Here is a 61,521-nt window from a genome sequence, read left to right as displayed (position 1 = left end):
GAGTTTGATGGAAGGCTGGATGTGTTTGTTGTTGCTGAGGTGCTTTAGAATAGAATCTGGGGTAGATTATCTGTGTAAATTCACTCTTGATTGAATCTAATGTTTAAGCATTTTCAAATCTTTTGAATTGAATGTGTTTTTCAAACTAAGTGAAAAACAACCTGTTGTTTTGTCGAAACAACCGATTGTTTTACTCTTAGGTGTTTTGAAAAAGGTTGAAAACTGTTTTTGGTGTTTGACCAGCTGTCAAACCAAAACAACCGATTGATTCGCACATTCAATCGATTGTTTGTTTTCAAATCATAACAGAAAATTGTTTTGTGCATTGACTGAGCTTTAAATGATTTTGTAACTGAATGCGCTCCTGTTTTTAATGCTTTAACCATTCTTTGAAAGCTATAAAGAGTTTGTTCATCTTCTGTAACAAACAAGAAATGAGATTTAATCATAGAAAAACATATTTGATTTTTTCACTAATTTTGCTTTCAAGAGTAAAAAATTGCTTTAAAGCTTGCTTTGATCAAGAGAGTGATATAGGATTTTCATTTGTATTGATTTCAGATCATTCTGTAACAAGTGTAATCCTTCTGTACTTTGTGTAAACTCTGGTGTGCTAGGCCAAGAAGTGTTGTGTGCTCTTGAGGTTATCAAGATCAACATTCTTGGTGGTGTATGTGCTGAGCCAAAGGAAGTGTGTGTCTTGAGGGGATCAAGGTCACTTCTTTGTTGGTGTGTGTAAGTAATCTAGGTTTGGTTACTTAGTGGATTCCCTAGTGGTTTTCTAGGAAGACTGGATGTAGCTCTTGGTTTAAGAGTGAACCAGTATAAATTGTGTGTGCAATTTCTCTCTCCCTTAAACTTTTTAATTTCATATTTGTCAACTGGTATAACCAACCGATTGTTTCTGCAAAACAACCGATTATTTTTCTAGTGCTGTATTAAATTGCTTTGTGTTTTTGGCAAACTAAATTCTGAATCAAGTTTTCTTAAAGGAATTTCATTCTAGACTAAAAGTTTGTGAAAACTCTCTTTAAACCATTCACCCCCCCCCCTCTAGTTTAAAGCCATACATTCTTACAATTGGCATCAAGAGCTTAGTACTTGAAAAATACTCAAGTTTGATCCGAAAATCTTTTTCAATGGCTGGAAAACTATCTTTCGAGGAAGGTGCTTTAATTAACAAACCACCTTTATTCAGTGGTTTGAGTTATAAGTATTGGGAGGCGAGAATAAAAATCTTTGTTGAATCCATTGATCAAGGAATTTGGGATTCAATAAAAAATGGCCCTTTCATTCCAAAGGTTAAAAAGAATGGATCTTTTATTAAAAAACCTTGGTCCCAATGAACCAATGAAGAATGTAAGATGGCCAAGCTTGATTGTATTGCCCAAAACATAATAGCTTCTGCACTGGATTCTAATGAATTCTTCAGGATATCAGAATGCAAATCTGCCAAAGAGATGTGGGATACACTCAAAGCTACTCATGGGAACATCCATGAATCAAAGGAAGTAAAGACAAGAAGTCAAGCACGAAGGAAAAGGAGGCAAAACTGAAAAAGCCTCAACCTTTGCTTCATGGGCAAAAAGGAAGATGATTCAAGTAGTGTAAGTTCCTCTAACTCCTCAAATTCTGAAATTACAGTCAATTGCTTCAAGCTTTTCAAGAAACACATGAAGAAGCTAACTGATTGATCCTCTTGAACAACCGGTTAAAGGGAATGAATAGCTGCCTTGAAAACAAAGTCAAAACACTGGAAGAAGAATTGGAAAATTCAAAAACAGATTTTGAAAATCTTGAAATTGTTTACAAAAACTCTTCTTGCAAATGTGATACTCTTATTTGTGAAAATTGTGAAAATCTTGAAAAGAAGGTTTATTATTTTGTTAAAACTGTGGATAAGCTTTCAAAAGGTCAATCCTACTCTGAGAATGTCTTGACATCTCAAAACTGTGTTTTTGGAAAAGCAGGATTAGATTTTAATCCACAAAACAAGCAAGATAAATTTTCAAAGTCATTTTCGAAACTGCCAAAAAAACAACTGATTGATATGTCAAAACAACTGATTGTTACTTGCTTTTATTGCATGAAAAGAGGTCATTCTGTCAGATTCTGTAAAATCAGAAAATATGCAGTTCCTAGAGGCTTTATGAAGTGGATTCCCAAATGTTGTAAAGGTTCAAATGATGAAAATAAACCAAATGGACCCACATTCATAAGGGGACCAAATCTTTGTACTTGAAAATCTACCTTGTAGGAAACCTTGAAGGAGAGCATGCAACAATGGTACCTGGACAGTGGGTGCTCAAAGCACATGACTGGGGACAAATCAAAGTTTCTAAGCATCTCCTTTAAGCAAGAAGGGCATGTTACCTATGGGGACAACAACAAGGGAAGGATTTTTGGAAGAGGATCCATAGGAGACAAAGATATCTTGGTCATCCATGATGTTCTATATGTAGAAGGTTTAAAGCACAATCTACTGAGCATTAGTCAATTGTGTGACAAAGGATATCAAGTTATCTTTAAAACAAACTCATGCAAAATCTGTCTTCCCAACACAAAAGAGGTAATGTTGATTGGTAAGAGAATCAATAATGTTTATCTTTTAGATATCTCTTCTCCTTGTTCAATTGGTTGTCTTCTTTCTAAGCATGATGAGTCTTGGCTATGGCATAGAAGAATTGCTCACATTCACATGAATCATTTGAACAAATTAATATCTAAAGATCTTGTGATTGGGTTGCCCAAGCTCAAGTTTGAGAAGAACCATATTTGTGAAGCTTGCCAAAAGGGGAAACAAGTGAAAAACTCTTTTAAAATAAAAAATGTTGTTTCTTCTTTAAAACCTCTTGAGCTACTTCACATGGATCTTTTTGGACCTTCAAGAACCGTGAGCCTTGGTGGCAACTATTATGCTCTTGTTATTGTGGATGATTTTTCTAGGTTTAATGCTAAGTGAATCTTCTCTTCCCAAGTATTTCTGTGCTGATGCTAAAAAGTTTGTGAAAACCCTCTTTAAACCATTCACCCCCCTCTAGTTTAAAGCCATACATTCTTATAGGACGGACCAATGAAATCAACTTGAATTTCTTATGTAGGGTAGACCAATGAAAGGCAATTACTTCCTGCACACAATCAATTGCTTCCTGCACCCGACAGACTTTTTAAAACCCCATTGCCCTTGTCTTCTTTAACATTTGCAGTTGAAGCTTCTGGACGCCCATGTCCGTAGAAGGAAAATGGCTTACGGATATCATCCAAAATAGGGTTTGGCATTCCGGATGTACATATTCGGAAGAGTTAAATGTGTTCTGGATATGGGGATGCGGAAGTATACACACAACCTTCTGGGTGAAGCCATCCGCAGCACATAAATCTCTTATGGATAAGAAAATTCGGATAAGAAAATCACTTCCGCATAAAAGTATTTGGAACGCACAGGGCATGTTAAAACTCACATTGTCTTTTCCGGTGGCTTTGTTCTCTATCGTTGTCAAACTCCCTCATAGACGATGTCTTAGTGACCACAACAATGGACGTCCTTCGCTCCTAGGTTTGTCCGTTGAAGGGCTCGTTCAAGTGAAGCTTCCGCTGCCTCAGAGGAGAAATGTGAACGGGATAATGGGAAAATGACGGTGGCTGCTGGGTTGAGTGCGAAAACGAAAACGAATGAGGCAGGTGCTGCATTGCCTGCGAAAATGAAGGGGGTTGAGTGTTGTGATTGGGTGCATATTTCACTTAACCTAATTTCAATTTCATTAAGGACATTTTAGTATTTTTCGCATACACAATTGGGTGTCAGACTAAATTGATTAGGTGCAAGGAGAATAGTCCCAATGAAATTGACTCGCATTTCTTATGCAGGACAGACCAACCAAACTCATATTTTGCGAGTCAACCCAGCTCGCATTTTACAAGACGAACTTTCCCGCATTTCGATCCCTAAATAAAATTTTGGGGTAGAATTAAGAAAATCAAAATATTATTCTGAAAAGACAAATCCAAAAATCCAAATAATATATTTAAAAAAAATTATGAAAAAATAATCCAAAAACATATTTTTATAAAACAAAATTTCAAAAATATATTACAGAAAAGTTATTATGGAAAATTGAATCTAGACAAATTTTCTTGAATACCAAATTCAGAATATACTTTGATCTGTATCTCACTCCTATCTTAAAAATTAAAGAGAGTATTTTGAACATTTCGCGTAAATAATATGATGCATGTTCGAATTTATTGGGTGAAGGAAGTAATTGTGCTTCCATTAACTTTATCTGTTTTCTAGGTGTCACTCCATTGAGAAAACCTTTCAAAAAATAATAAAATTAAATTACTTAAATAGGCTCACTTCTTCAAGATTGAGAATTTCGAAATTTTATGACCAATGACTTCTTTGGCATAAAAGAATACATTGAGAAGAATACCTTGAACAGGGCATCTCCATTTTAGATTACATGAGTTTCTCTCTCTTACTACGATAATAAATTTAAAATTCTGTATTTTAAATAAGATTTTGAGTCATAAAAATAAAAAATTATTACTTTATGTTAAAATCAAGGTCCTAATTCATACTCTTTGAAGTGCATAACCTATATTAAATGCAGTGAGAATTGTCAAGTAAAGTGGGTATGTATAGATGCTTGGTGGAGACAGTGATCCCTTTAATATTTACTTTAATATTTATGCACATGCTTAAACTACATAAAACTATTAAATAAAAATTAATTTTAAAGATAAAAATAATTAGGTACTATATTAACTAAATTAAAAACTATTTTAAAGATTAAAATAATATTAGTATATAAAATAATTTATAAATTTTTATAAACTAATTTTTAAATTTTGTTTACTGTCAATTTTAGAATCTAAAATCTAAAGTAGAATTTAAAGTAATTGGTAATTAAAATTCAGTTGATAACTAAAATCTTAATAGTTAATTAGATATTAATATAAAAACTAGTTTATAAATTTAAAAACTATTTTAGATACTAATAATTTTTAGTCTCTAAATTATACTAATTTAGTTAATATATTAAATAATTATTTTTTATTTTTTATTAATTTCCTAGTAGTAGTGTGTTCTCTTATATGTCTTTTAATGTCTTCCTCAAAAGGGATATGCGTGTAGTGATTTCTTCTTATGGAGGATTCCAAACCAACTATTATGGTATTCTATATCTGTCTGCGTGGTGCAAACATTGTGTTAGTCATCTTCCTCAACTTCTTTCTTCTTGCTAAATAAGGTGAATAACTAGTTGCTTAGGAAAGACGTTGTCAAGTTGAACCAAGATTCTTGTATCTTCAATCATCAAGGAAAGAGGAACATATGTCTTAAATTAAACTCCATGTATGTCTCAAGCATATTCTTGTGACAGATTAATCCAATACATTGTAGCATGATTTTACCAAATAGGATATAACAATTATACAGTCAAACCATAAACCATATGCTATTGAAAATAGAATTCTAAAGACTTTATTATTCTCATTTAAGATAAATAAACAACACAATGAATGGAATATCTTGTATTATATTGAATAAATGACACAGTACAATGAAAACTAGCAAGTTCAATATACAATTAGCCATAATTAGATGAAAGCGTGAAATGTTAATTTTAAACTATCGGATCTATGCTAATGACAAATTTCTTTTATCCCTATGAAACTATTATCAGGAAGGAGGAACATTTTATTGCAGTTTCTTCACCATCCAATCATGTTTCTGTACAACTTGTATTTGTATATCTTACTATGATAATGTGAAAAATATAAACGCTAATGCTGATGAATAAGATATTTGAGATGAAGACTGTTATCATGCATATGCTTGAAGCAATTGAATTTGATGGGAATGAATCATTATATCATTTTCTCAAACTTCTCAAGTTTCTTCACCCGTTGCATAGACCTTAAAAGTAGTGCTGCAAAAACGCCTGCAGCAGATGGACAAGTTCATACCAATCAATCACAAGAATAAATATGATGTAAGCATGATCAAGATTAAGAGTCTACTTGGATAAAAATTTCTGTAAGTACTTATAGAAGAAAGAAATAAATAAATTTGTCCCTAAATAAATCAATTTCATTTTTTTTTTATTTTGCTCTCCTATAAGCACTTATGGAAACTTTGTCCAAACATACTTTAAGTATAACAAGTTTAATCAATCAGTCCCTAAACAATATTTTAAGAAAGTTTAATGCTAAAATCTGACCTGCACCAAGGAATGATCCATTTGCAAACGCTTGATTGCCTTGGCTACTCAAAGTGATACCAAGATTTAGCAAGGTTCCCCCCAATACCGAATACATAGTAGCCATTTGTAAAATTGTTGCTTTCCTAGCAGCTCTTTCAGACTGGAAAATCAAGTTACACTCACTTCAATTGAGGGAGAAAAATGTTGCAAAATGTCTACCTACATTGGACAATTTTTTCTTTTTTTATAAAACTCATGTTAGACATCACTATGAATTTTGACATCTCAGTTAGGCTGACACATCAAAGTCCACCAATCACCTGTGATCGCACGAAACATAAAACAGAGAAAAGAACCTTCCACTAAAATTCTAAAGAGTTACAAAATTAAACTTAGTAGGAAATGGTTTATCTCCATAAGAAAACGCAAGATCTAGTGTGATTTGATTTGGACACAACATAGAAAAAAGCTAGGAACATACTCTTTTAAATGCAACTTTTCTAATGACGGAAATTTATTGGAAAACACAATTTTGTGGTTTTCACATCATATTTAATGAATCTATCATGATTTTGTAATAAATTTTAACCAATAGGAGTTTCTTAGAAGAATGTGTTGAAAGGATTAGTGAATGGTCCTGGTCTGGTACCATGTTTGAGAAGAGAAAAACTGAGAAAATATATAATAAATTCCATGTATTATGTACACAAGAGTATTATTATTTATAATGAAGAAGATAATCAATAATAAGGAACTAAATTAATATTTAATAATGAAAATTATTTGGTAAGATATCTCCCTATAAAATTATATATCATATCGTATATCTAAGACTCCTCCCTCGAGCTAGAGCATATGAATCACGAGACAAGTTTGTTACAAATGCCACACAAGTCTCATTGAGAAACTTAGTAAACATGCATGCCAACCAATTGGTTGTCGATGCTGACAAAAAGCAAGTAGATATCTTTTGGAAATGACTTTGTAAAAGTGGCAATCAATCTTCAATACACTCCGTTCTTTCAAATCATATATTTAACACTCTCCCTCAAATTAGAACATATTATCTTGAGTCAAGCTTGCTAAAAATGGTCAGAGGGCACACCAGCTGTGAGAGCAAAAATCATAGATGACATGGCAGTTGCTGGAAAGCAAAAAATGCTCGGAGGCTCACATCTGCTGGAAAGCGAAAATGATCAAATGGCACGACTGTTGGAAAGAAACAATGGTCATCACACAGTAAGGCGATCACCGGTTGGACAAAGCTTGCCCAAAGAAAAAAAAAGGAACTTGCCAGAAAAGTGATGGTGGTAAACAATACTCATTGGAAAAACATCAACGATGAAAAGTAATGTCTTGGTGGACTATGACAGCAGCAAAGAAAGTGTATCCAATGGGAGCAGTGACAACAAGAAAAAAGAAACAAAAACCAGACTAGATGTATGGTTTCTAAAAAAGTTACTCCTATGAGAAGTGGGCCCATAGGAAAACATAGATTTGATTTCCCTTCTTGTTAGGCTCTTGATGTCATGTTGAAAGGATTAGTGACTGAATAGGTGATGAAGGATGGTATTCTTCTAGTATCATGTTTGAGAAGAGATAAACCAAGAAAAAATATAATGAATTTCGTGTGTTGTGTACACATGAGTATTATTATTTATGATGAAGAAATACAATATAAAGAACAAAAGCAATATATATATATATGGTAATAGGAAGTATTAGACAAGATATTTCCCTATCATATCTCTACCATAGTATGTTGCTAGCATTCCCCTACAACTTGTATCATGCGAGGAATAATCAATTGCTCACCTCAAGAACTCGAACTCGGAGTTTCAGATCTCCTGACTCGAGTTGCTTGACAAATTCCTCTATTCTTTGAACTCTGTATGGCATTGTTATCGAATTGGTTCTTACCTAGAAATGTTCCACAAGACTTGTTAATTTAAGTGAATACACAATGCCATAATTAAAATAACAGTTGTTTTATACTATGAAGAAACATCATCTAGAATGAAAAGCTAAAATGGAATTTCCAAGGTGTGGTACATCATCAGCTTGTTTCCTTATCTCCTCAACAAGCTGTGGCCCAGTGCGCTGCTTTTGCCTTATATCTAGAAGCTCCTGTTGTGACAAGTTCAAATTAGTACTAAATTTTAACAGAGAATAAAAACAGTAACTGGTCATAGACTGTTTTGAACCTGTGCATAAGGTGCAGCGATCTTCACAAAGGAGAAATCTGGATTGAGTATATAACCTAAGCCTGCACCGAAACAAAATGTAAGATAAAGATTAAAAATGTAGAAATCAAATATTCTTGAAAAATACTGTTTTCTCATTCTCGTGCTATTTGTGCAGTAGGTTTTACTATCAGTTGAATGGAAAATTTAAATTGAACATTATTTGTGATAAGTATTCTGTAGCTGTATTATATAGACATGGAGCAATATTATAAGTGTCTCCTAGCAGTCAGATCCATATTTAGCAACTAATCTTACATAATACCAAACCACAATACCATGATACTGATATTTCACAATATAGATCCACCTTCACTGTAAATCACCAATTTTGGTGTCTTGGCCTTTGTTAGGTTGACCTTATCTAGTTTACACGAGGTACCAAGGAGGTGCCAGTCCACATTCGCAATAAAAAGGGTAGCCTCAATTGGTTTTGGTTTGCACATTGGTAACGCCTCAGGAAGCAAACATATAGACAAATTCACAAGGAGAGAGAGAAGGATTCAAAGAAAGACTGGCTTTTGGAATACTATCCCACGTGAAGCTAAGGATGAACAAAGAACGACTCATCTTCAAAAAAAGGGACATTAAAAAAAAACCTAAAACCAACAACTTGAAGCATGGTAGAAATTTCTATCCTGTCTTGTCAAATGTGTAAGTAAAAAAAAAACAATTGCTGGATGAGGATGATGTTTGTTCACAATGAAAAGTTACACAAGAAATAACAGCAAAGAATAGATCAAAATCTAAGGCATATAGCTTGGGATCTGTTCTGTCCTCCTAACCATATAAAACGTCCAAATCATCACACAATCTACAATGATTACACATTTATTCTAATTGTGGAGTCTTTCATAACTATCCCTAGGAAAAGTTGGATTATCATCTTCTAACAAACAAACTAATTAAATTAATAACGTACAATGGGTATGTTAAAGGAATAAAATACTTTGGAAGAATGATCATCAATTCAGGGAAAAGAGCAAGGAGGAGAAAAGAGAAAACCTTCAAGTGTAGAAAATGCTCTAATGACAAAAGTGAAGGTAGATGGAAAACGGAAAGGCTGATCTTGTGCTATAGCAAATAAATCCTGCCAAAAACTCCACCAATAATAAAATTATACAGTAGAAAATCCTGTAGATACTTGGAGGAATAAATCCTGCCAAAAACTCCATCAATAATAAAATTATACAGTAGAAAATCCTGTAGATACTTGGAGCAACCAAGAAATCCAACGATTTTCCACTATTTAAAGTGAAACAATCACACAAAATAATTGCAGATTAAATAATTACAGTTAAATAAACTCTCCCAATATGAAGGAACTACAATATTATTGATCCAATATAACTAAATACTAACATACCTCCCCAATTGCAGATAAAGTCTGTTGTTGATCTGGTGTCTGGCTTAGAAGATTGTCCAAGAAAAACTGTACAGATCTCCTAACCTGAAAGCCACATTATATGATCAAGATATGTGTAATAATTTCAAACTGTTAATGGTCATCTTATAATAGTACAGGTACTAAATGTCCTTACAGATGACAGGTCACCAGTGGGTTGGAGGGCTCCAAGATCTATAAGGCATTGCATTACCTGCACCATTGTCAATAAAAAAGTTGTAAACGTGAAAGGGCCCTGGAAATGTAAAGTTCCAGTTCTGAAAAACTTCAAATTCCTTATCCTGAAAAGCGTCACTGGTTAATATAAATATACAATTGTAGTTGTACTAAACACAGGAGCTTAACCATGAAATTACTGTTGAACAAAAAGTTTGAGGGAAATTGTGTGCCTCCAGGAAGTACACTGATATCTCATTTATAGCATGTACATAATCAATCAAAAGAAAACTTCACTAGATAACTGTCAGCAGTGACATTTATCCATCTATTCTAATGTGTTTAATATGCTAATGAGTCTAGAGTTATTGTGTTAACATTTATTCTCAAGCTTGAGGTTACAAAGATATTAGCTTGTTACCAGTAAACACTACATGTAATTAATGTGTAAAAGATTAGGATTTGTTATGAATGATACAGATTTAGATAGTGTCAATATACATGATTTGTATCTTAAAAATAAACCTACATGTGATACTATCTTTACCTGAAGATCTTTGTGCATTACAACCTTGTACATGGGTGAAGACACATACTTTTACTACTACAGAAATTTCTCAAAACAATAACTAAATGTTAGTGAAAACATTACTCATGGAATAAATTAGTTTAGTGTAGAGGAATTTTGCAACAGAAGAGCAATGATACTAGATCACTGAAGGACATTTCTTCTCTTATTTTATTGTGACTAGCATCGAAGAAGGTGCTGATTTGTACATAATTTTAAGCTAATTTACTGCTTAATCACTAGCTAACAATGAGCAATCATAATTAATAATTTACCATATATTTTAACATCAATGTCTGCTAAACATGTTGATAAATCTTGATTAGTATTCTAACATGTACAAAATGAATATGGATGACACCTGAATGCTCACATTAAACACAAAAAATGTTTATATGCCTCCCAATATATCACAATATTGGGGTTGCATTCGAGTTAGGTTAGGTCCAACATATTTCTAATATGGTATCAAAGCCTTATGCCTTAGGGGTTCAAATTTTTATCCTTGCCACCCCCAATGCTCTAATAACCAATTGATTTCAACACAAGGTAGGTGGTGGCTGAGTGCATTTGGGATAGTTGGGTTGTAACTAAATGACAATTAAAACTTTAGACCCTAGGAATATTTAAGGCCCTTATTTGGAGTGTATACACAAGGAAGCAATTCTAGGTGTTAAGAACAAAAGAATACATCAGCTAAGCATGTTTCAAGCAATGGATGTTAGTTAGTAAATGGTTGGTTTGGTACAATTATTATGTTTAACATTGCAAAGGATGTTATTCAATTCCTTTGTTATGATGCTATTGGCAATTATTTTTGGTTGTCATCTCTAGCAAAGTAGAAATCTAGTATAGGCTACAACAACAAAGTCTTATTTTATCCTTTCTTGTATGCTCACACATCCATAACATTCTTATTTTTGCTATGATAAACCTCTTTCATATTGTTCCTTTAAAGCCCAATATTCACTACTATTAGATATTATTAGATATTATGAGATATTATAAATATTGTTAGATATTTCTATTTATGTAATGGACTTAGTCCATATGTTTCTTTTTCTATATAAACATAATCCTATGTGTTCAATAAACACAAGGGATTTACCCTATTCTTTATTTTCTTTTAATAACTACGATATAGTATAGTTGAGCATATAGTTGAGCATATAGTTGCGTGATAAAACCTGTCTTTGAATTTGATAATTACTCTACCATCACAAATAACCTCTGATATCTTTCTCATTTTTCCAAGTTACTTGCATCGTCTACAACATTATCATTATTTTTCCATCATTTTGTATGATTGAACTTGATATTCAAACTTAAAAACATATGGTATGATATATTCTCCCACTTTATTTATGAGTCATCTTCCTCCTATGTCTTTCTAAAATTGTACTACATATATTCTCTTACTCCTACTTAAATGAAAACCCCATGCTTTTAGATGGTGAGTGATAGCATTTATATCCCTTGTGTGGTTGAGTATCCTAAAAAAACACATTTGAAAGCCCTAGTATCCAGTTTTTCCCTTCCATTACTATGAACATGCACAAAGGATACACACCCAAATATTCTAGGTTGGAGTTTATTTGTAGGGTCTATGTATGGGTAGAACGAGGATAGAACTTCCATGGGACTCTTTGATCCTAAGATTTTAGAAGGTAATCTATTGATGAGATTAGTGGCAGTAAGAAAGACTTCCCCCCAAAATTTCTTAGGAACATGATATTGAAAAAGTAGAGCTCTAGTATGTTCTAGTAAGTGCCCATTTTTCCTTTCAGCAATCCCATTATGATGAGGTGTGTTAACATATGAAGACTCATGGATTATCCCCTCTTTTTGGCAAAAAGAGTCAAACTCAAGATTAAAGTAGTTCTTGGCATTATCAGACCTAATATTCTTAAGATTAACTTCAAATTGATTCTTAATCATTGTGGCAAATTGAATAAAAGCGGAACTTATCTCAAATTTAAGTTTAAATCGGAAAACCCAAGTCACCTAGGTTAGATATGCAAGGACTTAAGGTTAAACCTTGGAGTAAACCTATCCCATTTGGAAAGTCCTCAGCCTCTTAGCCATATAGATGGATAAGGCAACAATAAAGGCTACAATAGTGATTAGAGTGGCACAACAATGAAGGTTGCAATATGTTCAAGGGGATGCAACAATGAAGGCTGCATTTTAGGGTTGGTAGACACGGCCAAAGACTCCCAAAGATTAGCTCTGATACCATCTTAAGATAGTGGACTAGGTTAGACATGCAAGGACTTAAGGCCGAACCTTGGTGTAAACCTATCCCAATAGGAAAGTCCTTAGCATCTCCTCTTGGAGTTCTCCCACTTCAAGGGGGAAGTTTTCCTAAAAAGGAATAGAGGATGCCTCCCTGAGAGCTAAGCTGTGGGGATTGGTGTACAAAGGTTTGCTAATCCACCATTGTTTACTTTGTAATAATCTTTCAAACAACACTAAAGTTCTCCCTAAACATTGTCCCAAATTAACATTTGCTAACATACAATTCCTATAAAAGTGACGAGGGCCTCTCAAGGCTTCCAAGATGCCAAGGAAAGTTCACTCCAAGCTCCTAAGTTCAAGACACCAAAAGGACAATGCAAAGCTTCCAAGAAGGTGAGTCTTGGATTGTGTTTAGGTCTTTTTGGGTGGCTAATGGCTAGGTTATGTTGCGGAATGATGGTGGAGGGTTTCTAACTAGATTGGGTGAAAAATAGAAATGTTGTGGTGGTGGTAAAAGGGTAAGGCTGAATGGTCTTGGATAGGTGTTTGATGGAAATCTTGGAGAGTTTCTTTGGTGATTTGGTGCAGGTGGCTAGGTGTTGTGTTTTGGCTGAATTATGTTTATGGTTTTGGGATGAGTCTTGAAGGCTATAGGATATGGAAAGATTAGAAGGGTGGAAGCTCAACAAGACTACACAATTAGAAGCTAGAAATGGAATGAAAAAAGACAATGGATGAAGATGACAATGGAAAATGGAAATGGAAAAGTAGTAAGGAAGGGTGGTGAATTCCTTACCAAATGTACACACCCTAGGGGTAGTGCCGTTATGACCCTTGAGGATCTCTTGAGACTCTTCTTGGAGGCTCCAAGAAGACAAAAGGAGAGAAGGCTCTTAGGAAAACTCAACCAAGCTCACTTTTCTCACAAAAGAAATCTATTCACAAGCTTTCAAGCTAATGTGTATTCTACATCTCAAAGGTGTGTTTTTACATGAGGGGGAGGTGCTCTTTTATAGCCTACAAGTCGTGCACTCCAAGCCTCTAAGGATATTGTGGGACTTCTCCTAACACATGCTCTCCATAGGGTTTCTTATTCTACCCTAGGTTAGACTTATCCTAGAAAACAAACACCAAAACTACGAAGAAAATGACCAAACAAGGCCACACAAGTTATAGATTTTTGTCTCTTTTGATTCTTCTATATTTTTACATTTTTTAAGAGTCCTAAGAGTCTTCTTGGCTTGATGAAGTTCTTCCTCCAACTCCTTAGCCTTGCTCCTTGAAAGAACTCCTCTAGAAGCCTCTTGGAAAGCTTGTACTCTTCTCTCCCTTTCCTTTAACTTTGCTTTGTTTCTTGTGATCACTCCATCTTGTGTTGGTGCCTTCTGAATCATGATCTCATTAAAAAGTTTCATATTTTGATATCTATCAAGTTCCCTGTAATCTTACATATCTTTACTTTACAAAAAGAAATATGAATGAAGAAAAAATAGAAAACAAATTTTGATATTAGTTTATCAAGACATCAGATTGGAAGTACTTGTTATGATAATGTCTCTCATGTTTTCAAAGATGCAAGTGTAACAGAAACTAGACCTTTTTGGCATCCTTCTCATAAACAGCATAGAACAGTTCAAGCAGTCTCTCTCGGGTGAAAGATTTTATATCCCCCATCATGCCAAAGTCATAATAAATAATTGCTTCATCAACATCAACGGCAAGATTTCCAGGATGTGGATCAGCATGAAAGAAACCTGTTTTCAATATCTGAAAAACAAGCAAGATTTAAGACTCCAAATATCTTGAAGCAAAATGTCTTTTCTACGTTTAATAAAACATAGGCATATATAGTCTATTAAACATTCACATGATCCAAAGAGATGACAATATTGAATATTGATAGTTTCAAAGAGAAACAACAATGTAAACCTGAATCAAGTATGTATAGGGTAAATCCCTTGTGTATATTGAACACATAGGTTATGTTTATATAGGAAAAGAAACATATGGGCTAAGCTCGTTACATAAATATGAAATATCTAACAATATCTATAATATTTCATAATATCAAATAATATCTAATTATATTTAATAATATCTAATTATATCTAACACTCCCCCTCAAGTTGATGCATATAGATCATATGTACCCAGCTTGTTACAAATGTAATCAATCCTAGGCCCTCATAAGGGTTTAGTAAAAATATCTGCTAATTGATTATTTGAATTAACAAACTCAGTCTTGATATCTCCCGATATAATCTTTTCTCGAATGAAATGACAATCAATCTCAATATGTTTGGTCCTTTCATGAAAAATTGGATTTGAGTTAATATGAAGAGCAACCTGATTATCACATATAAGTGTCATTTGAGTGACCTCTCCAAATTGCAATTCTTTAAGTAACTGTTTAAGCCAAATAAGCTCACAAGTAGCCGAGACCATAGCTCTATATTCTGCTTCTGCACTAGATCTTGCCACAACACTTTGTTTCTTACTCTTCCACGAAATCAAGTTATCACCAATGGAGACACAATAATCATAAGTTGATCTTCTATCAGATGGAGATCCTGCCCAATCAGCATCTGAATAACAAACGACTTTAGTATGATTATTATGACCATATAACAAACCTTTTCCAGGAGAGCCTTTAATGTACTTCATTGTACGAATGACTGCATTCCAATGATCTTCACATGGAGAATTAAGAAATTGACTCACCACACTGACTGCAAAGGAAATATCAGGATGAGTAACAGTGAGATAGTTCATTTTTTCAACTAATCTCCTGTACTTCTCAGGATTCGAAAGAGGCTCCCCCTGATTGGGTAGAAGCTTGACATTGGGATCCATGGGAGTATCAACAAATTTCGAATTCATCAACCCAAGAAATATCTGAGTTTGCCACGATCTTTGGTCTGAAAGTGTTGACAAAGGTGTTGTTTTACTTGTGAGATGCTATGGTGATCACTGCCTGTAAGAACAATGTTATCAACATATACTACAAGATAGATACACCCAACACTCGAGTGACGATAAAAAATTGAATGATCTGCTTCACTGCAAGTCATATCGTATTGTTGAACAACATTGCTAAATTTTCCAAACCAAGCCCTAGGAGACTGCTTGAGGCCATATAAGGATTTGCGAAGACGACATACCAATCTAGAAGACTCTCCCTGAGCAACAAAACCGGGAGGTTGCTCCATATAAATTTCTTCCTGCAAATCCCCATTAAGAAAAGCATTTTTGACATCTAGTTGATAAAGAGTTCATTGTTGAAGAGCAGCCATAGCTATGAATAAGCGAACAAAGGCCATCTTTGCCACTGGAGAAAAAGTATCACCATAGTCTAAACCAAAAATTTGGGTATAACCCTTAGCCACAAGACGAGCTTTGAGACGATCAATAGTACCATCACAACCAACTTTGATAGCAAAAATCCACCTGCAACCAACAACAGATTTCCTAGATGGTAAAGGAACAAGTTCCCAAGTTCCATTATTCTGAAGCGCATTCATTTCATCAAGCATGGCCTGACGCCAACCAGGATGAGCTAAGGCATCACCTATAGATTTTGGAATGGATACAGAAGAAATAGACGAAAGGCAAGTATAAAAGGGTTGAGATAGTCTATGGTAACTCAAAGAAGTATAATGTTGAGAGGGATTACGAGTAGAACGTATACCTTTACGGATAGCAATAGGAAGATCAGGTTCAACTGTCGGAGGTTCAACTGCAGGAGCCGGAGGGGGATGAGGTGTTGGCATCGGAAGAGAGTCTGCTAATGGACCATGAGATGTTTGACGACGACTATACACCTGAAGAGTTGGTGGCGGTGGTGAATTGTTAGGTGCACTAGGCACAATAAGAGGAATATTAACTTGCTTAGATGAAGAAATTGAAGGAGAAGGACAAGACTTAAAGTAAAGGAAAGATTCACTGAAGGTGACATCTGCTGAAATAAAATAACGGTTTAAAGAAGGTGAGAAACATTTATATCCTTTTTTTATCTAGTGAACCCTAAAAAGACACATTTGTGTGACTTAGGAGATAATTTATCAAAACCAGGACTAAAATTATGAACAAAACATGTGGATCCAAAAACTTTGGGAGGTAAAGAGTGGAGAGGGTCATGTGGAAATAAAATAGAATGAGGAATTTTGTTATCTAAAACTGAAGATTGCATGCGATTAATGAGATAATATGCACTCAGAACAACATGACCCAAAAAACGCTGAGGAACATCACCATGGATTAAAATAGTACGAGTTGTTTCAACAAGATGTCTATTTTTGCGCTTAGCTACCCCATTTTGTTGAGGTGTATAAGCACATGAAGTTTGACGAAGAATACCATGAGAAGCCATAAATTTTTTAAAAGAATGAGAAAGATACTCACGTCCATTATCACCGCGCAAAATTCGGATGGAAATTCCAAATTGAATTTTAATTTCATTGTAAAATATTTGAAATATAGAAAACAAATCAGAACAGTTTTCATTAAAAATACCCAAGTACATCTTGAATAATCATCAATAAAAGTAACAAAATACTGAAATCCTAAATTAAACTTAATATGACTTGGTCCCCAAATGTCAGAGTGAACTAAGGCAAAAGGAGATGAAGCACGTTGTGAGACACTACTAGGAAAAGAACTACGAATGTGTTTCCCTAACTGATATGACTCACACGATAAAGTAGACACATTAGAAAAACTTGGATCAAGCTGCTGCATCTTGGCAAGACTAGGATGACCCAACCGAGCATGAATGAGAGATGGAGAATCCATAATTACGCCAACATGTGCAGAGATCTATAGTTGATAAAGTCCATGAGACTCATATCCGGTGCCAATCATCCGTCCCAAACTCCGGTCCTGTAAAGTAACAGAATCTTTGTTAAAAGAAATAACACAATCAAGGGAACGAGTGAGACGACTAATGGATAATAAGTTAAATGGAGACCCAAGGACATAAAGAACATTATCAATAGATAAAGAAGAAAAAAGATTAATAATACCAACACCATGTGATGGTACCCTATATCCATTGGCCGTGGTAACCGAAGATAAATAACCCGTAATAAATAGGGAAGAGAAAAAATATTTATTACCAGTATTGTGATCTGTGGCACCTGAATCTAGAACTCAAGGGCCAAGGGAAGTGGAGTGAGTGAGGCCAACAAAAGATGTACCTGAATGTGCAACAGAAGCCGTGGAACTAGGGTTCTGGCGATCCTCATACCATTTAAGAAATTCATTGAAAATAGCAGGCTGGCCTAGGGTATCAATTGAAGTATGGTCCATAGTAGAAGGTTGCACAGGGGCAGTTTGAGCAACCGCAACAAATTTAGGAGGACGACCATGAAAGGCATAACATCTGTCAATTTTGTGGCCAAGTTTGCCACAATGGTCACACTTGTGATGCCCTTTGCTCGACTTGTGAGGGCGAGTACGATCATTATGCTAAGAGACTAAAGCAGAAGAGTCATCAACATGAGACGTTATATCAGTGGTGTGTTTACCTGGCACACACAAAAGGGTAGAACAAGTGGAAATAAAATTGGGCACGATAGGAGATCCCAAAATTTGATCACTAACGTGAGAATAATCATCAGGAAGGCCATGTAAACCCAATATCATGAAGAACTTGGATCTTTGTTCTAGTTCTTGAGAAGGAGTGGGGGCGGGAGGTAATAACTCATTAAAATCATGAAGAAGAGCATGAAATTTTACCTAGATATTCCACCATTGTACCATCAAGACGTTTGGAAACAACAATTGTGAGAAGATTTTGACACACACCATAAAGACGTTGAGTATCATTGGTGTATAATAATTTTGCTTGTTCCCAAACTTCTGAACATGTCTCATAGGTACGAAAAATTTGTTTTAAAGATGAGTGAATGATAGATTTGATAACAATGCATAATTGAGCATCAATTTTCAACCAACGGGAAACTTCATTTTCAGCAACAGTAGGATGAGTAAGATGATTAACATAACCTTGACTCTTAAGCCATAATTTAATATCTGACACGTGTCATAATTGGTTCCATCCAATTTGTGAATGGAAAGATGAACATTGATGTAATTAGTATAAATAGATGGATCCGGCATAATGACTGCAGAAGAAGCCACAGTGGTAGCGACAGCGGAAGAAGCCATAGTGACAGCGGAAGCGGAAGAAGCCATAGAAGATAAGGATAAATCCAGTCATCGGTTAATTGGCGGCAACAACAAATATGAAGGCTCCGACAGCGATTCCGACAGCGTCTCCGGCGGAGGCTTCGACGAGTTTTCGGCAACGACTCCGGTGAGATTCTGGCGGTGGCTCCGGCAAGGGTCCGACGAGGCAGTGGGGCGGTGGCTGGAAAATTCCAATGAATAGTGGGTTCACCAATAAAAAATTGAACCCTAAACCCTAACCTTATGCTCTAGATACCATATTAAAGGAAAAGAAAGAATAGGGTAAATCCCTTGTGTATATTGAACACATAGGGTTATGTTTATATAGGAAAAGAAACATATGGGTTAAGCCCGTTACATAAATATGAAATATCTAACAATATCTATAATATCTCATAATATCAAATAATATCTAATAATATCTAATAATATCTAACAGATAGTTTCAAAGAGAAATAACAATGTAAACCTGAATCAAGTATGCCTCAATAGTGCGTGATGAGATTCGTAATCGATCATAAGCACGTGAAGTTAACATATCCACTTCATTTATTTTGATACCTATTTCCGAAAAGTAAAACCAAAGTTCAATGATATAATGACAGACAACCCTTGAAGGAAAAAAAAATATTTATTTTAGTTTCCACTTTTAAAGAAAAAGAAGAAAACAAGTAAGATGCACTAGTCAAGTTGACGACCTGGTACGTACTCCAATGTCAACACCTTCGATGCAGTATAATCCCAATAAACCAGCTGCAAAAGGTGAAAACGAAGGATGCAGCAGTAAAAATTAACATCAGTGCTGGACATTAGTGATTTATATGTGCTACATTCATGTTTAAAGGAGATTAGGAAGATTGGAGAGGTAAATTAAGTTTCAAGGAAGCTGAAACTATCTATATAATAATATCCAGCAGAATATAGTGTAGCAACAAGAAAACATACAGGTACTCGGACCCACTTTATGTTTCGAAAATCTCGGCGGAATCTATCAGCATTCTTTCCTTCATTTATATAATCAATTTCTTGATACAAAATCCTGAAAAGTACCATGTGCAGGACAATATAAATTACATAAGGCATGTTAAGGACAATGTAAAATACATAAGGGAAAATACCTGTGACAGTAATTAATGATAGTAGGTAAAATGAAGGCAAAAACTAGTGAGAGTCTAAGACTTTAACATGCAATGAGGGAAGAAGAAATTTGCTTCAAACATAATGTTTGTATTACTTACGTTGCACATTCTTCATATATACCAACCCAATCTCTTGTCGGACCACCTAGAGTTTCACTTCTCTGAAAATATTCTGCAATCAGCTTTAAGTTTCCTGGACATGACAAGGCAACTTGTTAGAGTGAAACAAAATTTCAACAACGACCAAGCTTTAATCTCACTATTGACTATAATTGATATTACTAAAGCTCAAAACAGGTGTAGAAAATAACTCATTCAGATCCATTGACCAAACTCGATTATATAAAGTAAAGCAAACTCTAAAACAATATTATATTTATTAGACTTTTTATTAGCATAAGCACCAAAATGAGGAATTGGATCCCAACTACATTGGCACTGTAGATAAGTGGCTTGGGTAAACTTCAATACTTTATTAGTGTTGAAAGGATTAGTGATAAAATAGGTCCTAGAGGATGGTACTGCTCTGGTACCATGTTGAGAAGAGAGAAACTGAGAAAAAACATTATAAGTTCCATATACTGTGTACACATTAGTATTCCTATTTATAGTGAAGATGGAATACAATAATAAGGAACAAAATCAATATCTAATAATGGGTAAATATTTGGTAAGATATTTCCTTATCAAATCATATCATATCTCCGTATTTAATGTAATCAAATCATATTTCTAAAAATTGGTATCAAGGATTTAAGCTAGATTAGTTTGGGAATGCTGTTGCAATTTCAAATTAAAAGATATGCCTTAGATATATTGGACCTAACCAATTTGATTTGACACTCCAATAGATCAAAACAGCATAGTATTACCAGAACAAGGAGCCTTATTCAAACCTGAGTAGGTACAGTTCAAGAAGTTAGTTGAGATACTAAACTATCTCGCAATAACCAGACTAGATATTTCCTTCTCAAACAATATAATGAGTCATTTTATACAATCTTCATGAGTTGATCATTGGAATGTAGTCCTATGAATCTTGAGATACATTAAGAATGGTCTGAGTCAAGGATTGTTATACAAAGACAAAACCTAGATAAGGTGATTAATCTATTGATGGGTAGTCTACTTTGGAATATTGTATTTTTGTTTATGGTAATCTTGTTGACAAAGTAAGAAGCAAAAAGTAGTTGTCGAAGTTCAGAGACCATGTATTGATCTAAGAAAATGTTCACATGTGAACTTACATGAGTAAACAACTACTTTGTGTATTATAGTTTGAAAATGTTGACCATATGAAGCTTTATTGGGGATAATCAAGAGACTTTACATATTGCTTCAATCCAGTCTTTCATAAGTGAACAAAGCAATAAAGAAAACGACCATCACTTGATCAAGGAAGAAAGTTCTCTAACGAAATAACTGAGGTTTGTTAATTCTAATTATCAACTTGAAGATATCTTTTCAATGTGCCTGAATCCAATGTGCTAGTAAAAAGCTTGGGGCATTTGATTTTGTATGCTCTATCTTGAGAAAGAATATCAGAAAGTACGTCCTATTTAGAGAAAATATCTTTTAATATAGGGGGCTTTATATTTTGTTTTGTAAATTGTTGAAGATTTCATCTTTACTAGAGATAAAGCCCATTTACAATATGAGTAAGGGTAATCCTCACCTTACAAGCTGGTTTTGTGAGGATGGATTGGGTTTAAACTCACTTCTTAATATGGTATCAGAGTCTATCTTAACGAGATTTCTTAGACCTATCGTGTCACTCGTCATCAGACCGCTGTTGAACATAAATATCAGAGATAAGACCAATTTATAAAAAAGTGGGAGAAATCCTCGCCTTACAAGTAGGTTTTGTGAGGATGGGTTTGACTTAAACTCACTTCTTAATATAAATAATTAGGATTTGACACCTTGCTTTAAATTCCCTAATTTAGAGATTGCAAATCATGTAGAGAATTTCCTCAAATAATTTAGAAATCCTTTGATCCATCTCAAGTGAGATGACAATAACTATATCAAAATCACAACACGTAGCAAATGGAAGAAACAAAATGACCATAACTTACGCAAGTCAATGTCAAAAAGCTTCTTTAGCCCAGGCCTTTGAACTTTGATAACTACTTTTTCTCCATTGTGTAATATAGCTCGATGAACCTAAAAATAGGCCCCCCCAAAATTAAAGTAAAAAAAGCTGAGTTATCTCATCTGATTGTTTGTACTGCCAAGAACTTGCGTTCAAATTTAGAGTTATAGCACTACAAAGGCCACCACTAATATCAACACATTAAGATCATTAGCTTGAATACAAGAAATGAGAAAAAATATGATTGTCAGCATAGGCATAATTCACCTGACCAAGACTAGCAGCAGCAATAGGCCGATCTTCAAACTCTTTAAACAATACATTAATGGGAGCTCCTAATTCACTCTCAATAAAGCCTCTTGCTTTCTTCGGAGAAAAAGCAGGTACCCTATCCTGCAGAATGGTGTATTAAGATTAAAAACTATTAATATGTAATGGAAATGAGAGATATGAAGAACAGATACGAAGAAAAGAGAGATAACTAAAAATCTGCTTCAAAATTAACTGTGATTACATCAAAGATAGCTATAAATAGCTATGAGCGTAACTCAATCCTGAGTCAGCACTGTAACCATCTGTAACTAACATGTAACAACTTGTAACTACGTTGAAAAGAAAGCGAAATGTAAAATTCAAAATACAGTGAATTCCTTGCTTATACAATAGCTCTAATATGTCAAACACGCACCGAAATTGAGTACAAGACTCTACAAAGGTACCTGCAATTTTGCAAGCTCATCTACAAACTCCCGGGGAAATAGATCCGACCTTGTTGATGATAACTGTCCAAGTTTAATGAAAGTTGGGCCAAGCTGTAATACACACTCCCTTAGCCATGCAGCAGTTTTCTGCCTTCTTCTTTTCTGAAATACAATATCAAATTAGTTTGGGTCAGCAAAGCGAAAGCACAACAGAAATTAGAAAATTAATAGGGATGAGTGCTGAAGAAATGTTTGTTGAGAGGATCCCTGCCGGAAATGAGTAAAGTCAGAAGAGATGTTGGCAATAAAATAACTTCCATAACCTACCTGCTTTTCTTCTGTAAAGCCACCCAAATATGCCCATTTTCCATTGTCCAACAGAACTCGAATACGTAAAGAAATAACAAAAGACCAAACATCAATAGATCTCTGCACGGAATTGTAATTTTCATTGGCCCAACTGAAGCCTTCATCTGAGGGCAAAACTTTTAGCTCTTCCAGTGGTGGAAGTTCCTTAGAGGTTCTAGATTTCACTGTCTTTGTCAAGGCCGGGCTAGGGTCTCTTCTTACCAAACTTGCTCCATTAACAGCTTTCTTTGAACTGCTCCCCATTTCCACTTTATTCTCTGACATTGTCTTTCTTTTCACTACCTCACTTGCTGGAACCATTTTAACAACTCTACCATTTGTACCATATTTTGATGGAGGCAATTCTGTCTGTCGCATTTCAACCAGGAATCTAGGAGATTTATCATTCTCTGACTTATCAGATTTTGACCTTCTATTCTTTGGCAATTTATGAACTGAAATTGAGCCTGGAAAACTGAGATTGTGTAATGCTCTTCGCTGATTTCCCAACTTTATATTGCTATAACAATAACCATGCAAAGCCATTATTACTGCCATTCAAGATGATGATACCCTGCAAAACATCAATAAAAAAAGAAAAGGAACAGTACATGTCAAGTTAGTACTTAATTCAGAAAATCAAATGGAATCTAAAAAAAAAAACGCTTTAGAGAAGACTAAAGAGAGGACAGGTTGAGATAAATAAATGAAATTCCATTAATTAGAGTTTCATATCAGTAACTATCAAAAGGATTAGAGTTTCATATGAGAAACTCCCAAACTCAGCATCAATCACCAATCAATCATCATCAGAAACACAAAACATAAGAACATCGTACAAACAAAGAAGTAGAGTAACTCAATACTCCAATTGACAGAGACAAATTTACTGAGAAAGCTAAAGCCAATGGAATCAAAGCATTGTAATTTAATTCAACCCATTGACTCTTAATTTTCAATGAGACTGCCAGAAAGATCAAGTTTAATCAAATTTTCAAGCAAAATCACGTGCCCAGTTGAGATAACTTGTAGAATAATAACATTCCCGATTGAAAGAAGAAATTCAGATTGGAAGTGGATAATTGTTGCATACCTGAGACAGCAGAGAGAGCCTCAGAGACCCCAGAGGTACTAGGATGTTGTGGCTTCAAGTAAGTTTCAACGTCGAGGGTGGTAGTGAACATGTAGCATTATACAGATTTTTTTAATAATTTGATACTTTTCTTAATTTAAATTTGGTGGAAAGGAGAAAACAGAAGTGGGATCTTTGAACTTGTGCCATTCAGAGGGTTTTGGTGCATGTGGGTCTCTTTGCACCGCATGTAATGTATATCACTCTTCGCTCACAAAAAATATTTGGTACTCTTTCTGCTTCACACAACATGTTAACACAATTTAGAGTAATTATATAACTTTTTTATTATTAAAACTCATGTTACAACAAACATAAAATTAAATAAAAACATAGGGCTAGACCAAACCTATGTAAAAAAAATAAAATCTAAGAAAAACTTAAACAAATACATCGAGAGAGTAATTATTTAATTTAACCCTTTCAAATTTTTTTGCTAATGATGCTATTTTTTTATTTATATTCGTAACACCTGAAATAGTTTTGCATTCCATTACTTGTGAAATTTTCATTTATGAATAATTTTTATTTATTTATATTAGTTACAAGTGAAATCGTTTTACATTCCAATCATTACTCATGAAATTATCATTTGTGAGTAATTTTTGGTGAGATAATATTAAAATCTTTTTGGCTAGTGGTTTTTACTCATCTTCAAATGATAATATTTTTTTTATGAATAACTCGATTTTCTAAGTTGCTTTTAATGTATAAAAATTTAGGTGAATAACTCAATTTAAATGTGAAATGTCTTGGTAAAATTTAAGTGATAATTCATAATGTTCCGTATGTAATGTATATTATTATTATTATTTTATTAATGTTATAATTATCACTTTAGAAAATATTATTTTATTATTTTAACATTATTATTAATGTTAGTAAAAATTATTATTGAAAAGAATCGAAGATTTTATGAGTGAACACATTATCTATAACTACTTTGAACACATATTATAATTATTATTAAATAATAATAATATTATTATTATAATTATTAAATAATAATTATTATTAAATATTTATTTTATTATTATTAAATATTATTATTATTAAATATTATATTTTTTTATTAATATTGATGATAATAATAATAATAATACAATAATAATAATATTAGTAATATCAATATTAATAATAATAGTAATTTTCATTTAATAATAATAATATCAACAATAATAATATCAATAATAATAATAATGTTATAAATATTATCAATAATAACATTAATTATTATTATTATTATTATTTTATTATTGTTATATTGATAATATTATTATTACTAATATTATTAATATTGATAATAATAATATAATAATATTAGTAATATTGGTATAAATAATATTATAATATTAATATTAATTATATAATTAATATTAATAATATTCTTAATAATAATAATAATAATATAAAAAATAATTTAGATGTAACATAATTCGTTTATAATGACTAGCCTACACATGAATGTAATGACTAGGGAACTACTTATAAAATAATCCGTATTTAATTACTAGATACATTACGTAGAATCATAGTTTGTATTATGTAATGGTTAGATGTATTATTATTATTATTTTTAATGTTACTATTATTACTTTTATTAATAATAATAAAACTACTAATAATATTAATAAAAAATATTAATAATAAGAAGAAGAATAACAACACTATTAAAAATATTAATGGTATGAATAATTATATTAATATTAATAATGATAATAATATTACAAAATTTATATATGATTACTTTGTATGTAATGATTAGGTGCATTACCTACATGCAAAATAATTTGCAGAATAATTTGTATATAATGACTAAATATATTATCTACAAAATAATACGTAATGACTAGGTGCTATGAAATGATTTGTTTGTAATTACTATATGCATTATCGGTAGAATAATTCGTATGTAATTAATTACTATATGTATTACCTTTGATCATAATATGTACATACGGGCTATATACAGAATAATTTGTGTGTAATGATTAGGGACATTATCTATTATTTTCGTAGGTAATATCTGCATGTAATGTTGAATTTATTAGTGAATAAGATTTGTGAGTAATGTCCGTATGTAATGCTGATGTCGATCAAGAGTGATCAAGTGCTTTGAAGAATCCAAATCCAAGTGTTTGATGAAAGGTTAGTGTTGCTATTGTTTCTGGGAGAGATCTGGGTAGAATAGAATGTGAATCCACTCCTTTGTTGAATCTAAAACTGATGTGATTTAAAACCTTTTTGAAATCAAGTGTTTTTCCAACTAAGTGAAAAAAAACTTGTTGTTTTGTCGAATCAACCGGTTGTTTTACTCTTAGGAGTTTTGAAAAGGTTGAAAACTGTTTTAGTTTGGTTGACTAAACTGTCAAGCCAAACAATCAGTTGTTTCATGGTTTCAACTGATTGTTTCTTTGAAAATCCTAATAGAATTCAGTTTTGGTTGTTGAATGTGCTTTAAATGTTTTTCAATTGAATACGCTCCTTCATTAATTGCTTTGAACAATCTTTGGAAAATATAAATGGTTTGTTTATATTTTCAAACAAACAAGAGAAACAGATTTGAGTTTTTCAATTGTGACAAAGTTGATTCTAAGATTTGAACATTCACATCAAGCTTTGGGTTTTCAAAGAGAGTGAAATAGAATTGCAATTGTATTGATTTCAGTTTGTACTGTGAACAAGTGTAATCCCTTCTAAACCTACTGTATTTCTGGTGCTGTGTTGCCAAGGAGTGTTGTGTGTTCTTGAGGTGGTCAAGATCAATACTCTTGGTGTGTTTTGCCAAAGGGAGTGTGTTTCTTGAAGGATTCAAGGTCACTACTTTGGTGGTTTGTGTGTTGTAATCTGGTTTGATTGCTTAGTGGATTACCTAGTGGTTTTCTGGGGATTGGATGTAGTTCTTGGCTTAAGAGTGAACCAGTATAAATTGTTGGTGTATCTCTCTCTTACTCTGAACTCATTTAATTTCGTTTTAAGCTTTACTGGTATAAACAACCGATTGTTTTGAAGAAACAACCGATTGTTTTTCTGTTGCTTTGCTCTTTAATTGCTTATATTCTTGACTAACTTGATTCTTGTTCTGGATTCACACAAAGAATTTTGTTAAACCGCAAAAAGTTTTCAAAAACCCCTCTTAAACAATTCACACCCTCTCTCATTTAAGGCCATATATTCTAACAAAATTTACTGACGAATAAAAATTCGTAGGTAATATTCATATGTAATGTTAATTTTACTTACAAATTTGTATTTGTACGTGTGTAAATCTGAAATTTTTGTAGTGACATAATGTAGTTAGATGAATAAGTTTGATATAGTTGGATGTTATGACTTAATGTCTTATATTGAACCTCAATTCTTATTGTTCTTCTAGGAGTGAGGCACTAGGAGAGTCAACATTGATGAGCTATATATGAGTCAACTCTCATATAAGAGATTGTGACACTACCTTCAACAAAAAATTCTAAAAATAATGGATTTGAATCTTCTTCCTTACAAGTTACTCAAAAATAAGTTTGAGTTCCTAATCATCTCTCCCTCAAGAGTGAATCATCTCTTACTCTTAACCACGAGTGCCTCACCAATGACCATTTTATATTATTGTTTACCATAATGAAACACATTTTCCTAAAACACTTGTCAAGACTTTTGATATAAAAACCACTTTATAATTAGTTATCAAGATGAATCATTGACTTTTAACGACACCAAAATTAACTCATAATAAGAATAAGAAAAGATCGACCAAATGATTGGTTTTGCTTCCAAACATTGTGGATGGATATGAGGTTGTTTAAAGTCCAGAGGTCATTCTAGTGACAAACTTTTCAACTAATGACGCCAAAACCAACTTGTCATGACAAGAACCAATAACAAATGACTAATTGATCAATTTCCCCCACAAGCTTCTCATTATTATTGTGGTTGCATTTGAAGTTTTTTACAATCGAGAGACCTAAAATCACACCTTGTTTAGATCTTTGTAGTCGATGCACATTCGTCATTTGTCGCTCGACTTTGTCACCATCACCACATTGGCTAACCAAGTAAAGTATCAGGCCTCTCGGATGAACCCGACCTTGAGGAGCTTCTCGGCTTCGACTCTGGTCGCGAGTCTTTTCTCTTCAGCGTGGTTTCTTTTCTTCTGCGCGACCGAACGCGCTTCCTTGTATACTGAAAGGCAATGAGTAATGATCTTAGGATTGACGACTGGGACGTCAGTGGCCATCCACGCAAAAAGATCCACATTTCTCTTTAGGGCTTGATGGATGAGCTCAGCATCAGCGACTGCCATTGTTGTGCCAATACTCGTGTATCGTTCCTCATCGATGAAGGGGACGTGGCGCAGCTCATCCTTTGCTGTGAGTCTTGGCTCGACCTCCCGTGGGTCGAGGTCGGCCATGGCGACCGCATGTTCGGCCGATTGTGCATGTCTTCGAGGGGACCTCCCTCGTCCAGGCATCTTACACCTGGGCAAGTAACTATTGGTGACCTTCTGCTGAGTGGGCTCCACTCGCAGGCTTTCTGCATAACACTCCCTTGCTATCTTTTGGTCCACGTGAATGGTCAAAATGTTGCCCGATAGGGAGGGGAACTTCATCGCGAGGTGAGGGGTGGAGACGATCGCCCCGAGCTTGTTGAGGGATGACCGTCCAAGAAGGATATTGTACGAGGTGTTGGCATCAATAACCAAGTACCTTATCCTTAGGGTTTTGCTGGCCTTGTCAAGGCCGAAGGTGGTGTACAACTCGATGTACCCCTTCGTCCCCACTCGTTCTCTAGAGAAACTGACCGCGTGGTCGTTGTAAGGCATCATCTCCTCTATTGGAATCCTCAAGGCTTTGAAGGTCTTCCAGTAGAGAATGTCGACCGAGCTTCCCTGATCTACTAGGGTCTTCATGATGGTGAAGTTATCGATGTCGACCGATATCACCATTTGATCGTCTTGGGAGGGGTCTACCCCTTTGAAGTCATCATCTGTAAATGTTATTGGTGGCATCCTTGACCGGATGGCCACGGAGTTCACCTGATGGACAACACGCAGATGCTTCTTCCGTGCACTATTAGAGCTTCCACCCGCCGGCGATGGTGTTTATGACCTCACGGCCTCTTCTACGATCGTCTTTGGGAAGATTGTCCCTCCTCCCGTGGTGTCCCAACGATGGTCGTCTTCTCTGGGCCCTGGAGGGGTGCTGTCTCTTTTCCTTGGTGCTTCCTCCCTACAAGGGGAACGCTTGGTGGTGCGGTCGCTCTGCATAAAGCAGCGCAAGTGCCCTGCTTGAATCAACTCCTCTATTTTGTCTTTCAAGACTTGGCACTCTTCGGTCGAGTGACTAGTATTCTTATGATACCGACACTTCTTGCTACGGTCGACATTATCAGGGCTCAGAGTCCTTCTGGGTGGCGGAATCAGCTCCGCACTAAGGGCTTCTTGCAATATTTTCCCTCTGCCAGTGTTGAGGGGTGTGTATCATGAGAATTGAGGCCCACGATTGTCTCGCTTGGGATCACCTCGTCCAGACCCGGACCTTCCTTGTCGTTCCTTCTCATCCTTCTTCTTGTCGCTCGCCTCTGCCCGAGCCTGGTTTCTAAACTCGCGAAGCTCTTCCAACTGCATAAACTTGGCGGCTCGACGCTTAAGTTCGTCCAATCTTGCCGCAGGTTAAATACACAAGCTGTCTGCGAAAGGACCCAGTCGGAGGTCAATCAACATATGATGCATTGCCACCTTAGGGCTGAGGTTTCGAATGCTCATAGCGACCTTTTCGAACTGGTCGATGAACTTTCTTAGGGACTCTCCCTTCTCTTGGCGAATGCTGACTAGTGCAATGGACGTTAGGTGGTGGGGTCGGCTCGTCGTGAACTAGACATCAAACTTAGCCACCAGTGTTTCAAAAGAATCCACTGAGTTCGGAGGGAGCTTTGTGACTAGTTCAAAGCTCCTCCCTTCAAGGAAGTTGGGAAGACTCAGCATAAGACTGCGTCATCAGTCGTATACAGACTCATGTGAGTGGTATACGCATCCATGTGCTCACCGGGATCAGTCGTTCCATCATACCGATCCCTGTTGAATCCCTTCCACTTATCTAATAAAGGATCCTCCATGACGAAGTTAGTGAAAGGGTGGCGACGGTCGGTCGCAGCAGTACCGGATGTGTTCATCGTCTTGTTGGGATGAGATTCACCATCCATCTCCAGGGTGGTGTTCTTGTTCTTCAGCTCCCTCTCAATGTGAGGGTCGGCGGCCGTGGCGAAGGACCTGCCCACCTGGTTGGTCGGGGTAGAGGACGGTCCTCCTTCTACCAACTTCTTCATTTCTTGGTTCTCCTTTCGCAGATTCTTGATCTCTTCTTCGTTCTTCCTTGTTCCATCTTCATGTGCCTTCTTCATCTCGGTCAGCTCCTTCTGGAGAGCCAACATCATTGCTGCTTGGTCTTCTTCGGACATCCTCTCGCTAGCCATACTGCGGGATGATACCATCTACTACTGCTTATTCACACTATTCTCTGGGCCCCACGGTGGACGCCAATTGTTCTCGAACGGGTTTGGGACCTGGAGAACGATTGCTCCTGCTTCCACCATCAGTCGGTCTACGATGCTCCAAGTTCTCTGCTACACCATCCTCCTCTCGGTCGTCTGGCTCCACAGGCGGGGATGGTACCTACAGAAGGCACTCCAATGCTCAAGTCAGTCGGGGTGTTAGCACTCAGGTGTCAGAGTACTGTAGATAATGACGTACCTTTCTCCTTGAAATGCGTGCTATTTATATTACTTTAATGGGTCTTCGTTGGTGGGGCGGATTAGGGAATTGGTTTGTGCTTAGGGTTGCGCTAAACAACCCTTAACTATGGATTAACCCTACTGACTTGGTCAACCCTTGGCTCAACGTCAAGGGTCGGTCGGCCACGTGTCGTCACGTGGCCTTCTCACCATGGTTTAGGCGGTAAGTTGATATGAGTGCTGACCGACTCACTGAGTCGTCCGGTCGTACTAGTACAATCTTAAATGAGAATAATGAAGTCTTTAGAATTCTATTTTCAATAACATATAGTTTGACTGTATAATTGTTATATCCTTTTAGGTAAAATCATACTACAATGTATTGGATTAATTTGTCACAAGAATATGCCTGGGATATACATAGAGTTTAATTTAAGACATATGTTCCTCTTTCCTTTATGATTGAGGATACAAGAATCTTGGTTCAACTTGACAACATCTTTCCTAAGCAACTAGTTATTCACCTTATTTAGTAAGAAGAAAGAAGTTGTGAGGAAGATGACTAACACATTGTTTGCATTACGCCATTATATGGCATGTAAGGGAAAAGCATATGTATAAATATCAAAGGGAACATTGTCTCCATCTAGCATCTACACATACCCATTTCACTTTTGAAAATCATATGTTTTCGGATTTTACTTTTTTGGAATCTTTTTTCTGAAATATATTATTTGTATTCTTGATTTGGTCTCTTCAAAATGAGACTTTGATTTTTTAATTCTATTCCAAAATTTTATTAGGGATAATAATGCAGGATAGGCTGTCTTGCACTGGGTTGCAAAATGTGGAGTAGATTGACATGCAAAATATGGGTTAGATTGGCTCATCCCGCATGAAAAATGCGGGTTGATTTCATTGGCTTGCCCTACATAAGAAAGTCAGGTTGATTTCATTGATCCGTTCCACATAAGTGTTGACGAAGAGTGATCAAAGGCTTTGAAGAATTCAAATCCAAGTGTTTGATGCAAGGCTGGAGTTGCTGTTGTGTTTAGGATAGGATCTGGGTAGTTTAAATGTGTAATCCACTCTTTGTTGAATCTAAAACTAATGTGTTTTAAAACCTTTTTGAGTTTAAAGTGTTTTTCAAACTAAGTGAAAAATAACCTGTTGTTTTGTCGAAACAACCGATTGTTTTACTCTTAGGTGTTTTTTGAAAAGGTTGAAAATTGTTTTGGTTGGTTGACTTGCTGTCAAACCAAAACAATCGATTGTTTCGTGGTTTCAATCGATTGTTTCTTTGAAAATCCTAACAGAATTCTGTTTTGTTAGTTGAGTGTGCTTTAAATGATTTCCAACTGAATACGCTCCTCTATTAAATGCTTTGACCAATCTTTGAAAGATATAAATAGTTTGTTTATGTTTTTTAACAAACAAGAAAAACAGATTTGAGTTTTTCAGTTGTGAAAGATTGCTTTCAAGTTTTGAACATTCACATCAAGCTTTGGGTTTTCTCAAGAGAGAGTGGAATATGATTACATTTGTATTGATTTCAGATTGTTTTGTAAACAAGTGTAATTCGTTATGAATATTCTGTAAATTCTGGTGTTGTTGCCAAGGAGTGTTGTGTGCTCTTGAGGTGGTCAAGATCAACATTCTTGGTGTGTGTTGTGCCAAAGTGAGTGTGTTTCTTGAAGAGTTCAAGGTCACTACTTTGGTGGTTTGTGTGTAATCTGTTTTGATTGCTTAGAAGATTGCCCAGTGGCTTCTGGGGACTGGATGTAGCTCTTGGTTTAAGAGTGAACCAGTATAAACTGTTTGTGTATCTCTTTCTTCCCTTAAACTCCTTTAAATTCAGTTATTATTGCTTTACTGGTATAAACAACCTATTATTTCGTAGAAACAATCGATTGTTTTTCTGGTGCTTTGCTGTTTTGTGCTTTATTTCTTGGCTAACTGAATTCCTGATTTAGTTTCACACAAAAGATTTTGTTCTAGCTGAAAAAGTTTTCAAAAACCCCTCTTAAAAAATTCACTCCTCTATCGTTTAAGGCCATATATTCTAACAACAAGAGTTGGACCTCGGACTGGTTAACCAACCCACATAAGATTTGTTTTTAAAAAATGAATAAAAAATATTTTTTGAATAAATTTATTTTTTATTTATTAATTTATTTTTATTTAGATGAATTAGGTAGATGAGTATTATTTTTATGAAAAATATATAATAAAATACGGATAAAAAGAAATTATTATGATATGATTTTCAATGAAATTTGGATTTTAGTCATACTAATAAATTAAATAATAAAATATTATATATTACTAAATATATACAGTTTTTAAAATAATATATGTGATGGAAGAGGCCCAAGCACAAGCCCACATGCAAGCCCACCAAAGAGTAGATTTGGGCCAACCATAGAGTTATGGCCAAGAGGATCCAAGAAGACGTTCTTTTACATGTTCAAATGCCATAAACTCTAGTGTAGAGTAGACTTTAATTTCTTGTCAAAATTAGCATAAGAACTTTATTTGTAATTTTCTTAGAATTAATTTTGGCACCTAAAACACCAACCTAGGTAAACTTAGAGTTTCTAAAAAAACCTCTAAATTTACCAAGGTCGGTCTAGAAAGCCCATGGAGGGGGTGAGCATAAAAACTAGACACACCCCTCCCCATGTGCTCATTTGTGCACCCATGTGCCATGTGCACCCATGTGTTTCACATTTACATTTCATTTGGCTAGCATTAGGGTTGCATTACGGTCCTCCTTAGCCTATAAAAGGAGGAGCCTACACCTTGTATTTTCAAGTTTATTGTGAGTAAAGTTATGCTGCCATTTTGTGCCAAACTTTGCTTCTCCTAGAATTCTAGGCTCTAAACTTCATTTCCTTCACATCTCCTTGGGCTGGCCGAACCTCCCTATAATCATACCTATCATGCACCTTCAAGATCAACACCACTCTTAGGAGGATCTTGCACACACACCTTCATAGCTTCCGCACCACTTTCTTACATGATTCAAGAAGACCTTCATGAAAATGCCATCATTTAGTATCAGAGCTTGGGTTCTTCAAGATGAGTTGCTTTTGGTCTTTTCATTTCTAGTTCTTCTTTATTTCATGTTGTTCATCTTATTTCCATAATTTTCTTACTGTTTTTTGCATTTTAAATTGTTTTGGTGTGCTATTTGGAAGATCCAACCGAAGCACTTTTTGTTCAATTGATCTTGAACAATTTCTTGTGCAAATTGTGATAGGATTCCATACACCTTGAGTTGCTGTTTTTCTTTTAGGCTTTTGAGTCTTTATTGCTTTCTTATTTGGTTCATATTATGCTTTTGAGTCTTTAATTTCTGAATCCATATATGTTTTGTCAAGTCATGTTCATCCACAATGTCAACAATTCTTAGTAGTCCTTTATTTGGCTTGATTGTTTCTTGATTTTGGGTATCTTTAATTGCTTTGAATCTGCTGTTCTTTGATCTTTTGGTGCCTTTTTAATTTTAGTTTGAGTTCCTATTTGTGTTTAGATCCTACACAAATTCTATTTCACAAATTCTATTGTGTTTAAATTTTGGTATCTTGCTGTTTTTGTTTCTAGTTTCCAGAATCCCCTGTTTCACATTTTCTGTGCTGGCTGTTTTGTTCCAGAAAAATATTTTCACTCATAGGAAAATTTTGATTCTCTGGAACATGCAAGTTTGAAGTGTTATAGAAAGGAAAAAAAAAAGAATTAGTCCAAAAGAATCAACAGAAAAAAATGATAAATCTTTTAAAATCAGTGTGCAAATCTGAGGCGCTACAGCTGGCGTAACTGAACACTAAAATTGAAAAATTTATTAAAAAATATTGGTGCATGCGTTTTGAGTGATTCCAAAGCCAGATTTTAGCTAAGATCTTGAATATCTTGCATATCAAATTTCAGAATCATATCTTAAAAACACAGCTCAGCATAAATTGGGGAAAAACACGTTTCTGGCTCACAACATTTTCCAGTGGTGCTGTTTTTTTATTTGGTCATCTAATTCTAGTGCCATTCTTAGGATTCTTTTGTGTGCCTACCTTTATTTTGGTACCTTTTATTTGCTTGCTTAATATTTTTTGGACCTCTTTCTAGTTGTCATAATCTAACTCCTTTTGGTGGTACTGTTTTATTCAATTAAATTGTTTCTTGCTTTTGTTCTTTGACCTCTAATTTGGTGCTGGAATTTATTTCTCCTTTGGTACCTAATTGAATGGAAACTTGACTTGGGTAAGGTCTAGTCTTTTGATAGGTGCTGGAATTGGAGAATTAAAACCTTCATTCTAAGGGGAAACAAAGCCAAGGCCGAAACAAGCTTTCTTGAAAAAAAACACTACAAACACTTGGAGGGCCAACAAGCAAAGACAACAAGGAAGTGCATTTAGCAAAAAGAGGATCAACAAAGGGAGTTTTTCTTAATTTCCTTGCAACTTAATTTGTGTTAATTACTTCTTAATTACGATTTAGACGGTGAGTGTGTCTTCAAGGGCTCCAAGTGTCCAAGAAGCCTCACCTAGGGCCGACTAGTATAGAACTCTTTAATTAGCAATTGTTAATTGTTCTTAGTTGTTTCTATATTGCTTAATTAGTAACGCTTTGTATGTGTGGTTGTTTTAAGTTTTGTTAAAAACCGTCTAGCTTTGTTAATTAGTTAGCATGCATTGTTTTCTTGCATTAAAATCTGATTTCTCAACTTAATTGTGTTCCAAGTGGTTTACTAAGAGAAAGCTTTGTGTGAAGACATTGAGGGATAGTTTTTGGCTAAGGCAAAGACTTGGTATTTAAGTAGTCCACTGTGACTCACCTCCCTTACCTGGAAGACTACCTTCTTTGACTTCCCTAAATTTTTCTCAAGGTAAAATACTTCTACACACAAAGTTTTAGTCATGTCTTCTCACTCCTCTAAATCTCTTAAAAGTGAGGTGAAATCCTTGAAATCTCTTTTGAAGCAACTTACTAAGGATATTCAATCAATTTCATCTAAACAATTGGAGAATGAGATCAAAACTAATGAATTGACTAAAGCAAAGAATGAGAAGTCTCAATTTTCAAAAAAATTACATTCTCATGCATCTAGCTCTAAACATCATGATTATCTTGGGGAAGAAAGTCTTAGGAAAAATGAATATCATCAACAATTCCCTAGGAGAGCTAGGAAAGAGAGACAAGAAAACCTAACCAAGCATATCTCTCACACTCAAGCTAGAGAAATTCCATGTTTAGAATACCTTGGCAATGATCAATTAGCATCTCAATGTTTCAATGAAAGATCTATGATCTTAAGGGACAAAGATGAGAATAGTAGCCAAGAAAAAGAAGCTAGTGAGAGTGAAGAAAAAGTAAAAATAGAAAAGCAAGAGAAAACCCTTGGGAAACAAAAGGCGTGGGAGAAGAGTGTTCCTTCCCACAAGGTCATTCAACAAGAAGGAAAAGTTGAAAATACATTTGAAAATATACCTCTTGTTGAACAAACTAGCCTTACCTTTTGTAAAGGAACACTTGCAAGCCTAGAAAAAAAAGAAGAATCCTTAAAAAAGGCTTGCATAGATAAAAATATAGTAGATTATTTTACATACATGCCAAGATATCACCAAGTGAAGGTCAAGTCATCTATAGGCATCTACAAAGACAATCTTTTATGTGAAGTAGTGCCTAAAGAAACTTGTCATGTCTTATTGAGACAACCTTTGCAACGAATTGAAATTTCCATGAACAAAGGTTGTATCAACGAGACTACCTTCACACATAAAAGAGAAATTCGTCATGAAGGAGAACTCATGGGTCAAATTAGAGTTGATAAAACTCTAGAGCTTTTAAAAGGAAAATTATTGTCACCCATGAGAAAAGATGTTCAAAGACATTACCCTAGATACATTCCGTGTTTTAAAAATACATCTAAGGCGATGTCTCATGAACTCTATACTCCTTCACCTTTTGCAAATGATCATTGGGAAGACATAAGCCTAAATTTCATATTAGATCTTCCTAGGACAACAAAAGGTTTTGATTCCTTTTTCATGGACATGGATAAACTCTTCCTTAAAGAAGTGACAAGTCTTCATGATTTCTCTTCAAACTTAGTGTTGGATAGAGCTCCAAAATTTGAAAACCATCATTTGAGGATTCTCTTGGAAAAACTTGCAACTAAGTTGTCCTTTTCAAATTCTTATCATCCTCAAAAGAATGGTCAAAATAAAATTGAAAACATAGCTCTTGTTACTATGCCTGGAGAAATCATGGGATGAGTATCCTTTTTCTATTTTGCATGCATACAATAGAGTAGTCCACAAGACTACTAATATTTCTACATTTGAAGTTGTATGTGAACATAGTCCTCTTTCTCTTTTTGCGTTGTTACCACTTCCTAAAGGAATTATGCTTAAGGAACAAGTAACCACTATTGAAAATTTTACAAAGCATGAGAGGATTAGAGAACACATGCAACCATCAAAAGAGAAATATTGTAAAAAGTTGCCAAAAACAAAAGAAAAACAAAAATGGCAACTTCATAAAATTGATTTGTATATAACTGCTTCAACTAACTCATTTGCTTTATTTGATAATTCCCCTAGGTGGACGTTTGATCCGGGAGGGCAAGCATAGTTGAAGAAGCAAGAGGCTGCTATCCGAGATCAAATCTCTAGATCTGAGGATAGATCTTCTCAAGGAGAAGGAGATGATGGACACCATCCAGCCACATCCATTTCCCTAGCCATGAAGAAGAAGAAGCAATGGATTTGAGGACAAATCCTTTTCAAGAGGGAGGGGATGATGGAAGAGGCCCAAGCACAAGCCCACATGCAAGCCCACCAAAGGGTAGATTTGGGCCAACCATAGAGTTATGGCCAAGAGGATCCAAGAAGACGTTCTTTTACATGTTCAAATGCCATAAACTCTAGTGTAGAGTAGACTTTAATTTCTTGTCAAAATTAGCATAAGAACTTTATTTGTAATTTTCTTAGAATTAATTTTGGCACCTAAAACACCAACCTAGGTAAACTTAGAGTTTCTAAAAAAACCTCTAAATTTACCAAGGCCGGTCTAGAAAGCCCATGGAGGGGGTGAGCATAAAAACTAGACACACCCCTCCCCATGTGCTCATTTGTGCACCCATGTGCCATGTGCACCCATGTGCTTCACATTTACATTTCATTTGGCTAGCATTAGGGTTGCATTATGGTCCTCCTTAGCCTATAAAAGGAGGAGCCTACACCTTGTATTTTCAAGTGTATTGTGAGTAAAGTTATGCTGTCATTTTGTGCCAAACTTTGCTTCTCCTAGAATTCTAGGCTCTAAACTTCATTTCCTTCACATCTCCTTGGGCTGGCCGAACCTCCCTATAATCATACCTATCATGCACCTTCAAGATCAACACCACTCTTAGGAGGATCTTGCACACACACCTTCATAGCTTCCGCACCACTTTCTTACATGATTCAAGAAGACCTTCATGAAAATGCCATCAATATGTGTAGACACATGATTATTATTATAATTAAAAAATAGTATAAAATAATATCTACAATATTATATATATAAATAATATTATATTTAAATTTTATTTTAAAAATAACTTAATTACAACTACTACACTGAATGCATAAACATATATGCATTTAAAAAAACATCGTTGAATGTTAAAAAGACAAAAAAAGTATCAATCTCGAATAAATGATTTTAATTTTAAAATTTTTTAGAGTATGAGAGTGTACAATAAAATTTACACCAAATTTTTTCAATTAGAAAAAAAATAGAAAGCATTTCCAAAAGAAAAATTGCACCTCAATTAAATAAATAAATAAATAAATCTAATTTGGAGATTATTATGCAGCCCAATAAACAAAAATCCTAATAACCAAAATCACAATGTAACCCTAATTCCACACCACCCAACGACACCACCGCACGAATCGCAACCTGCAACAATCGCATGAACGCACGAACCGCCACCACTGCGTGACATCCTCTGCCCAATCGCCACCGCCGCACTCGTTCTGAAAAGACACACCACCTCCGCACCAGAGAAGACGCAACACTGAAACCAAAACGCAACTCGAAACCTAAAGTGAGTTTATTCCATTTAATTTTTCCCATTCAGAACGACACCGTTTAAGATAAAACGAAAATCCAACTGAACTCGCCAACTTGAAGTTGACTCGCGTATTTGAACGGGTTCACCGAGTTGACTCTGAGTCTGTGGAGTTTACTAACGAATTATTCCGATAAGGTTATGTGAAAACGTAAACTCGAATTGACTCGCGAGTTTCACAACCATCCTACAACACTTAAGCTAATGGCTACAACACTTAAGCTAATGTACAATCCATTATACTCTTTTGTTTTTGTTTTTTTTTAAAATTTTTTCAAAGGCTAACGAGTTTTTCCGTTTCTTATTTTCTGAATGCTTATAATAGAATTAACAGTTATATTAAATGCTTGTAACAGAATTAACAGTTATATTAACTGCTTGTAAGAGAAAAGACAACTATGTTGAACGAAAAAACAGCTAGGATAAAAGCTGATCTATTGCTCACAACACAAGTTAAAACACTTAAAAAGTGTGTTTGGATAGTGAATTTCACAATTTCAAGAAAATAATTTCAAGAAAATAAAAGTACATTAAATTTGAATGGGATTTATACTATGATTTAAATGTTATTTATAGTATAATTTGTATGAAAGAGAATATAGATTTGAGAAGTGTAGACTATTTACAAATATTGTATTCTTGTTGGAAAGTAGTTACGAAATGAAAATATATTTTATGTTCACATCTTCCTCTTTCACATCACTCTCTAACTTTCCATATTGCAAATTCAACTCTTCTTCTCACAGGGCGATCTAAAAAACAGGGATAACTTGGAGAGACTCTTCTCCAGAACCACACAAGCTCTATATTGCGTCTTCTCATTTTCCTATTCTAGTCTTTTTTACGTGTTCTTAGTGTTTCAGTTAATGAGATCATATACTGAAACAAGTTCGATTCGTGATCCACTTCACTGGCCTCAAGACGGTTGTGGAAGGCCTGGCGAAGCATTGTGTCTCTCTGCACCCACCCTTTTCAAATTGCAATCTCTGGCTTTTCCACAAACCCACTTTACACTGTTTTGGAAACCAAGGACTTAATCGTATGGATATGTAAAATACAGGATTTCCCGGAAAGCAAAAGATCAATTAGCAACCTTGTGTTCAAAAGGGAACGTAAGAGAAGCTTTTGGGAAACTTAGAGCCGTTGTTGCTTTGTTTGATCAAATGCCGAGGAAGAACATCATGTCATGTAACATCATGATTAAGGCCTATCTAGAAATGGGCAACATCGAGAGCGCTAGGAACCTGTTTGATGAAATGCCTGAGAGAAATATTGCCATGTGGAACGCGATGGTAACGGGTTTGGCCAAGTTTGAAATGAATGAAGAGTCTTTAATCATCTTTTCGAGAATGAATGAGTTGGGGTTAATGCCAGATGAGTACTCGTTGGGTAGCGTGCTCATCTACGAGCTTTGTTTGTTGGCCAACAAGTTCATGCCTATGTTATGAAATGTGGGCTTGAGTTTAATTTGGTTGTTGGAAGCTCTTTAGCTCATATTTATATGAAAGCTAGAAGCATGGACGATGGGGAGAGAGTTATCAGTTGGATGCCAACTTACAATTTGGTTGCTTGGAATACACTTATGGCCGGAAAAGCTCAAAAAGGGTCCTTTGAGGGAGTTCTGGATCAATACTAGATGAAAGAAATAGATGAAATATATATTTATGAGGTGTTTTATAAATGTGATTACAGTATCTATTTATAGACTGTTTTACAACCTAATTAAGGAAAGAAATAATAGGCAATGAAAGCTAGAAATAATGGGTGTTTAAAGTTGTACAAATCAAATAAATAAAATCACTAACAAATTTGTCCTAATAAATATAAAATGGAATCTGCACTTAATTATAACATAATTCTCCAGATTATGCAACACTCCCCTTCAAGTTGGTGAATGTATATCTATCATTCCCAACATGCAAGTAAGATCTTTGAATTGTTTTTTGGGAAGTCCCTTGGTAAACATAACTGCCAATTGGAGTCTTGAAGGGATGTACTCAGTGGCTATAAGACCATCATCCAACTTCTCTTTAATAAAGTGTTGGTCTATCTCTACGTGCTTTGTTCGATCATGTTGAACCGGATTGTGTGCAATACTGATAGCGAACTTATTATCACACGCCAAGCCCATAAAAGCTTCATATTTTATTTTTAGGTCATCCAGTATGATCTTCATCCATAAGAGTTCACACACCCCTTGAGCCATGACTCTAAATTCTGCCTCTGCACGTGATCTTGCAACTACATTTTGCTTCTTACTCCTCCATGTCACCAGATTTCCACCCAAGAACATGCAGTAGCCTGTGGTGGATCTCCTATCAACAATCGATCCTGCATAGTTAACATCAGTATATACTTTCATGGATAAGTTTTCCCCCTTTTTGAATAACAATCTTTTTCCTGGAGAGGCTTTTAAGTACTAAATAATTCTATCTACTGCCTGCAAGTGTCTTTCTCTTGGATCATGCATAAATTGGCCAACCACACTAACTGCATAAGCTATGTTTGGCTTAGTGTGTGATAGATAAATGAGTTTTCCCACAAGTCTTTGATATTGTGTCTTCTCCACTTTTGGGTTTTCCTCATTATTCCAAATCCTATGATTTTTCTCCATTGGCACTCCAGTGGTCTTACAACCCAACTTACCAGTCTCTTTGAGAAGATCAAGGATGTATTTCCTTTGAGAAATAAAGATGCCCAGTCTCGAGTAAGCAACCTATATCCCAAGGAAGAACTTCAGCTTCCCAAGATCCTTCATTTCAAATTGAGCAGCTAGTGATGAAAATAAAAAATACATGAAGATGACCAATGATACTATACTCCATCTCAACAAGCATTTAAAGATGTCATCAATAGGAGGAATGGTCAAGGACCACAATATTTGAAGTTCTTCCTATTAGTGTTCTTAATATGGAGGCCCAAACCCAAAGCCCAAGCCCACATTGAGGCCCAAGCCAACACATGATCATCCATCGTTAGCCAACACAGAAGATAATAAGAGCAAGGGCATAAGCATTAAATAAATGAGCATCATCGGATGTCTCTATTTGTAATTTCTTTTGTGTAGTTTTTAGTAGAACTTTAAAAGGGAGTTGTAGATATTAAATAAGGGGTACTAATGTACAAAACAAGTCACACCTTCCATATGACATAAAAGAGTAGGTGTAGATATAGTTTTAGGAGGTGCCAAAGTAGGAAAACAAGTCACACTTTATGACTTGTTTTGGCTCCAAATTTGAACTCTTGAATTTGAATTGTGCCTTTTCATTTTTCAGCCCTCTTCTATTATAAATAGAGAGGCATTGCTCATGCAATTCAGATTTTAGAAATTGAAGAAAGGAAACTCTACTCAAATAGAGAGAGAATTGTGAAAGATTTAATCTCCTTCTCTAAGTCTTATCTTGTGAGCTTTGGAGGGCTTCAAGTGGCGGCAACTAGCACTCATTTTGGAGCTTTCACCATCCAAGTGGCGTTTCCATCTCCTTCAAGTCTTCATCCAATTAAGTTCCTTCTTCCTTCCATCTCCATTTCCATGTTTCTAGCAATTCCAATCGATAGTTTGTCTTTTTAGGTGTTGTTCTTTAATTTCCACCATTTGTTCTTGTTTCTCTTGTGCTTCCTTTTATTTCCAGCACTTAATTCTCCTTTCAACCGGTTCATATGTGTTAGTTACTGTTTTTAATCGGTTTAGTTGTTCTATATTGTGTTTCTACTTGTGTTCATGTGTTGATCTTGCTTTCCTTTCCATTTTCGCCCTATATTTGTGTATAAGGATATGACACTCATGATTCTTATGAGTTTGGCTCTTCATTTAGAAGGCAATGTCCTTAAGCCTCCTTATTGTGTTGTACCTTGTCTTGTGCCAATTCAACTCACATCATGTGGTATCTAGAGCTATGGTTGTGTGCAATTTTTTTTTTTAAAGTTGATTGACACTTTAATTTTGTTTTTGTGATTAGTTGATTCTGTTTTTGTTTTATCTTGAGTCTTTCTTGCTGTTTTAATTGGTACAAATTCACTTTGTTTGTGTCATTTTAATTTTTGAATCTATACATGTTTTTTCTAGTCATGTTTTTTCCTACAATGTCATCAATTCCTTGTAGTACTTTTATTGCTAATTTTGTTTGATTGATTTTATTTGACTACATTTTTGTGATTCTATTTTTTGATTCTTTGGTGCATTTTCTTTTTATATTTAAGTTCATGCTTGTGTATTAGTTCTATACAAGTTCTATACATAAATTTCATTGTGTTTTTGAAGTTTCTTAATTCTGTTTTTTAATTCTAGCATAGGTTTCTCTGTTTTCCAATTTTTGTGCTAACTTCAATTGCTTATGAAAATTATTTCTGTTGGAGAAAAATCCTGAAACTCTGGATTTTAGTAGTTTGAAGTGTTATAAAAGAGTAAAAAAAAGAAGTGCATCAAAATTAAAAATACAAAAAATGTGATAAATCAAATACGTACAAAGTGCAAAAATATGACTCTGGAAAAACAGTGAGTGGCAGTGATTTTAAAAAATTTATCACAATTAATTGGCGCACTGTTTTTGAGTGATTCTAGTGCCTATTTTGAGATAACATCTTGAATTTCCAGTGGTTTAAATTTCACATTCCAGTTTGCATTCTCCAGTTCCAGTTAAATCTTTTAAGTCACGCACTTTTTTAAAAAAAATTCCTGTAGCACTGTTTTTTGGTTTTCTTCATCTATTCTAGTACTATTCTTTAGGATTCCTTTATGTGATAGCTTTTCTTTGAGTGCCTTAATTTTCTTGCTTGTCTTTTTCTTTTCATGTTCAGTTTTGTCATATCTTAAATTCTGTTTTTGGTTTAGCTATTTATCGTTTACACCTTTTCTTGCTTGTTTTTTCTTGTTTCTTCTAGTTTTGTGGTGCATTGATTTTTGAGTAAGTGTGGTTTGCTTTGGCATTTTTCACTTGAGGCTCATCCAATCCACAAGAGAGGCTTGGTTAAGGAAAGAAAAATTTTCTTGGAGTGGTTTGAGTGCCTTTATCCCTATTACAACAAGCTTTATTTTGCTTTCTTTTGCTAACAAGTTTTCTTTAATTGTTTTCTCTTTGTGTTTTGTGTTTCTTTATTATCATGGTTAATCTCTCTAGTGGAGAATCCTCTAAGCCTCAATCACCTCAAAAGGCATACCTCATTGGTGAATTAAAGGATGCTAAACAAACAATTGCACAAAAGGATGAGGTGATAAGACAAATGGAGGCAAGGCTCCAAAGATTAGAGATGGATCGTGAAGATGCTCATCAAAACTGAGAGAGAAGACATCATCATCATCATCATAGGCATTCTTCAAGGACGTCTCAAAGTTCTTATGGGTATCATGAAGAAGCCGAATGAAGAGGCACCATAATCATGAAGAAAGGCACCAACATGTGGCCAAGCCTTATTTGCTTTTTGTAAAATTACCTAGTTTTAGTGGTGAAGGGGGATCCTATTGTATATTTGGGGTGGGAAGCCAAAGTTGATCAAATTTTTCATGTACACGAGGTTCTAGAAGACCAAAGGGTTAGGCTAGCTTCTTTAGAGTTCATGGACCATGCCAAACATTGGTAGCACCATCTTGTATTGGACATTGAGCTAAACAAGAGGTCGCCCATGGTCTCTTGGTATGATTTAAAGGCATGCATGAGCGCGAGGTTTGTTCCTCCTCCTTCTAGGAAGGAACACTTGTTGAAGTTCCAAAGGCTTCCTCAAGAACATAGGATGGTAGATGAATACTTTAAAGATTTTGAAACAACTTTGACTAAAATGAATATGCATGTTAATGAAGAGTCAAAGATAAAATGGTTTGTAAGTGGTTTAAGAAGAGAAATTAAAGATTTTGTAAATTTACATGAGTACTCTTCTTTAAAGAAAGTGGTTCACCTAGCCATCAAGGTGGAATCACACCTTTTGAAAACAACTTTAAAAAATACTCATGATGATGGTTTATACAAATCTTCTAGGAAGGATGCAAACAAAATTTCTACAAAAAATTCTCCTTCCAATTTTTCAAACCAACCCACCTCTAAACCAAAAGTTTCTACCCAAAATCCTTCTACCCCTAAGTCACCCACCAAAACTTCAAAAACAAAATGTTTTAAATGTCTAAGTTTCGGGCACATCGTTGCCAATTGTCCACTTAAAGGAACCACATTATTAAAAGAGGTAAAACAAGACCACCATAAAACAAAATCCAAAAGAGAAAATGAAAGAGAAAAAGAAGGCCAAGATACAATGGGTCTCATTCCTTCACCTCCAAGGTGTTTTCCTTGCTTATTTTTTTCATTTCCTAAACATTCTAAGTACTTGACATTTTTGTTTAAGAAGTTTAGGGATGCTATTCCAAACCCTCATAAAGGTTCTCACCTTTTAAGAGGCTTTTTCACTAAATTTTTCATCCCACAATATTCTTTCCAAACATGTCTTGTAGCTAGAATTCAACCATATCATCTTCATAAACATAAAGACAATAAGTTTGCTTCACCCATACATTCTCCAACTATTGTGCGCAAACTTACTCTGCTATTTGCAGGCATACTAAATTCGTGGACGAATTCTTTCGCGCCTGGGGAGCATGATGAGAATAAAAAAAATACATGAAGATGACCAAAGATGCTATACTTGAAGGGTCATCTCAACAAGCATTTAAAGATGTCATCAATAGGAGGAATGGTCAAGGATCACAATATTTGAAGTTCTTCCTATTAGTGTTCTTAATATGGAGGTCCAAGCCCAAAGCCCAAAGCCCAAGCCCACACTGAGGCCTAAGCCAACACATGATCATCCATCATGCCTCAAAAGATAATAAAAGCAAGGGCACAAGCATTAAATAAATGAGCATCATTGGATGTCTCTATTTGTAATTTATTTTGTGTAGTTTTTAGTAGAACTTTAAAAGGGAGGTGTAGATATTAAATAAGGGGTACTAATGTACAAAACAAGTCACACCTTCCATGTGACATAAAAGAGTATGTGTAGATATAGTTTTAGGAGGTGCCAAAGTAGGAAAGCAAGTCACACTTCATGACTTGTCTTGGCTCTAAATTTCAACTCTTGTATTTGAATTGTGCTTTTTCATTTTTCAGCCCTCTTCTATTTATTATTATTCAAGAAAAAGAAAGAATAAGGTAAATTCCTTATGTATATTGAACACATAGGGTTATGTTTATATAGGAAAAGAAACATATGGGCTAAGCCCATTACATAAATATGAGATATCTAACAATATCTATAATATCTCATAATATCAAATAATATCTAATTATATCTAATAATATCTAATAATATCTAACACTTCCCCTCAAGCTAGTGCATATAGATCATATGTACCCAGCTTGTTACAAATGTAATCAATCCTAGGCCCTCGTAAGGGTTTAGTAAAAATATCTACTAATTGATTATTTGAATTAACAAACTCAGTCTTGATATCTTCCCATATAATCTTTTCTCGAATGAAATGCAATCAATCTCAATATGTTTTGTCCTTTCATGAAAAACTGGATTTGAGCTAATATGAAGAACAGCCTAATTATCACATATAAGTGTCATTTGAGTAACCTCTCCAAATTGTAATTCTTTAAGTAACTGTTTAAGTCAAATAAACTCACAAGTAGCCGAGGCCATAACTCTATATTCTACTTCTGCACTAGATCTTGTCACAACACTTTGTTTCCTGCTCTTCCAAGAGATCAAGTTATCACCAATGGAGACACGATAACCAGAAGTTGATCTTCTATCAGATGGAGATCTTGCCCAATCAGCATCTGAATAACAAACGACTATAGTATGGTTATTATGACCATATAACAAACCTTTTCCAGGAGAGCCTTTAATGTACTTCACTATACGAATGACTGCATTCCAATGATCTTCACATGGAGAATTAAGAAATTGACTCACCACACTGACTACAAAGGAAATATTAGGATGAGTAACAGTGAGATAGTTCAATTTTCCAACTAATCTCCTGTACTTCTCAGGATCTGAAAGATGTTAGAATATATGGCATTAAACGAGAGGGGGGGTGAATTGTTTAAGAAGATTTTAGTAAACTTTTAAGCTTAGAATGAAAAATACTTCAAGAAAACCTTGATTAAGAATTCAGTTTTTTAAAACATAAAGCAAAAGCACAATACTGGAAAAACAATCGGTTGTTTTATCGAAACAATCGGTTGTTTTATCGAAACAATCGGTTGTTTATACCAGTTATTAATTGACAAAACTGAATTTAAAGAGATAGGGATAGAGAAATTGTACACAGTTGTTTATACTGGTTCACTCCAAATCCAAAGCTACATCCAGTCTTCTCAGAAACCCTGAGGATATCCAGATTGGTCAAAGCATTTAATGACTGCAGCGTAAGCAGTTAAATCATTTAAAGCTCAGTCAAAGAAAATAGATTTAAGAGAGATTATTAGGATCAAGAATACCTAACTCATTTCTTAAGAAGAAAAACCTCTCTTTTAGTAAAGGCTTTGTGAAAATGTCAGCTAGTTGCAGTTTGGTTTCCACAAACTTCACTTCACAGTTCCCATTTTGTACATGATCCCTGATGAAATGATGTCTTATTTCAATATGTTTGGTCCTTAAGTGCTAAATCTGATTTTTGGTAAGATTGATGACACTTGTGTTATCACACATCAAGGGAACCTTGCTGATTTGTAAACCAAAATCTGCAAGTTGTTGCTTGAGCCATAGAATCTGTGCACAACAGCTACCAGCAGCTATATATTCAGCCTCAGCAGTAGAGAGAGCAACACATGCTTGCTTCTTGCTATGCCATGATATTAGGCTTGAGCCAAGAAGGTGACAAGTGCCACTTGTGCTCTTTCTATCTAGCTTGCAACCTGCAAAGTCAGAATCTGAATAACCAATTAAATGTATTGGAGAGTGAGAAGGATACCATAATCCTACAGATGATGTTCCTTTGAGATATTTCAGAATTCTTTTTGCAGCTTTGAAGTGTGACTCTTTAGGATTTGCTTGATATCTTGAACATAGACACACCGTAAACATGATGTTCGGCCTACTAGCTGTTAGATATAGCAAAGATCCAATCAAACCTCTGTATTTTGTTTGATCTATACTCTTTCCAGTTGCATCAGCATCCATGTAACAACTTGATGGCATTGGAGTGCTTGCTTCTTTGCAATTCTCCATTTCAAATTTCTTGAGAATCTCCTTGCAATACTTTGATTGACTTAAGAAGATCCCATCCTTTGTTTGCTTAACCTGCAATCCAAGAAAGAAAGATAGTTCTCCCATCATAGACATTTCAAACTCACCTTTCATAGCAGCCACAAATTCTTCACACAATCTATCTTGTGTAGCACCAAAGATGATATCATCAACATAGATTTGCACAAGAATTATTTCTGCATTTGACTTCTTGATGAAGAGAGTCTTGTCTACCATTCCTCTTTCATAACCATGAGATAGCAGAAAGTTTCTGATGGAAGAGGGCCCAAGCTCACCACACTATGAAAGCCAAAAGACTAAGACTAGATTCACAAAGGAGCGTCTAGCCTCTCAAAGGAGCGTCTAGTCTTCCAAATGGAGCGTCTAGCTTCACAAAGGAGCGTCTAGCCATGGCTACATAAGGAGCATCTATGAAGAGTCCTAGACCGTCTAGCTTCACACACACATGAGCCAAGCTACGGTTTTAGGAAAAGAAGGCTTTGTTGCATAAAGGCCCATTAGGGGTACTTAGTAGATAGGATAGTGTAGAAAGCACTTTGTGAAGGAAACATTCTAGAAACTAGGTTAGTGTGGCCGGTCATGGATTGGCACATGGCTTAGCATTTAGATTTAATTTTTGGTTTTCTTTTCCTTGTAATGTAGCTTATCATTTACGTCCCAAACTAGCCTATAAATAGGAAGGCTAGCTCATTGTATTTGACAAGTTTAATTGAGTATTGTTATGCTGCCCATTTTGTGCACTAGCTTTACTTCTCCTAGAAATCTAGGCTATAAACTTCACTCCTTTCACCTTTCTTCATAGAGCTGGCCGAACCTCTCTAACCCATACTCATCATGCACCTTCAAAGCCATCACAACTCCTAGGAGGGCTTTGTTTCACTCACCCATTGCTTCCGCATCACTTTTACTACTTTGATTCAAGAAGAACACATGAAATGCCATCATTTGGTATCAGAGACTACCAAACCCTTAGTGAAAGATGCCTCCACCCCATACATCCGTGCTAGGGACACCAAATGTTTTAAATGTTTTGGAAGAGGGCATGTGCAAGCACAATGTCCAAACCAAAGAATTTTGTTTTTAAAAGGAAAAGATGAATACACAAGTGGTGAAGATGAACCTAGTACCCAAGAAAAAGGGGAAGGAGAAAGGATAAATCCTTTGGAGGGGGACTTATTGATGATTCAAAGAATCCTCCACAATCAACCTAGTGCACCCATTGAGACACAACGAGAGAACATTTTTCATACTAGATGCAATGTTTTCGAAAATATATGCTCTCTTATTGTGGATGGTGGGTCATGCTGCAATTGTTGTAGCACTAGATTGATTGAAAAATTACAACTACAAGTAGTTCCTCATCCACAACCTTACAATTTACAATGGATCAATGAGGATGGAGAACTACGTGTAGACAAACAAGTGGAAATCGAGTTTTCTATAGGCAACTACAAAGACAATGTTTTATGTGATGTAGTACCTATGGAAGCTTGCCACATCTTATTAGGTAGACCATGGCAATTTGATAAGAAAACCTCACATAATGGTCTAACTAACGAGATTTCTTTTATCCACAAGCATAAAAGGTTTGTACTTAGCCCTTTACCACATTCCCAAGTGGTAAAAGACCAAATACAAATGAAACACAAAAGGGATGAAGAAAAAATAGAAAAAGAAAAAAATTTTGGGAAACAAAAGGCGTGGGAGAATAGTGTTCCTTCCCACAAGGTCATTCAACAAGTCAAGCATATTAAAAATACCTTTACCAACATGCTTCTTGTTGAACAACCTAGCCTTTCCTTTTGTAAAGGAACACTTGCAAGCATGAACACAAAAGAAAAGTCCTTACAAGAAGCTTGCATAGATCAAGAAGGAGAACTCATGGGACAAAAGAAAGTTGATCAAACGCTAGAGCTTTTAAGAGGAAAACTTTTGTCACCCATGAGAAAAGAAGTTCAAAGACATTACTTTAAGTACAACTCATGTTTTCAAACTACACCTAAAGTAAAGTCTCATGAACTCTATACTCCTTCACCTTTTGCAAATGATCCTTGGGAAGATACAAATTTCATTTTAAAACTCCCTAGGACAACAAAAGGTTTTAATTCAATCTTCATGGTTATGGATAAACTCTTCTCTAGAGAAGTGATACATCTTCATGGTTTATTTTCAAGCATAATATTGAATAGAGCTCCAAGAATTCTTCCTTTGTTGTTGTCTCCATAGGTGACATGACCCTCTTGCTTAAAGGATATTCTCAGGAACTTTGATTTGTTCCCTGTCATATACTTGGAGCATCCACTGTCCAAGTACCACAATTGCTTGCTCTCCTCCAAGATTTCCTACAAAAGAGATTTTCAAGTACAAAGATTTGGTCCCCTTATGAATGTGGGTCCATCTGGTTTATACTTATCAAATAAAGCTTTATTTCCCTTAAGAATCCACTTCATAAGCCCTTTAGGAACAACATGTTTTCTGATTTTACAGAACCTCACAGAATGGCCTCTTTTCATGCAATAGAAACATGTAACAATCGGTTGTTTCGATGGTCCAATCGATTGTTTTTTTGGCATTTTCAAAATGATTTTGAAAATCTATCTTGTTTTTTGTGTGGATTAAAACCCAATCCAGATTTTTCAAAAACACAATTTTGAGATGCTAGCACACTCTCAAAGTTGGATTGGCCTTTAGAAAACTTATCCACTTTTTAACAAGATAGTGGACCTTCTTTTCAAGATTTTCGCAATTTTCACAAACTAGAGTATCACACTTGCAAGAGGAGTTTTTGTAAATGATTTCCAGATTTTCAAAATCCATTTTTGAATGTTCCAAATCCTCTTCCAGTGTTTTTACTCTGTTTTCTAGCCAGCTGTTCTTTTCTTTTAACCGATTGTTCAAGAGAGCCAATCGGTTGACTTCTTCATGCGTTTCTTGAAAGGCTTGAAGCAATTGACCATAATTTTCATAATTTGAAGAGTTTGATGAACTTACACTACTTGAGTCATCCTCCTTTCTGGCCATGAAGCAAAGATTGAGGCTTTTCTTATTTTTCCTTCTCTTCCTTCTTGCTTGACTTTTTGTCATTGCTTCCTTTGGTTCATTAGCAGCCTTGAGTGTCTCCCACATTTCCTTAGCAGTTTTGCACTTTGATATCCTGAAAAATTCATTAGTTTCTAGTGCAGAAGCTATAATGTTTTGAGCAGACCGATCAAGCTGGGCCATCTTACATTCATCATTTGTCCATTTGGACAAAGGTTTTGCAATGAAAGAATTATCCTTTTTGAACTTTGGAATGTAAGGACCATTCTCAATTGAGTCCCAAATTCTTTGATCAATAGATTCAATAAAGATTTTCATTCAATTGAGAAGGTGGATAGTACGACCCGACGTGTTAAGGGTTGATGACCTTGGGGCAGGCAAGAGGGGTTATCGAGAAACACTCTTTTCCCCAAAACAAGGCATCATCCTTGACCGATCGGCGTAGGAGTCCTCTACGCACTTAGCGCTGGAGCGACAAGCAATATAGAAAGATATAAGGTGGAAGCAGAGGCGCGAGGACTGATGAGTGGGTGGCTGTAGCATTCTGATCGGTTATTGGTGGTTAGAACATTGTTTAAGAGTTTTAGACAAGTTCTTACGTGATAGGCCTAAGCAAGCAAAACCACGCCAGATCAGTTATCAAGTGTTGTTAGTTGTGATCGAAGTCAGAAGTGGAGAAGTCAAGTACAGTAAAGATTCGGGCCAAGTTCGAGCGGGTTAGCAGTTACTCATGCATGACAAGAGATAAAGGACAAGAGATGCACAACAAGAAGGACGGTAAGAGAAAAAGTGGCATTTTATATATGCAGGAAGAGTCTTTACCTTCAAAGTTTTATGTGCAAAGGGATATAAACAAGATAGCAAATGATCAAGGGCGAATGATCTTGCCGTCCACCACTTCGAAGTTGATAGCGAACTGAGAGTAGTTAGCCTCCGGGAAGACGCACTTAACTTGCTCGAGGGCCAAGTCGAATCCCTCAGCAAAGGTGTCAGCGGCCTCTTCCCAGAGCTTGGTCTTCTCAGCCTCGAGCTCAGCCTTGTCGGTCTCGAGCACGACCTTCTCAGTTGTAAGGGTGGCGATGGTGGATTCGGCTTCCTTGAGCTTGGACCCCTGATCATCGGCACGCTTCTCGTTTGCTGCGAGAGCCTCCGCCAGATTTGCGATCTGTTGGCGCAGGAAGGCATTCTCGGCTTCAAGCTGAATGGTTTTGCCCGTGGTCTGGACCAACTCAGCGTGAAGAGTGGCGACGGCGTCCCCCATCATCATCTCTGTCTTGATGATTTCTTGGACTTGCAGGGCGTGCCCCCTCTTGGCTTCCTCCACCATGTCCCTCAACAGCCCGTTGGTGTTCTGCAGGGCCTCGTAGTCACTTTGTAGCGACTCTTTTTGGTCGTGCAACTCGCTCATCTTTCTCTCCATCTTTTCGATGCGGCGATGCTGGGTGGAGAACTCCAGAGAAAGCACTAGTTGGCGGGCCAAATGAAGGTCCACCTCGCTCCCGCTCCACTTGACCAGCTCGCGGTTTTGGAGCAGTTGCCTGGCCAGCTTGATAACCGTGGTGAGCCCTTCAGTGCTGGAACCCGAGGCTCGGAGGGAAATCTCACCACCACCCTCGGTCGTGGCGGCTGAGTCTTGAGGACGTGGTGAGGTTCAGGGGTGAGAGGTCCCCTCCGAGCGAGCAGCCCCGCTCCCAGCAGTTTGAGATGGCAAGGTGAGGGGTTGGCTGGCTGGGGGCGAGGAAGGAAGAGGTGCTGGAGAAGGAGGGCGCGTTGGAGAAGTCTGTGCTGGAGGGGTTGGAGAGGCATCCCCCTCAGCGCCCTCGGGTCTTGGGGCGGAAGAGCCGCCCACCTCGGCTCCTCTTCTTTTTCTTTGGACTAGAGGAGACCCCGAGCTCTCCCCCTTGGTGGATGCGACGGTGGTGGGAGCCTTCACCAGCCGTTTCCTTTTCTTCTCACCCCTGGTCTCGGGGCCTTCAGCTGGCGCGACCGAGAGAGGGGAGGCAAAGATGGGCTCGGAGGAGACCTCGGTCCCCGAGGACGACCTAGCAGCTCGTCGACTTTTGGCCAGCTCAATTAGTTTTTTGGCCAGCTCGTCGTTCTTTGCTGGAAGTCATATTTGCACCAGTTAGGCATGGCAAAGGGTTAGTGCACAAAGAGCCAAGAAAGCAAACAAAGTGCAGAAGATTCAATCAAGTTCATCAGTTCAGTTTTAGCATGCAGAGAAGTGATTAACATGTGCAAGTGTGCCAGTATGGCAAACAAGCTGGGAGTGAAAACAACACAGGCAGTTGCAGTTAAGCGCAAGCACGCTATCATATTCAGAGAAATGACAAGTTGAAGGGAAGAAGAGAATGCAAACCAATGTATTTTTTAAGCGCCTCCGCGTCGAACTCGTGCTTGATGAGGGTGGAGGATATGAACTTAGCGCCCAAGCTCGAGAGTAAGCCACATAGCTCGCGCTCGTAGGGTGCCATAGCCTCCAAGCCTCGGGGTTTTTTGAACTCTACCTTGGGAACCCAATAGAGTGGGAAGCCCTCAAGTAGAGTCAGATTGTGCTCGTTGGAGGTGATCATGTAGAACCTACCCTTCCAGTCCTTGAAGGATTGCTGGTATAGGCCCAAGATCACTCTCCCTGACACGCCGTTCAGGCTCACCCATGACCTATCGCTTGGGTTCTTGGCCTCGAAGAAATGGAGGAAGACGTCGGTTGAAGGAGGGTGTCCGAAGTGGTTGCAGAGAATCTCGAACGCTCGGATGAAGGCCCAAGCGTTTGGATGGAGTTGACAGGGAGCCACGTTCAACTCGGTGAGGAGGTCCTTCTCAAAGAAAGTGAAAGGGAGTCATATAGCTCGCGCTCGTAGGGTGCCATAGCCTCCAAGCCTCGGGGTTTTTTGAACTCTACCTTGGGAACCCAATAGAGTGGGAAGCCCTCAAGTAGAGTCAGACTGTGCTCGTTGGAGGTGATCATGTAGAACCTACCCTTCCAGTCCTTGAAGGATTGCTGGTATAGGCCCAAGATCACTCTCCCTGACACGCCGTTCAGGCTCACCCATGACCTATCGCTTGGGTTCTTGGCCTCGAAGAAATGGAGGAAGACGTCGGTTGAAGGAGGGTGTCCGAAGTGGTTGCAGAGAATCTCGAACGCTCGGATGAAGGCCCAAGCGTTTGGATGGAGTTGACAGGGAGCCACGTTCAACTCGGTGAGGAGGTCCTTCTCAAAGAAAGTGAAAGGGAGTCATATAGCTCGCGCTCGTAGGGTGCCATAGCCTCCAAGCCTCGGGGTTTTTTGAACTCTACCTTGGGAACCCAATAGAGTGGGAAGCCCTCAAGTAGAGTCAGACTGTGCTCGTTGGAGGTGATCATGTAGAACCTACCCTTCCAGTCCTTGAAGGATTGCTGGTATAGGCCCAAGATCACTCTCCCTGACACGCCGTTCAGGCTCACCCATGACCTATCGCTTGGGTTCTTGGCCTCGAAGAAATGGAGGAAGACGTCGGTTGAAGGAGGGTGTCCGAAGTGGTTGCAGAGAATCTCGAACGCTCGGATGAAGGCCCAAGCGTTTGGATGGAGTTGACAGGGAGCCACGTTCAACTCGGTGAGGAGGTCCTTCTCAAAGAAAGTGAAAGGGAGTCATATAGCTCGCGCTCGTAGGGTGCCATAGCCTCCAAGCCTCGGGGTTTTTTGAACTCTACCTTGGGAACCCAATAGAGTGGGAAGCCCTCAAGTAGAGTCAGACTGTGCTCGTTGGAGGTGATCATGTAGAACCTACCCTTCCAGTCCTTGAAGGATTGCTGGTATAGGCCCAAGATCACTCTCCCTGACACGCCGTTCAGGCTCACCCATGACCTATCGCTTGGGTTCTTGGCCTCGAAGAAATGGAGGAAGACGTCGGTTGAAGGAGGGTGTCCGAAGTGGTTGCAGAGAATCTCGAACGCTCGGATGAAGGCCCAAGCGTTTGGATGGAGTTGACAGGGAGCCACGTTCAACTCGGTGAGGAGGTCCTTCTCAAAGAAAGTGAAAGGGAGTCATATAGCTCGCGCTCGTAGGGTGCCATAGCCTCCAAGCCTCGGGGTTTTTTGAACTCTACCTTGGGAACCCAATAGAGTGGGAAGCCCTCAAGTAGAGTCAGACTGTGCTCGTTGGAGGTGATCATGTAGAACCTACCCTTCCAGTCCTTGAAGGATTGCTGGTATAGGCCCAAGATCACTCTCCCTGACACGCCGTTCAGGCTCACCCATGACCTATCGCTTGGGTTCTTGGCCTCGAAGAAATGGAGGAAGACGTCGGTTGAAGGAGGGTGTCCGAAGTGGTTGCAGAGAATCTCGAACGCTCGGATGAAGGCCCAAGCGTTTGGATGGAGTTGACAGGGAGCCACGTTCAACTCGGTGAGGAGGTCCTTCTCAAAGAAAGTGAAAGGGAGTCATATAGCTCGCGCTCGTAGGGTGCCATAGCCTCCAAGCCTCGGGGTTTTTTGAACTCTACCTTGGGAACCCAATAGAGTGGGAAGCCCTCAAGTAGAGTCAGACTGTGCTCGTTGGAGGTGATCATGTAGAACCTACCCTTCCAGTCCTTGAAGGATTGCTGGTATAGGCCCAAGATCACTCTCCCTGACACGCCGTTCAGGCTCACCCATGACCTATCGCTTGGGTTCTTGGCCTCGAAGAAATGGAGGAAGACGTCGGTTGAAGGAGGGTGTCCGAAGTGGTTGCAGAGAATCTCGAACGCTCGGATGAAGGCCCAAGCGTTTGGATGGAGTTGACAGGGAGCCACGTTCAACTCGGTGAGGAGGTCCTTCTCAAAGAAAGTGAAAGGGAGTCATATAGCTCGCGCTCGTAGGGTGCCATAGCCTCCAAGCCTCGGGGTTTTTTGAACTCTACCTTGGGAACCCAATAGAGTGGGAAGCCCTCAAGTAGAGTCAGACTGTGCTCGTTGGAGGTGATCATGTAGAACCTACCCTTCCAGTCCTTGAAGGATTGCTGGTATAGGCCCAAGATCACTCTCCCTGACACGCCGTTCAGGCTCACCCATGACCTATCGCTTGGGTTCTTGGCCTCGAAGAAATGGAGGAAGACGTCGGTTGAAGGAGGGTGTCCGAAGTGGTTGCAGAGAATCTCGAACGCTCGGATGAAGGCCCAAGCGTTTGGATGGAGTTGACAGGGAGCCACGTTCAACTCGGTGAGGAGGTCCTTCTCAAAGAAAGTGAAAGGGAGTCATATAGCTCGCGCTCGTAGGGTGCCATAGCCTCCAAGCCTCGGGGTTTTTTGAACTCTACCTTGGGAACCCAATAGAGTGGGAAGCCCTCAAGTAGAGTCAGACTGTGCTCGTTGGAGGTGATCATGTAGAACCTACCCTTCCAGTCCTTGAAGGATTGCTGGTATAGGCCCAAGATCACTCTCCCTGACACGCCGTTCAGGCTCACCCATGACCTATCGCTTGGGTTCTTGGCCTCGAAGAAATGGAGGAAGACGTCGGTTGAAGGAGGGTGTCCGAAGTGGTTGCAGAGAATCTCGAACGCTCGGATGAAGGCCCAAGCGTTTGGATGGAGTTGACAGGGAGCCACGTTCAACTCGGTGAGGAGGTCCTTCTCAAAGAAAGTGAAAGGGAGTCATATAGCTCGCGCTCGTAGGGTGCCATAGCCTCCAAGCCTCGGGGTTTTTTGAACTCTACCTTGGGAACCCAATAGAGTGGGAAGCCCTCAAGTAGAGTCAGACTGTGCTCGTTGGAGGTGATCATGTAGAACCTACCCTTCCAGTCCTTGAAGGATTGCTGGTATAGGCCCAAGATCACTCTCCCTGACACGCCGTTCAGGCTCACCCATGACCTATCGCTTGGGTTCTTGGCCTCGAAGAAATGGAGGAAGACGTCGGTTGAAGGAGGGTGTCCGAAGTGGTTGCAGAGAATCTCGAACGCTCGGATGAAGGCCCAAGCGTTTGGATGGAGTTGACAGGGAGCCACGTTCAACTCGGTGAGGAGGTCCTTCTCAAAGAAAGTGAAAGGGAGTCGGAGGCACAACCTCTTGAAGATGGCGGAGTAAATGAAGGTGAAGGGCACTCCATTGGTGGCCCTATCATCCACGCATACTGGCATGTCTCGAGGGGGGATGCACACGCCCAAGTGTGAGTCGTCCTCCCTGTCAAGGGCGCATGTGGGCTCGTCTGAGTCGCTGCTCAGAAGGTTGGTGAGATGATCGTCGGGAAGTTGCGTAGAAGTCTCAGCGAGCAAGTGGAGGGGAGCCCACTTGTACACCCGCGCGTAGTCATGTTGAGGAGGCGCCGCTTTGGGGTGCGCACTCGTTCAGGGGGGCGCGCTCGTTGAAGGCGGTGGTGGTGCACTTGCGGAAGGTTGTGCACCAGAGGAGGAAGCAAGACGCGTAGTAGTTTTTGTTCGAGCCATTGTTCAGTAGCTACAATGGAGAAAGAAAAAAAAGGAATGAGGGACCGATGAAAAACAAGGTTCAGCGAAAAACAAGAGGAAGGCGAGGAGAACGAATATGGTTGAAGGGAGTGGAGAAGCGAAAGCGGCGAAGAAGAAGAAACGAAAACGCAGAAGAATGCAGAAAAACCAGAAGAAACCTTAGAACAGTGCAGGGAAAGGGAAAACAGCCCACAACGTATGCACAGTACAGCTATTGGATGATGCAATCGGTAGAAAATATTCAATATGCCATAGATGAAGAAAAGGGGTACCTTTTGATGATCGCAAGTGGTTTCTGAAAGCTTGAGATTGAGGAAGACGAATCGCGCAGAGAAGGGCTTCGAGAGTTTCAGAGAAGAGCGTTGGAGAAGGTGATGGAACAGTGGAGGCGCGCAAGTATTTGAATGTGGGAAGCGCAAACGACGTTTCATGCTAGCCGTTGATGCGTACACGTGTCGCAAGATTAAGGGAGGAAGGCGTAACGTCACTTAAAACACAGCACGTGATGTGGCACGTGACGTGGCATCACTTGTCACGTGGCCACTGAAGACAATCACTTAGTCTCTTCGCTGAAAACAAATTTACAGCTCGAGACTGGGGGCTTGTGATCCGGTCGGTCATCGGTAGTCGGTGACATCAGCAACAGATAGCCACGTGGACCGTTCTTAGCGGAACACGTGGGCTAGGGAAGCAGATGAGTCATTGAGAAAGTCACCCAGGGTGGTGATCGGTGGTCAGGGGGCGGTGGTCAGAGAGGATGCGCGATCAGCGCCTAGATAAGCGCTTGGAAGCAGAAGGCGTGGCGCTATGGTGCACCGATCGCCATCTGGTGTGAGCGATGATCATCGGGTTTTCGTGTTACACGCAGTTAAGCTGGAAACGAAGGGTGATTCCCAGGAAGAGCGTTGCATACGAGCCTGGCGTGGCAGAGTATCAGAGAAAGGAGAAGTTATGTGCTTTGTAGTGTCGTGCACGAGAGTAGCCCAAGAGAGCTAGTAAGCCAGTCGGTGATTGGTGCTCTCTTAACCCATAACGTGCATGGTGCAAAGCAGGGGTGATCATTCACACAGTAGGTAAATGCCTGGTGCGTGCGCTTAGCCAAGCCACACTTGGTATTCACACTGAGGTTGCACGAGCCACCTAGTGGAAGAAACGCGCTAAGTTACTTTATGCACGGATAACTTAGGCGCACAACAGAGTATATAAAGGGCATTCCGCGCTCATGCAAAGGGAGGTAAGATTCATTCTTGCAAGTTACAAGTTTACACACACACAAAGAAAAGAGAGAGAATCACAGAGTGCACACGAGTCTCGCAGAGAGACAAGTTCTTAGTTCTTTGGTGGTTTTGTAAGGCTGACTTAAGCGTCGGAGTGCCACCGGCCGCTAGAGGCGCCGTTTGGTGTGTTTCACAGGTTTGCTTGGAGTTTCTTGTGGAGTTCCTGGAGCGTTCTTGCACTTGTCACGGTTGCGGAGGTGGAAGATAGAGTTTGACGAGGCGAATCCTTCGACGTTTGAATCCCCTGCGAGATCAATTATTATATTAATTAATTTATATATTATTTTATAAATTAAAAGATTATTAGTATTTAAAATAATTTTTATTATTAATTGAAATTTATAAATTAATATCTAATATTAATTATAAATTAATTATTTTAGATTTTAAATTAATATATATTTTAAAATCTTTTTATTTTCAAATTTTTTTTCATTTGATTTGATTAATTCTAGAAAATAAAATAATTTGAATGGGTTTTTACTAATATTATGAACAATATTAGTTAAATATATGGCTTATATATAATTTTCAATCATTTATTTTGAATGACTCACTAATTTGTTTTGAATGATTTAATCATTTATTTTGAATGATTTAATTCATATTAATTAAATATATGTACTATATATAATTTTCAATCATTTATTTTGAATGACTTAATAATTTGTTTTTAATGATCTAATTATTTATTTTGAATGAAAGTTGTATGTATTAATACTTTTATTCAATGTTAACTATTTATTTTGAACAACTTAATTGAATACACACACAAAATTAAACTAATATATCTGGAATAAATAATTTTAAATTAATATATTTGGAATAAATAACTTTAAATTAATATATTTGAAATAAATTAATAATTTTGAATAAATAATTTTGAAGTAGTTTTATATTGTAGAATATAATTGTTTTCAAATAAAAATACAATATTAAAAGTAAATATTAAATAAAAATATATCTAGCTTATCTTATTTTGATTAAATAAAAGTATATTACTTAATAAATTATATAGACTTAAAATTAATTATCTGAATTAAAAATACGATTTAATTACTAAACAACAATCTATATTTTTAGCATTAATTTAATATAAAAGAAATAGAAAATACGAGGGAGTTAAAATGAAAAAAAAGAAATATTTTTGTAAGAATTAAAAAAGAAATGATGATATCACGGGAGTAAAAATATGAAAGGGGATTGGAATGAATAAAAAAGCTGAAGATATTTCCCAAATTGTGTTAAGTGGGAGATTTGAGCGAAGCACATTTGATGATCCATTTGAAATTTATAGAACATTGAGAATTGGGAAAAAAACTGTATATTAGGTTTATTTTTGTGTAAATTAAGCAATTCCACTCTTTTCGTACTCTGATTACTATTTATTTGCTAAATAGGCTAGGGAATTGATTTTGGTTACATCAAATTCAGAGATTATTACCCATACAAAGAAGGTGTGTGAAGAGTGATTAAGCATTATCTCGTTCTCTGTTGGATGCAGGTGAAAGCAATGGACTTAATTGATAAATATGAGGTAAGGCTACTGAAGGATTATTATGTTTCAAATCCAATTCCAAACATAATTTATAAGGCAATTGCTTTCTTGTAATCCCTCAATTTGACCCTACCGGACCTTTTTGAAATTCATGGAATACATTTTGAAACACGTTTTTTTTTTAAATAGAATAAGATTTTTAGAATAAAATTTTAAAAAATGTATGAAATATATTTTGAAACAAGTTTTTTTTTTAATATAAACTTTTCAGAACTTACATAATACCTCATGGAATGTCTTTTTTCAGAATGAATATTTTGGAACACATGTATTTTGGAAATAACATTTTAGAATACATTTTGGTTAATTCTTCCGGCACTAGATGAATTGTGATATGCAATCAATATCAGTAGAAAAAAATTGTCTATTTTGTCTTAACCTTCCGAATATCCATATCTGCAATATAAATAAGAAAGTTTTGGATATGCAAGTCTGGAAATGAGATGTGTCTTTCAGATATGACTATCTACAAATTTATTTGGACACACAAGAATGTCTTCTGGACGCTAAGATTTGGAAGTCTTTTTTCTCATTCCGGATGCAAAAGTCCAGAATGTACACTACACACTTCTAGATATTTGCATCCGTAGGTCACTCTCCAGATCTTGATATCCGGTAACAACTTCGAACCATTTGCAGTTGCAACCACCACACGAAAACAAAAATACTTACTTGAAAAGACAACTTCACCGCAACTAACAATAATGCCTTGGCTTTCACCACCACCACCTCCACCTCCACTCAAAACGCCTTCATCACAGTAGAAGAGC

At 36.9% G+C, this 61,521-nt stretch overlaps 3 protein-coding genes and 1 pseudogene across 3 annotated transcripts; 1 reads left to right on the top strand and 3 right to left on the bottom strand.

Moving 5' to 3' along the window:
• Positions 1 to 5,520: 5,520 nt before the first annotated feature.
• On the bottom strand, positions 5,521 to 24,670 carry LOC137827841 (protein ACTIVITY OF BC1 COMPLEX KINASE 7, chloroplastic-like). The gene is made up of 18 exons (XM_068634194.1): positions 24,382 to 24,670; positions 23,268 to 23,862; positions 22,959 to 23,102; positions 22,507 to 22,632; positions 22,223 to 22,310; positions 20,244 to 20,337; positions 19,951 to 20,044; positions 19,704 to 19,758; positions 19,475 to 19,566; positions 14,413 to 14,583; positions 9,991 to 10,047; positions 9,816 to 9,899; positions 9,455 to 9,539; positions 8,411 to 8,472; positions 8,259 to 8,333; positions 8,022 to 8,126; positions 6,225 to 6,366; positions 5,521 to 5,945 (listed from the first exon to the last, which is right to left on the bottom strand). The coding sequence occupies exons 2-18, from the start codon at positions 23,844 to 23,846 to the stop codon at positions 5,872 to 5,874; spliced, it is 2,127 nt and encodes a 708-aa protein (XP_068490295.1). The 5' UTR covers positions 23,847 to 23,862; positions 24,382 to 24,670; the 3' UTR covers positions 5,521 to 5,871.
• On the bottom strand, positions 15,943 to 16,732 carry LOC137827842 (uncharacterized mitochondrial protein AtMg00820-like). The gene is made up of 2 exons (XM_068634195.1): positions 16,505 to 16,732; positions 15,943 to 16,384 (listed from the first exon to the last, which is right to left on the bottom strand). The coding sequence occupies exons 1-2, from the start codon at positions 16,584 to 16,586 to the stop codon at positions 16,089 to 16,091; spliced, it is 378 nt and encodes a 125-aa protein (XP_068490296.1). The 5' UTR covers positions 16,587 to 16,732; the 3' UTR covers positions 15,943 to 16,088.
• A 3,807-nt stretch (positions 24,671 to 28,477) lies between the features above and the next one.
• LOC137829172 (uncharacterized) lies at positions 28,478 to 29,422 on the bottom strand. Its single transcript, XM_068635967.1, has one exon. The coding sequence runs from the start codon at positions 29,420 to 29,422 to the stop codon at positions 28,478 to 28,480; it is 945 nt and encodes a 314-aa protein (XP_068492068.1).
• A 1,471-nt stretch (positions 29,423 to 30,893) lies between these two features.
• Positions 30,894 to 40,895, top strand: LOC137829171 (pentatricopeptide repeat-containing protein At2g41080-like; annotated as a pseudogene).
• The last annotated feature ends 20,626 nt before the right edge of the window (positions 40,896 to 61,521 follow it).

This window comes from Phaseolus vulgaris, chromosome 7 (assembly GCF_000499845.2).
Source record: "Phaseolus vulgaris cultivar G19833 chromosome 7, P. vulgaris v2.0, whole genome shotgun sequence".
NCBI lineage: Eukaryota > Viridiplantae > Streptophyta > Magnoliopsida > Fabales > Fabaceae > Phaseolus > Phaseolus vulgaris.
This window is presented reverse-complemented; position numbering and strand designations above follow the sequence as displayed.

Bases quoted from the DNA above. Each gene is read 5' to 3' on its own strand.
- LOC137827841 (XM_068634194.1), bottom strand. From the start codon at position 23,846: ATGGCAGTAATAATGGCTTTGCATGGTTATTGTTATAGCAATATAAAG. The intron at 23,103-23,267 runs GTAGGTTATGGA...ATTGTATTTCAG, and splicing joins GCTTTACAGAAGAAAAGCAG to AAAAGAAGAAGGCAGAAAAC. The intron at 8,127-8,258 runs GTACCACACCTT...GAACATTTCTAG, and splicing joins TAAGGAAACAAGCTGATGAT to GTAAGAACCAATTCGATAAC.
- LOC137829172 (XM_068635967.1), bottom strand. From the start codon at position 29,422: ATGCCACCAATAACATTTACAGATGATGACTTCAAAGGGGTAGACCCC.
- LOC137827842 (XM_068634195.1), bottom strand. From the start codon at position 16,586: ATGCCAACACCTCATCCCCCTCCGGCTCCTGCAGTTGAACCTCCGACA. The intron at 16,385-16,504 runs GTATACGTTCTA...CAAAATCTATAG, and splicing joins TCCTATTGCTATCCGTAAAG to GTGATGCCTTAGCTCATCCT.